This window comes from Pristis pectinata, chromosome 35 (genome assembly GCF_009764475.1).
Source record: "Pristis pectinata isolate sPriPec2 chromosome 35, sPriPec2.1.pri, whole genome shotgun sequence".
Taxonomy (NCBI): Eukaryota; Metazoa; Chordata; class Chondrichthyes; order Rhinopristiformes; family Pristidae; genus Pristis; species Pristis pectinata.
In genome coordinates this window covers 15,322,371-15,394,097 of record NC_067439.1, presented here as the reverse complement: position 1 = coordinate 15,394,097, position 71,727 = coordinate 15,322,371, and the positions used below count along the sequence as shown (strand labels likewise).

The 71,727-nt window shown below is 51.6% G+C and overlaps 1 protein-coding gene and 1 long non-coding RNA gene across 2 annotated transcripts; one reads left to right on the top strand and one right to left on the bottom strand.

Annotated features, from left to right (window-relative positions):
* Positions 1-20,685: 20,685 nt before the first annotated feature.
* spred3 (sprouty related EVH1 domain containing 3) lies at positions 20,686-66,747 on the bottom strand. The gene is made up of 6 exons (XM_052044383.1): positions 66,545-66,747; positions 44,135-44,306; positions 37,078-37,246; positions 32,114-32,175; positions 29,256-29,417; positions 20,686-21,321 (listed from the first exon to the last, which is right to left on the bottom strand). The coding sequence occupies exons 1-6, from the start codon at positions 66,553-66,555 to the stop codon at positions 20,686-20,688; spliced, it is 1,212 nt and encodes a 403-aa protein (XP_051900343.1). The 5' UTR covers positions 66,556-66,747.
* Positions 32,135-61,867, top strand: LOC127586427 (uncharacterized). The gene is made up of 3 exons (XR_007958683.1): positions 32,135-32,194; positions 60,021-60,161; positions 61,731-61,867. It is a non-coding gene; the product is annotated as an uncharacterized LOC127586427 (long non-coding RNA).
* Positions 66,748-71,727: the final 4,980 nt, after the last annotated feature.

Below are 71,727 nucleotides of genomic sequence, written 5' to 3'. Positions count from 1 at the left end.
TTCATCGAAAATGGAATTTTTAAAAAAGGATAAACTAAAATCAAAGACAAGGAGTCAAGAAGTTACGATGCATCTCTGTGGAACTCTGGTTAGGCTGCATAGAAACATAGAAAACCTACAGCACAATTCAGGCCCTTCAGCCCACAGAGCTGTGCCGAACACGTCCCTACCTTAGAAATTACTAGGCTTACCCGTAGCCCTCTATTTTTCTCAGCTCCATGTACCTATCCAACAGTCTCTTGAAAGACCCTATCGTATCCGCCTCCACCACCATTGCCGGCAGCCCATTCCACACACTCACCACTCTCTGAGTAAAACACTTACCCCTGACATCTCCTCTATATCTACTCCCCAGCACCTTAAACCTGTGTCCTCTTGTGGCAACCATTTCAGCCCTGGGGAAAAGCCTCTGACTATCCACACGATCAATGCCTCTCATCATCTTATACACCTCTGTCAGGTCCCCCCTCATCCTCCGTCGCTCCAAGGAGAAAAGACCAAGTTCCCTCAACCTGCTTTCATAAGGCATGCTCTGCACTCCAGGCAGCATCCTTGTAAATCTCCTCTGCACCCTCTCTATGGCTTCCACATCTTTCTTGTAGTGAGACGACCAGAACTGAGCACAGTACTCCAAGTGGGGTCCGACCAGGGTCCTATATAGCTGCAACAATACCTCTCGGCTCCTAAATTCAATTCCCCGATTGATGAAGGACAATACACCATATGCCTTCTTAACCACAGAGTCAACCTGCGCAGCCACTTTGAGTGTCCTATGGACTCGGACCCCAAGATCCCTCTGATCCTCCACACTGCCAAGTGTCTTACCATTAATACTATACTCTGCCATCATATTTGACCTACCAAAATGAACCACTTCACACTTATCTGAGCTGAACTCCATCTGCCACTTCTCAGCCCAGCTTTGCATCCTATCTATTCCTACTGTAACCTCTGACAGCCCTCCACACTATCCACAACACCTCCAACCTTTGTGTCATCAGCAAACTTACTAACCCACCCCTCCACTTCCTCATCCGGGTTGTTTATAAAAATCACAAAGAGCAAGGGTCCCAGAACAGATCCCTGAGGTACACCACTGGTCACCGACCTCCATGCAGAATATGACCCATCAACAACCACTCTTTGCCTTCTGTGGGCCAGCCAGTTCTGGATCCACACTGCAATGTCCCCTTGGATCCCATGTATCCTTACTTTCTCAATAAGCCTTTCATGGGGTACCTTATCAAATGCCTTGCTGACATCCATATACACTACATCTACTGCTCTCCCTTCATCGATGTGTTTAGTCACATCCTCAAAAAATTCAACCAGGCTCGTAAGGCAGGACCTGATCTTAACAAAGCCATGCTGACTATTCCTAATCATATTATACCTCCCCAAATGTTCATAAATCCTGCCTCTCAGGATCTTCTCCATCAGCTTACCAACCACTGAGGTAAGACTCACCAGTTTATAATTTCCTGGGCTATCTCTACTCCCTTCTTGAATAAGGGAACAACATCCGCAACCCTCCAATCCTCCGGAACCTCTCCCATCCCCATTGATGATGCAAAGATCATTACCAGAGGCTCCGCAATCTCCTCCCTCGCCTCCCACAGCAGCCTGGGGTACGTCTCATCTGGTCCCGGCGACTTAGCCAACTTGATGCTTTCCAAAAGCTCCAACACCTCCTCTTAATATCCACATGCTCAAGCTTTTCAGCCCGCTGCAAGTCCTCACTACAATCCCCCAGATCTTTTTCCATAGTGAATGCTGACGTAAAGTATTCATTAAGCACCTCCGCTATTTCTTCCGGATCCATACGCACTTTCCCACTGCTGCACTTGCTAGGTCCTATTCTTTCATGTCTTATCCTCTTGTTCTTCACATACTTGTAGAATGCCATGGGGTTTTCCTTAAATCCTGCCCGCCAAGGCCTTCTCATGTCCCCTTCTGGCTCTCCTAATTTCCTTCTTAAGCTCCTTCCTGTTAGCCTTATACTCTTCCAGATCTCCAACATTACCTAGCTCTCTGAACCTTTTGTAAGCTTTTCTTTTCCTTTTGACTAGATTTATTACATCCTTTGTACACCACGGTTCCTGTATCCTATCGTGACTCCCCTGTCTCATTGGAACATGCCTGTGCAGAACTCCACACAAATATCCCCTGAATATTTGCCACATTTCTTCTGTACTTTTCCCTGAGAACATCTGGTCCCAATTTAAGCTTCCAATTTCCTGCCTGAGAGCCTCATAATTCCCTTTACTCCAACTAAACACCTTTCTAATCTGTCTGTTCCTATCTCTCTCCAATGCTATTGTAAAGGAGATAGAATTATGATCACTATCTCCAAAATGCTCTCCCACTGAGCGGTCTGACACCTGACCAGGTTCATTTCCCAATACCAAATCAAGCACAGCCTCTCCTCTTGTAGGCTTATCTACATATTGTGTCAAGAAACCTTCGTGAACACACTTAACAAACTCCAGCCCATCTAAACCCCTCGCTGTATGAAGATGCCAATCGATATTTGGCCCAATTGCATGTAGAGTATTGCGTGCATTTCTGGTCACCTCACTATAGGAAGGATGTCGAGGCTTTAGAGAGGGTGAAGAGGAGGCTTACGAGGATGTTGCCTGGATTGGAGGGCATGTGCTATCAGGAGAGGCTGGACAAACTTGGGCTTTTTCTCTGAAGCGGTGGAGGCTGAGGGGTGATCTAAAATTATGAGGGGCACAGATAGGGTGGACAAGCAATATCTATTTCCTATTATTGAGTGATCTAATACCAGAGAGCATGCAGTTAAGGTGAGAGGGGGTAGGTTCAGAAGGGAGATGAGGGGTAAGTTTTTTACTCAGAGGGTGTTGGATGCCTGGAATGCATTGCCTGATAGGGTGGTGGAGGCCAATTCATTGGGGGCTTTTAAGAGGGGCTTGGATGGGCACATGAATGAGAGGGAAATGGAGGGCTATGGGCATTCTGCAGGTAGGAGGGATTAGCTATGTCGGCACAACATTGTGGGCTGAAGGGCCTGTTCTGTGCTGTACTGTTCTATGTTCTATAACCTGCAGATGCTGGAAATCTGAAACAAAAACAAATGCTGGAAACACTCAGCAGGACAGGCAGCGTCTGTGGAGAGAGAGAACGAGATCCGAGACTCTTGGTCAGAAGGCCATCAGCCTGAAACATGACATCCCCTTTGTCCTGTCCATTCCTTGGCCACGCCCCCGGCAGCTTTGGTACTAATGTGTTTCCTCTCCTTTCCAGTTCCAATGAGAGGTCTGCCGCTCTGCTTCTGTCTCCGCGGACGCTGGCTGGCCTGCTGAGTGTTTCCAGCATCTTCTGCGTTTTATTTGAGCGTCAGTTGCTGGCCGGTCCTGGGCAGAAGGTCTTCCCATCACGGTGCTGGTTTGGGACCCCTGTAATGATTCACTCACCTTTCATCCTTCCGCCCCACCCTACCCCTCAACACCACTCCCAATTCCCCGAGGACCCTCCTCCACCTACCCATTATATAGAACATAGAACACTACAGCACAGTACAGGCCCTTCAGCCTATGATGTTGTGCCAACATTTTATCCTGCTCTAAGATCTATCTAACCCTTCCCTCCATTTCTCTATCATTCATGTGTCTAAGCATCTCTTAAATGTCCCTAATGTATCTGCCTCCACAACCTCTGCCCGCAGTGCGTTCCACGCACTCACCACTCTGTGTAAAACACATACCCCTGACATCTCCCTTATACCTTCCTCCAGTCACCTTAAAGTTACGTCCCCTTGTGTTAGCCATTGTCGCCCTGGGAAAAAGGTCTGACTGTCCACTTGATCTATGCCTCATCATCTTGTACACCCCTATGCAGTCACCTCTCATCCTCCTTGTCTCCAAAGAGAAAAGCCCCAGCTCGCTCAACCTATCCTCATAAGGCATGCTCTCCAATCCAGGCAGCATCTTGGTAAATCTCCTCTGCACCCTCTCCAAAGCTTCCACATCCTTCCTATAACGAGGCGACCAGAACTGAACACAATCCATTCTTCCTGAAATGTCATTCCTTGCTCCCTATCCCCAGGACCTCTCCGCTGATCTCTGGGGTGTCCCCACCCCAGACCTTGCCTTCCTTTGGGCCAGTCTCTCACCCAATCCCCACCAGTGTTTCAAGCCATTGATCCCTTTACAAGCTGCAGCCCCCCTACGGGGGGGCCAGAGTCACAGAGTCCTGCCGGCCCACCTCCCACACTGACGGTCCACCCAGTACCGTCCACTCAAATAATGAGACAAAACTGACAAGTGCAAAATGTGTTTTATTATAAAATCTTTTTTAAATACATTTTTTTAAAATTTCATTTGCCACAAATCCATCCTCTTCCTCACTGACATTTTTAAATAACACCTTTTGTTTAAAAAAAAAGACTCATTACACAGTGTGTCAGAGATGCACCTCCTGTTCAAACCTTGACGAAGCAGGGATGGGCGGAGGTGACAAGTTCACCTCGCCCCGAGGTCCTCATCAAGACACGAGATAGACATTACAATACAGAGTGTACAAAGCAGCAGATATGGAACAATAAAATTATATTACAACCCACAAAAGGTTCATCGTATCTCTTAAAAACATAGGTTAAACACCTTCAATACATGAGACGTCTTTCAAACTCTTGAAGGTACTGGATTGACATAGTGCAAGGTTGGATCTGTACTATTATATGCAAATTTCAGATAAATGCAAATCACATATGCAAATTCCAGATACCTTTTTATCCATACTTATTATTTTATAAAGTGTTTTCTTTCCACACCTCCTGCTCCCTTCCCCAGTTCACCTTCCAGGACCGGGACATGTCTCCGATATCTCCTTCACACTGTTACCCACAGCCCTTAGCTGGGCTGTCGTTAGCTTGTCTCCCTTTCCCTCAGTTTAGTTCCCAAACTAAGTGGCCAGGTCTTGTCTCTGCACCTCCTCTGGGTAGCGAGTGATGGGGCTGCCAGTTAACCAGCCTCCTATTCACGGTGTGGGTATGTGACTCAGGGTCTGGGTTAAACTTTCACACCTGGTGCTGTAGATCAGTGCACTGCCCTGCCCCTCCCCACCCCACCCCACCCCCCCCCCCCCCAACCCCAGCACTGACACGACCAGTAGGGTGTGGATGGTGTGCACCAGGGGAGTGGGGTCTGGGATTATGATCTTGCTGGATGGTGTAACGTATGTGCATTTGAGAGTTCTGTTACTGATAAAGTCATTACTCAAAAATGTTTACAGTACCTTAGGTCCTTTTTTACATTGGAGACTGCCAGACTTAGATGTTTCATTAATGAAAAGCCTTAGAGGCTGAAAGTGATAAAGTGACATTTTAACTGCCAGCCTTTTGTTTCAGATTACATCACACTGAGGATATCCAATGGCATCATGTGGCCTATCCCATGACATCACACTGAGGATATCCCATGACATCACACTGAGGATATCCCATGGCATCATGCGGGCTATCCCACGACATCATACTTACAATATCCAATGGCATCAAAGGATATCCCATGACATCACACTGAGGATAACCAATGAGAGCACACCAAGGATACCTAAGGGCATAATCAAGGATATCCCCAGCATCAGAATTCCCAGGGGAACAGATCACACATCTCAGGGCAACAACCTGCAAAAATATCCAATGATATTGGATTGTGGGCCCCATGACGTCAGTAACGTGACATCACCCTGTAAATACCCAGTAACCTCACACAGTGATCAGCCAATTACAAATACCTAATGACAACCATGGATACCCCTTACCGTCAGGGTGGAGATAAGGGAGCAGTGCAAAAGGAATGAGTTGGAGGGAGGACGAGGGGATGTGATGGAGGGGGGAGAGCACACGAAGGGTGTGAGGGAGGGAGCGAAAGGGTAGTGAGCCGATGGCAGAGAAACGGTGGGACCGCGAGGGATGCGGGAGAGAGCGAGGGCAGGGGAGGAGATAGACAAAGGAAAGGAACAGATACAGAGAAGGCAACAAACAAGCAGGATAGGAAAATGGAGGGAAGTGATGGGGAGCAAAGACTCACAGAGCGAGAGATCGGTGCACAGAGAGATGGGAAGAATGGCACAGGAACAGTGGTAGCAGTGAACAGAGAGAGAACGTCGTGAGAAGAAGGGAGAGGCATGAGGGGCAGGTTAGAACGGGGGAGGCAGATGGAGGAGGGGGCTGTGCGATAGAGGGGAGCGATGAACGGAGGGCTGGCGGAGAGATGAACGGCAGGGAAACAGTGCAGACAGCGAGGTAGAGAGGGAAGGAGGCAAATAGGAAACAGGAAGGTGCAGAGGGGATGAGGGAGAAGGGCCAGGGAGCTGAGTGGAGGGGTGGAATGGATGGTGGGAGGTACGTGAGGAGATGGGAGGGGAGGGACGAGAGTGATTATCAGGGGTGGGAGCGTGGGGAGGAAGAGAAGGAAGGGGCAGAGTTGGAGGGTGGCTAGTGGAGGGCAAATGAGGGGAGGGATGAGGGGGAGGGGAGGGATCAGGAGTGGAGGCAACGAGGGAGAAATGGAGGAGTGGGAGTATCCAAGGAATGGGAAGATGTAGGTGATTCGGAGGGGGGTGGAAGGAGGAGGACAGGGTAAAGTCAGGTCGAGGAGGATGAAGACGGCAAATGGGAGACAGTTGGGGAGAAGGTCGGAAAGTGTTGGATACAGAGATGGGGGAAGTTGCAAAGAAATGCAAAGAGGGGTATTAAAGGGGCAGGAGAACAGATGGGAGGGAGGGAGGGGATGAGAGAGAGGTTGAGGGAGGGGATGGGGGCAGGATAAGGGAGGCGTGAGGGGGATGAGGGAGAGAGAGGTGCCAGAGAGATTGAAGGGATGGTGCATGGACCCTGAAGATGGAAGAGGGAGGGTGAACGACACTGTTCCAGGAGATGCCCGTGGGAGGGAGACTGAGTGAAGCTGCAGCAAGGCAGCCGCCGGGGGTCCCCGGATCAACGGTGGCTCCGAGGACGTTTCACTCTGGTGATCAGACACCACAACCCACGAGGCACACTGCCGACGCAGCACCTTCCCACGAATGCAAACACTGCAACGTTAGGTGGACCACACGGCCGAACCGAAGATTGGGTTACCCAGTTGTGAGGCTGACACGGGAGCTGATGCAATGCAGGAGCAAAGTCCTGGTCAAAGTGCTCGAGATGGCACGGACCAGTCGGGCCGAAGGGCCTGTGTGACTCTGTGACCTTCAATGACCTGGGCACAGTGAGTGCTGCACGCTCATGCTACAACCACCGGGGGCTACGCATGAGTACAAGACACACGGCATCCAGCAGAACGTCCAGTTACTACCCTCCCTGGACTTGGGCTCAGTCCATGGGTGAAGCCCTGCTCCATAACTGGACGAGCTCACTGTAACATCAGGGCTTCAACCTACAACTGGTCAAAGGGTGTCGGACCCCGTTGCCCTGTCTAACCACCCCGTCCACCCCATCTAACTACCCTGTCCAACCACCCCATCCAACTACCCCCGCCACCCCCTCCAAGCACCCCCACCACCCACACCCCCCCGCCCCCTCCCACACACACAGACAAGCACACATGAATACAAAGAAATACAAGATGACAGGTCGTCGGCCTGAACCATTAACCCTGCTCTGCTTCCCCCAGCCCTCAGATTATCGTCCACACAAACCCCACTCAAGCCATGGCTCCCCAACTTAATTGACCAGAGGGTGCTGCTGTTGGGGACGGCCACACAACATCACCCGCTGATCCAGGCAGTCTGAGTGAGAGTGACCACAGCACTGCTGCCCGCTGGCAGCGAGACCTCACCTCACAGAGCCAACAGCACAGAACCAGGCCCTGCAGCCCACCAGCAACTGCAGAGGCAAGGCCCCTTCCACATTAATCCCAACTCTCTCTCCCCACATTCCATCAACTCTCCCAGATTCTACCACACACGGACTTTGGGACGTCAGAGGAAACTGAGGCACCCAGGGGAAATTCACGCCGCCACAGGGAGAACATGCAATCTCCGCACAGAGAGGTCAGGGTTGAACCCAGGTTGCTGGAGGTGAGGCATCAGCACTACCCGCCGTACCACCGTGTCACCCACCACTTTGAATGCCTCCACATGCCCCCTCCAGAACAGACAGGGAAGTGCCGCACCGCCAGAGGGGTGTCCCTTGGAATGTGGTAGCAAGCCCACTGACGTGGTTTGACTCCCGCTGGGGAGGGGAGGTGTTGTGTCGTTCACCCAGCTTCCTGGCGAACTCACCCTCTGAACCACTACCAAGGTCAGTCCCGACGGTGGCGGCTGAGGGTCAGAGCCGGCAGGCGATGGTTGTGGACCCTCACGGAACAACACAGATGGATCACACTGTACAAAGGGCGTTGGCAAATGATTAAACACAAGTCACTCCCTTGCTGAAGAACCCAGCAGCTGGTTAAAGAAAAATTACATTGCACATTTTCAAGCTGAAACAAAATGTGAACATCTAACGGGCTGTGGGGAAACTGAGTGGGGTGGGGGGGGGGGACAGGGGGCTGTTAGAGGGAGTGGGACTGATTGGATGCTCCTTGTAAAGAGCTGGCACAGGTAGACTGTGTTCATGGCCTCCGCCAGCATGGGTCTGTTTCAAACTCCTGTCCAATAATATTCAGTTAAAATGCAGAAAAATAGTAATTCATTCCCACTGCAGAGCTGGAAACGCTGAACGTTTGAAGGAAGGCCAATAAAGTGGCGGCTGAATCCACCATCAAAATAAAAAGCCCACTTGGAGTATTGTGCTCAGTTCTGGTCGCCTCACTAACAGGAAAGATGTGGAAGCCGTAGAGAGGGTGCAGAGGAGATTTACAAGGATTCTGCCTGGAATGCGGAGCATGTTGAGGGAACTCGGCCTTTTCTCCTAGGAGAGACAGAGGATGAGGGGGGACCTGATTGAGGTGTATAAGATGATGAGAGATATTGATCGGGTAGATAGTCAGAGGCTTTTCCCCAGGGCTGAATTGGTGGCCACAAGAGGACATAGGTTTAAGGTGCTGGGGAGTACCTGGGGAGATGTCAGGGGTAAGTTTTTAACTCAGAGAGCGGTGGGTGCGTAGAATGGGCTGCCGGCAACGGTGGTGGAGGCGGATACGATAGGGTCTTTCAAGAGACTGTTGGATAGGTACATGGAGCTGAGTAAAATAGAGGGCTATGGGTAAGCCTAGTAATTTCTAGGGTAGGGACGTGTTCGGCACAGCTTTGTGGGCCGAAGGGCCTGAATTGTGCTGTAATTGTTCTATGTTCTAAGTAATGGGGAACTCAGACAGGTCAGTGGGTGGCTCAGAGCGCAGGTGGTGATACCAGCTCTGCAGGGACCACCCACTCCTATACGGGGACATCACTCCTTCCGGTTCCTGTTCCAAACCCAGGCTAATTCATGACCAAACAACTGGACAAACAACGATTTCGTGCACCCCCTGAGCAATAGATTAGACTGTCAATGGCAACATAAAGACCCCAACCTTGGAATTTGCTCCCTGGACTTTGCTTCTCTTTTCAGATCCTTCCTAATCTCTCTCCTCCACTGAGGTTTGGGTTCCTCGTCACTTCTGCACATCTTTCTCTGGTAACACTGCTCTTGATGTTGGGAGGTGGCAAGTGCTTTATAAGGAGGAGAGGTTGAGCAAGCTAGAGCTTTCCTCTTTGGAGCCACGCAGGATGAGAGGTGACTTGATAGAGGTATATAAGGTTACGAAGGGCATAGATAGAGTGGACAGTCAGCACCTTTTCCCCAGGGTGGCAGTGGCCAATACCAGAGGACATCCATTTAAGGTCAGAGGAGGACAGTTTAAGGGAGATGTCAGAGGTAGGTTTGTTTTACACAGAGGGTGGTGGGTGCCTAGAACGCACTGCCAGGGATGGTGGTGGGAGCTGATGCAATAGGGAAATTTAAAAGACTTCTAGATAGACACATGGATGTAAGAAAAATGGAGGGTTATGGGCTGTGTAGGAGGGAAGGGTTAGACTGATCATGGAGTAGGTGTCATATAGGTTGGCACAACATGGTGGGCCGAAGGGCCTGTACTGTGCTGTAGTGTTCTATGTTCTATAAATGTTTAGTTGTTATTGTGTAGACAAACACAGCAGCCATTTGGTGCACAGCAAGATCCCAGGAAGCCCAATGAAAGGGTCTGTACGGCCAGGTGGTGCTGGCTGAGGATGGAACATTGGTCAGGCCAAATCCTTGCCTCCACATCACATTAATCCCTTCCCATTGCCGGTGACAAGAAGCTCACCAGCAGACAGAGAAAGTTACTGCTAATCTCTCAGTCAACACCATCAAACAAGCAAGTGCATGCCACATACAATGTAAACTCATTCCTTTCTAATATAAAGACCCACAGATACCAGATGTGATGCACTGCGCCGCGTGTGCGAAACGCAGACCAATGACCTGGCATCGACCCGGATTCTGTCCAGCATTTCTGACACTCACGGCGCCAGCACTGTGGCAGGAGAGGGAAGGGAGAGCAGGAGGGTCACCCTGCCTACCAGTGCCCACGGCCCCAGAACATTCCCGGGATCATGGATTAATCATCAGGATACTGTCATAATCAACAAGCAGCAGGGAAGCAATAGAACATTACAGCACAGTACAGCCCCTTCGGCCCATGATGTTGAGCTGACATTTTATCCTGCTCTGAGATCTATCTAACCCTTCCCTCCCCACATAGCCCTCCATTTCTCTATCATCTATGTGCCTATCTAAGAGTCTCTTAAATGCCCCTAATGTATCTGCCTCTACCAGCACCCCTGGCAGTGTGTTCCACACACCCACCACTCTCTGTGTAAAATACTTACCTCTGATATCCCCCTTGTACTTTCCTCCAATCACCTTAGAATTATGCCCCCTCATGTTAGCCATTCCACCCACCCCCCCAGGGAAAAAGTCTCTGACTGCCCACTCGATCTATGCCTATCATCTCGTACACCTCTATCAAGTCACCTCTCATCCTCCTCCTCTCCAAAGAGCCCCAGCTCGCTCAAATAAAATGAAAGGGGAGGAGAGAGGGGCTAGGGAAGGGAATTCTTCTCTTCTTCTTTTTCCCAGCCTCTCTTTTTTCTCCCATTTTCTCCCTTCTCCCACCTTTGACCCATCCCCCGGTGGATCTGCTCTCCCCTCCCCCCTCGCACCTGCCTATCACTCTTCTTACCTGCATCTCCCTATCACCACCTCGTGCCCACCCCGCCTCCTCTCTTTTGTCCACCTATCACTGCTCTGCTTTCCCCTCCCATCTGCTGGGCTTCCCCTTTTCCTCTCTTCAGTCCTGAAGGGTCCTGACCCAAAACGTTGACCGCCTGCTTTTCTCCACGGATGCTGCCTGGCCTGCTGAGTTCCTCCAGCATCGTCGTGCTTTTCATCTGGTACTACTACTGTGACTAGTGAGGATGCAAAGATCATTGCCAAGGACTCAGAAATCTCTACCCTCACTTCCTGTAGTATCCTGGGATATATCCCGTCTGGCCCTGGGGACTTATCTATCCTAATATTTTTCAAAAGTTCCAGCACAAGCTTATCACCCTGTTTTACTCTGCCCTCACAGACTTCAAGGTCTCTCTCATGATGAATACTGAAGCAAAGTATTCATTAAGGACCTCCCCTACCTCTTGCAACTCCAAGCACATGTTTCCTCCTCTATCTCTAAATGGTCCTACCCTCACTCTAGTCCTCCTCCTGTTCTTCACATACGAGTAGAAAGCCTTGGGGTTTTCCCTAATCCTACTTGCCAAGCCCTTCTCATGCCCCCCTTCTAGCTCTCCTAAGTCCATTCTTAAGCTCCTTCCTGGCTACCTTGTAACTCTCTCGAGCTCTGTCTGATCCATGCTTCCTAAACCTTAAGTAAGCTTCTTTCTTCCTCTTCATTAGATATTCCACATCTCTTGCCAGCCATGGTTCCCTACCATCCTTTTCCTGCCTCAATGGGACAAACCTATCCAGAACCCCCTGCAAGTGATCTCTAAACAACCTCCACATGTCCATTGTGCATTTCCCTGAGTACATCTGCTCCCAATTTATGACTCCCAATCTCCTCCCTAATAGCATCATAATTCCACCTCCCCCACAAATGTACAATGAGTCAAAAATTGCACCCTTTGTACATTTGTGGGAACATTTTAATTACTACTTATGAAAAGTTTGGAAATGTGGAAGAAGTCTTTGAGTAAAAAACAGGAATCATCAAGGAATAGATCACAAACTGGAGAGAGGTGGAAACAGAGTCGCTGACAGCATTTAAAGAGTGCCTAGAGGAGCACTTTAAATCACCTCTGCATAGGTAGAAGGCTACCGACCAAGTGCTGAAAGATTCAATTGATACTGATGGATGCCCACACCAGTCAGTGTGGATGTGGTGGGCCAAAAGGCCTGTTCCCCTGCTGTATCACTCTCTGACGAGGCTGGTGCTTTCCTTATTGGCCATGGTCAGGTGAAGAACTGGACCGGTCGGTAAAGATGTGTCAGTAATGATGAGGCTGGTAGGCTGAAAGGCCAGTTGGCAGGGATGGGCCGGTTAGTGAAGTGGGTCATTGACAATGCGGCTGGCTGGTGAAGATGGGCTGACAGGTGGTGATGGGCTTCGCTGAGGAGTTGTCTGGGTGGTGATCATTGGATGATTGATGATGGGTCGGTGATCAGTTGGTGGTGGTGGGTCCCTGTTGATGGGCTGGTGGTGATTGGACAGGTTGATAATGATGAGTCAGTGATGTCCTGACCAATCAGTGGCAAGTGCAGTGATGATTGATCAGTGATGATGGTGTCAGACGAAGCTGATGTGTGCCATAGGAGGTGAAAGAGCCAGTCAGAGGTGATGGGGACAGTGATGGTCATTCGGTGACAGTTCACCGGGTCAGTGATGGTGGAACGGTGAGGGGGTCGGTAACGGTGAGGCAGAGATGGTGCAATGGGTCAGTGATGGTGGGTGGGGGTGGTGTGTTGGCAATGCCGGGGCAGCTCAGTGACAGTAGGGCAGCGATGGTGGAGGGACGATAGAGCCAACTGGTAATGGGTGGGTGGAGATGACGATGGGTCACTGGGCAGTGAGGAGGGGTGGTGATGGCAGGATCAGCCCCATGGTGGTGATGGGACCGGTCAGTGAGGGTTGATCAGAGGTGGGACACCTCTGTGGCGATGGAAGAGCTGGGAAGAGCAGCCAGTGACGGTACTGATCGGTGTCGGTGATGAGCAGACTGGTTGTACAATGGACCAGTGGTGATGGGAGAGGTCGATGGCGATGCCGTGGTATCGATGGGTGCAGGTCCGACACGTTGGTCTTGGTCACTGTTGGTGGGACAGGTCTATGATGATGCATTGGTGCCCGTGGAGCGGGTCGAGAAGGAGCGGCAGGGAAAGGAAAAGTATGTAAATCTCAGGAAGATAGAAACAAACAGAGCACTTGAGGATTATAAAGAAGCCAGAAAAGAACTCAAGAGGGGAATTAGGAAAGCCAGGAGAGGCCATGAAAAGTCCCTGGCAATAGGATTAAAGAGAATCCCAAAGCATTCTATACATACATCAAAAGCAAGATGATAACTGGGGAGAGGGTAGGACCACTCAAGGATAAAGGAGGGAACATGTGCTCGGAAGCAGACGATGTGGGTGAGGTACTTAGTGGGTACTTTGCGTCAGTATTTACCAAGGAGAAGGAAGTGGAGGATAGTGAGATCAGTGTGGAGCGTGCTAATATCTGGGGCATTTTGAGATAGAGGAGGTAGTGTTGGGTCTCTTAAAGAGCATTGAGGTGGATAAGATCCTAGGCCCTGATGGGTTATACCCCAGGTTATTGAGAGACACAAGCGATGAGATTGCTGGGGTCTTGACCAATATCTTTGTGACCTCTCTAGCCACAGGCGAGGTCCCTGGTGAGTAGCTCACGTTGTTCCATTATTTAAGAAGGGAAACAGGGATAATCCTGGTAATCAGAGACCGGTGAGTCTCACGTCAGTGGTAGGGAAGTTACTGGAGAGGATTCTTAGGGAGAGGATTTATGACCATTTGGAAAACCATAGCCTAATTACGGACAGTCAGCACGGCTTTGTGCAGGGCAAGTCGTGCCTACTAACTTGATTGAGTTTTTCGAGGAGGTGATGATGGTGATTAATGAAGGTAGAGCTGTGGATGTTGTTTACAAGGATTTTGGTAAGGCATTTGACATGGTCCCTCATGAGAGGCTCGCCCAGAAGATTAAGATGCATGGGATCCATGGTGAATTGGCTGTTTGGATTCAGAACTGGCCTGCCCATAGAAGACAGAGGGTAGTTGTCCATGGGACTTGTTCTAGCTGGAGGTCTGTGACTAGTGGCATTCCTTAAGGATCTGTACTGGGACCTCTGCTATTTGTGATGTAAATAAATGATCTGGCTGAAAATGTACGTGGGTGGGTTAGTAAGTTTGCAGATGATATGAAGATTGGTGGTGCTGTGGATAACGTAGAAGGCTGGCAAAGGATATAGTGGGATACAGATCAGTTGCAGATATGGGCGGAGAAATGGCAGATGGAGTTCAAGCTGGCCAAATGTGAAGCGTTGCACCCTGAGAGATCAAATGTAAAGAGACAGTAAACTGTTAATGGCAAGACCCTTAACCGTGTTGATGAGCAGAGGGATCTTGGGGTCCAAGTTCATAGCTCCCTGAAAGTGGCTGCACCGGTTGACAGGGCAGTAAAGAAGGCATAGGGCATACTTGCCTTCGTTAGTTGAGGCACTAAGTTCAAGAGTCAGGAAGTTATGTTGCAGTTTTATAAAACTTCAGTTAGGCCATATCTGGAGTATTGCATTCAGTTCTGGTCGCCCCATTACAGGAAGGATGTCGAGGCTTTGGAGAGGGGGCAGAAGAGGTTTACTAAGATTCTGCCTGGAATAGAGGGCATGTGCTATGAGGAGAGGTTGGACAAACTTGGGTTGTTGTGGAGTGGTGGACACTGAGGGGAGACCTGATAGAGGTTTATAAGATTATAGAACATAGAACAATTACAGCATAATTCAGGCCCTTCGGCCCACAAAGCTGTGCCGAACATGTCCCTACCCTAGAAATTACTAGGCTTACCCATAGCCCTCTATTTTACTCAGCTCCATGTACCTATCCAACAGTCTCTTGAAAGACCCTATCGTATCCGCCTCCACCGCCGTTGCCGGCAGCCCATTCCACACACTCACCACTCTCTGAGTAAAAAACTTACCCCTGACATCTCCTCTATATCTACTCCCCAGCACCTTAAACCTATGTCCTCTTGTGGCCACCAATTCAGCCCTGGGGAAAAGCCTCTGACTATCTACCCTATCAATACCTCTCATCATCTTATACACCTCAATCAGGTCCCTCCTCATCCTCCGTCTCTCCAAGGAGAAAAGGCCAAGTTCCCTCAACCTGCTTTCATAAGGCATGCTCCGCATCCCAGGCAGCATCTTTGTAAATCTCCTCTGCATCCTCTCTATGGCTTCCACATCTTTCCTGTGGAATAGGTAGTCAGCCAGTATCTTTTCCCCAGGGTTGAAATGCCTAATACCAGAGGGCATGCATTTAAGGTGAGGGGGGTAAATTCAAAGATGTGCGGGGCAAGTTTTTTTACCCAGAGAGTGGTGGGTGTCTGGAATGTGCTGCCAGGGGTGGGGGTGGAGGCAGATACGATAGAGGTGTTCAGGAAGGTCTTAGATAGGCACATGAATGTGAGGGTATTGGAAGGATATGGACATTGTGTCGGCAGAAGGGATTAGTTTAGTTGGGCATTTGATTACTAATTTAATTGGTTCGGTACAACATTGTGGGCCGAAGGGTTTGTTCCTGTGCTGTACTGTTCTGTGTTCCCTGCCCAGCTCCCTCAGCCTGGAGCACTCAGCCCACTTCACCCCCGGCCCCAACAAGATTCCTCCATCAGGATGAGTTAAAGTCATTCATTCTGAACTTGGACCACCCAGTCCCGGGACACCGGGTGACACACCACACGGTCCCGGGACACCGGGTGACACACCACACGGTCCCGGGACACCGGGTGGCATTGACGGGTGCCTTGCCAGCATGGTGCCAGAACGGGACGCCTGACAGAACGCAGATTTTGTCTTCGGCCGATGTCCCACCCCGACCACTCTGCACAAAACTGTCCGTCACATCCCCTCCTGCCACCTCCATTCACCAGGACCCTTCCAAACTGGCCATCGCCCCATACTGCCACCAACACAACAGGATGCTCGCCGAATCCAATCTCCCTACCCAGGGTGACACCCATCACCCCCCACTGTCCCACAGCACAGGCCCAGCCACCCCAAGCCTGGTCTCCAAGAGGAGTACCAGTCGCCTCTGGGAAGGCACAAGGTCCCATCCCTCCGTGGCCGAGCCCCGAGCTCTGTGGAAGGCCAACTATAAGAGTGGTTGTTGGTGCTTTGGCCCTGCACCCTCCTCATGGTCCCAGATCTCCCGACACGTCCATCCCTGCCGCCGGGAGTCATACAACCCCATATCTGCGGTAACCATTACCCAACCACAACAAACCCAGTGAATGCTTCCCTCCCGTTGCCTGATTGTCCTCACGGGGGCCTTGGCTGGCAGCACTGCAACCACTGGGGGAGTTTGTTCTCCGTCCATGGCAGGAAGCCATTGAAACCCAGGTAACCAACTGGCATCTCAGCACCATGGTCTGCATCGCATTCTAGAAGTTTCTAGGGGATGCTGGGTTATCGTCTATTCACATGGGAGAGAGGGAAAGCATGATTCAGGAGCTTTCAGATTCCTCGGTGAGAAGTTCTGCACTTCTCCCATGGGAAAAGGGCAGAGAGCCCCAGAGTATTCATACCGAATATTAAAATAGGATTAGTACAGAATATCATGGTCAAATATTAATATAAAAGCATTAAATATTAGTGAATGCCAAATATTAACTATTATTCTACTTTAGGAGTGAGTAGGATTTCTGACATATTCACAATCACTTGCCTCCAGTTTAAATTACAAGCATTGATACTGAATACTGTTATGCAGAATCGCTTTTCAATTATCAAATATAATTTGTAAGATTATCAATTATTCTCAAATATTCATACTGAGTATTAATGGTGTTATTATCAAATAACAATACTGACTATAAAGAAAATATTAATATAAAATATTAGTTATTAACACTGAATATTAACTCAGTTGTGAAAATGTTCAGTCTACTTTTAGTAACCTGGATAGCATGATAAAGGCAAACAGACTGAAAAGTAAATTTTCACTGTAGTTTGGCCTGAATGTGAGTGGGTTAAATTGAAAGGTGATGCGTACTAACCCTTGCATCTGCAATGTGCGTGCGTCACTCCAGACATCACCCCCTTACAACTGGAAGAAAAACCGTCGGCAGGATTGTACAAGCAGTGCTCCTGTCTGCCTCTCTGCCTCACACCACATGCCCCATCAGTAGAGATGCAGGAGCAGTCCAAGTTCAATACCGGTCCACCTCGGCAACTAGGCATCACAAACCACACTGGCCATCACCTGTCTCACTGGGCAACCACCAATTTCACATTAACAAACCCTCAAAGACAAATCGAAAGTGATCCCTTTCACAGGTCCATAAACAATGTCCAAGTGCCCACATCAGGCAATTCCATCGCACTGTCTCTGACTGGGTTTTGCTGGTGCTGCGATGAGGCAGATAATCAGGCTACCGACAGGTGAACAAAGGGTTAATTGTTCTGCTGTAGGAGGTGGGTGCAGACAGGAGGGAAGCATCTATGGTGCATTAGGAGATCCTGCTTTTGTCAGCATGGAACATAACACAGTGTGGTGCTGGGTGGGGACAGAGGTCACGAGTGGCTGATGGTGTGCAGGGTGTCACTGGGCACAGTGGGACACTAAGCTGGACCTGCTAACACATGGCTGATTTTTTGGGATCTAGGCATCGCTGGCAAGGCCAGCATTTATTGAGAAGGTGGGGAGGAGCTGTCCACTTTATCTCCTGGTGATGGTACTCCCTCAGTGCTTTGGGGGAGGGAGACCCAGTGATGATGAACGACCAGCCACGTATATCCAGGTTAGGATGTGTGGGAGCTGCAGTGGAACCTGGGTGTGGTGCCCGCTGCCCTTGGTGACACAGGTGGTGGGTTTGGAAGGTGCAGTTGGAGTCACCTGGGTGAGTGTCATACATCGATTGTCACAAGTCATGTTGCTGAGTTGTATGACCTTCACTTGCCATGACAGAAGGCAGCATATCGACTGTGGAGGCATCACACTTGAGAAGATGACGCTCCAACTCTCCCCGCTGCCTCTCTTACCCCTAACACGTCACGGATCAAAGATTCATCCGGTGCTTGGGCTCCTCCCCCAAGCTGAGCACCTGCACAACAACAACACCAGACCCCGAGTCTGCAAACCAACCAGAGAACTGCCTTAGCCCGTGCCGTCAGACTTAACTGCTGGGACAGCTGGGTCCCTCACACACTGACCCACAGCAGCCCAGCACATGTCAGCAACAACCTAGCACGCGTGTGGCCAACACACGATACCACCCACAGCTAAACCTTCAGACCAGCAAGGTGTAGAGTTCGCTCTGTGCCAAAGCCTTCATGAAGTGAGTGGTGACCACTGCCCCACCCAGTGCATCAGTGAACAACCCCACCCCCTCCCCCCCCCCCCCACTCTTGGAGTGATGACCCCCAGGAGCCCACAACACCTGTCTCACCAAGAGGAGGGGACGGGAAAACTCTCCCCAGGAGAGCTGATCCCCTTACTGGACAATGGGACCGTTGGGCATGGAGAGGAGAGGGGATGCCTTAAACTTCTCCCTTCTCACCCCTTAAAGAGGCACATCTACCGGTGAGTCTAGGGTGGGGGTAAGGGAGTGGATGGGAAGCGAGAAGGTCACGTTCACCACATCCCAGTGTCTATTCCGGCAGAGGTTTAACTGTCCTCGCCTTTGTAGAAAGCTGCCACCATCGATGACCCACATCATGGGCACTTGTGTAAAACAGGTGCCACATGATAGATTAACAAGCAGAGTTTGCACATTGGTCTTTGATTGCAGCTACGTGTTAGAATGGGACCAGGGTCAGAGTGCAGAGTGAGGGGCAGCAGGGAAGGCAGAGAGGTAGACGTGCGTGTCTTGGGGGTGGAGAGAAAATATCTTCACGCAAGAGGCAGACAGGTCGTGTACATGTAGAATGGGTCTGTGTGCCTGAAGTGAAACCCAAACCCCTGACTGATTATAGGACAGTGTCACCCACACCGGCTTGCTGTACAAGGGTAGTTCGGAGGATGAACTGCAAGTATAGAAAAGGAGAAGAGAATTCTACAGAACTGTGTCATGTGTCATTTTGGTGAGAGATTACTCCTTCCCCTCAACACGGCGGGGGGTGGGGGTGGGGGGGAACCTACGTCACTGTAACAGTGGAGGGAATTTGGACAAAGGCCACGGCCGACACCTCCCAAAAACGGGGAACTCATCAACGACAAATGCCACCACGTACAAGGCAGACATAATAAACCTGATCCTGATCCAGCCTCGTGGTCCCCGCATCAGCCTGGGGGGTCGGGGTAGGGGGGTTGGGGTAGGTGGGGGGATGGTCAGGGTGGGGTGTTCGGGGTAGGTGGGGGGGGTTGGGGTAGGAGGGGGGGGGTTGGGGTAGGAGGGGGGTGGTCAGGGTGGGGTGTCCAGGGTAGGTGGGGGGGGGTTGGGGTAGGTGGGAGGATGGTCAGGGTAGGGTGTTTGGGGTAGGTGGGGGGGGGGGTCGGAGTAGGTGGGGGGTGTGGTGAGGGGTTGGCCAGGGTAGGTGGGTGGTTGGTCAGGGTAGGGTGTTTGGGGTAGGTGGGGGGGCGGTGGGGTCAGAGTAGGTGGAGGGGTGGTGGTGGGCGGGTTGGTCAGGGTAGGTGGGTTGGGAGGTCAGTATGGGGGTGTGGTGGGGGTTGGTCAGGGTGGGGATGGGGGGTGTTGGTCAGGGTAGGTGGGGGTGGTGGTTGGGGTAGGTGGGGGTTGTGGTGGGGGTTGGTCCGGGTGGGGGGGTTGGTCAGGGTAGGTGGGGGGTGGCTGTTGGTCAGGGTAGTTGGGGGTGGGTGGCGTGGGGTAGGTGGGGGGGTGTGGTGGGGGTTGGTCAGGGTAGGTGGGGGTTGGTCGGGGTGGGTTGATCAGGATAGGTGGGGAGTGGTGGTTGGGGTAGGTGGGGGGTGTGGTGGGGCTTGGTCAGGGTAGGCGGGGGTAGGTCGGGGTGGGGGTGGGTTGGTCAGGGTACGTCGGGGTGGGGGTGGGTTGGTCAGGGTAGGCGGGGGTGGGTGGTGTGGGGTAGGTGGGGTGGTAGTGGGGGGGTTGGTCAGGGTAGGTGGAGGTGGGTGGTGTGGGGTAGGTGGGGTGGTAGTGGGGGGGTTGGTCAGGGTAGGTGGGGTGGTAGTGGGGGGGTTGGTCAGGGTAGGTGGAGGTGGGTGGTGTGGGGTAGGTGGGGTGGTAGTGGGGGGGTTGGTCAGGGTAGGTGGGGTGGTAGTGGGGGGGTTGGTCAGGGTAGGCGGGGGTGGGTAGGGTGGGGTAGGGGGTCGGTTAGTGGAGGGAACTGGCTCCTATCCCAAGGGACCACCTCAACCGACAGACAGACCGACTCCTACGTGAGCTGCCGGTGCCCCGCGGGGCCGGGGGGCAATGAAACCAGCGCTGCCCCCCTCCCCGGTGAGCCCGGGCCCGGGGAGGGGGGGGGGGGGGTGGCGGTGCCCTCGGCCGCTCAGCGCACCGCCTTGTGTTTGCCCCCGCAGCAGCCCCAGCGCTCGCCGCAGCGGTGGCAGGCCTGCAGCGGCAGGTAGCAGCACATGCAGGGCGCCATCAGCGAGAGGGCGGCCAGCGCCAGCCAGCGGGCGCAGAAGTGGCGGCTGCCGGGGTCGCAGGAGCAGGGGTCCGAGTAGTCGCCCTCCGAGTCGGCCATGCAGTGGTAGAGCAGGCTCTCGGCGCACCACATGCAGCTGACCTGGTGCACGCAGCGCCGCACCGGGTCGGGCGCGTCCTGGCAGCGGCCTCGCCCGTTCTCCGCCGCCCGGAACACGTCGCGACAGTAGACGCAGCGGGCGGGAGCCGCCTCCCCCTCGCCCTTCTTCAGCCGCGGCGAGGCGGGGCCGCGGACCCGGCAGGCGGGCGAGGGCGAGGGCGAGGGCGAGGCCGGGGTCGGGCCTCCTCCGCCCGCCGCCGCCGCCTCCCGCCCCTCGCCCTTGGCGAAGTGCACGCACAGCTGCAGCTTGTCCGGGCCGCCGGGCGGGCCGGCCCGCCGGTAGTCCTCGTAGCCCTTGGCCACCCACAGCTCCTTGTGGACGGCCTCCAGCTCCTCCTCCTCCTCCTGCTGCTGCCGGCGGGGCGTCCGGCCCGGGACCTGCGGGAGGAGGAGGTGGGAGGGGGGATAGAATCAGGGGCTGACCCACTGGGGAACACTCCGTCACCGACGGCTACTCGGCCCATCGTGCCCGTGCCCGTCCCTCGGACAGCGATCCCCCCCACCCTCCCTCTCCCCGACCCCCTCTACCCCGCCCTTCCTCTCCCAACCCCTCTCCCCAACACCTCTCATATACCCCAACCCCCTCTCCCCACCTTCCAACCCCTCTCCCCCTCCCTCCCCAACACCTCTCGTACACCCACCTCTCCCCAAACCCTCTCCTCCTCCCCTACCCGCTCTACCCCCACCCTTCCTCCCCCCACCTTCCAACCCCTCTCCCAACCCCCCTCTCCCCAACAACTCTCGTATACCCCCTCTCCCCAAACCCTCTCCTCCTCCCCTACCCGCTCTACCCCCACCCTTCCTCCCCCCCACCTTCCAACCCCTCTCCCAACCCCCCTCTCCCCAACAACTCTCGTATACCCCCTCTCCCCAAACCCTCTCCTCCTCCCCTACCCCCTCTACCCCCACCCTTCCTCTCCCCAACCCTTCCTCTCCCCACCTCCCAACCCCTCTCCCACATCCCCCTCTTCCCCACCCTCCCCCACCATCTCCCCCACCCTCCCTCTCCCACACCCTCCTCCCCACCCTCCCTCTCCCCATCCCCCCCACCCTCTCCCACAACCTCCTCTGCCCCACCTTCCCTCCTGTTTCCTGCCATCTCCCCCACCCCATCCCCCAACCCCCTCCCCATCCCCCAACCCCATCCCCCAACCCCCTCCCCATCCCCCAACCCCATCCCTCAACCCCCTCCTCATCCCTCAACCCATCTCTTGTGAGAGAATTTAAATATCAGCCCTTGATAGAACTGAATGTCTGTCCAGGAGGGATGGAGTGGGAGAGATCCAGACAGGCCACATACAACCCTTTTGATGTACAGAGCGACCTTGGGGTCCAAGTTCATAGCTCCCAAAAAGTGGCCAAACAAGTTGATAGGGCGGTAAAGAAGGCATATGGCATACTTGCCTTTATTTGTCGAGGCATTGAGTTCAAGAGTCAGCAAGTTATGTTGCAGCTTCATAAAACTCTAGTCAGGCTGCATCTGGAGTATTGCACTCAATTCCAGTTACCCCAGTATAGGAAGGATGTGGAGGCTTTGGAGAGGGTGCAGAATATAAAAGCAAGGATGTAATGCTGAGGCTTTATAAGGCATTGGTCAGACCACATTTGGAGTATTGAGAGCAGTTTTGGGCCCCATATCTAAGGAAGGATGTGCTGGTGTTGGAGAGGGTCCAGAGGAGGTTTACAAGAATGATCCTGGGGGGGTGAAAGGGTTAATGTATGAGAAGAGTTTAATGGCTCTGGACCTGTACTCACTGGAGTTCAGAAGGATGAGGGGGATCTGATTGAAACCTACTGAATATTGAAGACCTGGATAGGGTGGACGTGGAGAGGATGTTTCCAGTAGTGGGAGAGTAGGACCAGAGGGCACAGCCTCAGAATAGAAGGACGTCCCTTTAGAACTGAGATGAGGAGGAATTTCTTCAGCCAGAGGGCAGTGAATCTGTGGAATTCATTGCCACAGACGCCTGTGGAGGCCAAGTCATTGGGTATATTTAAAGCAGAGGTTGATAGGTTCTTGATTAGTAAGGGTGTCAGAGGTTACGGGGAGAAGGCAGGAGAATGGGGTTGAGAGGGAAAAATAAACCAGCCATGATCGAATGGCGGAGCAGACTCGATGGGCCGAATGGCCTAATTCTGCTCCTATGTCTTATGGTCTAAGAGGTTTACCAGTTGCTGCCTGGATTAGAGGGCATGTGCTATGAGGAGAGGTTGGACAAACTTGGGTTGTTCTCTCTGGAGCAGCGGAAGCTGAGGGGAGACCTGATAGACGTTTATAAGATTGTGAAAGGCACAGATAGACGAGACAGCCGGGATCTTTTTTCCAGGGTCAAAATGTCAAATACCAGAGGGCATGCATTTAAGGTGAGAGAGGGTAAGTTCAAAGGAGATGTGCAGAGCAGGTTTTTTTTTACACACAGAGTGGTGGGTGCCTGGAATGTGCTGCTAGGGGTGGGAGTGGACATAGATACAACAGAGGCATTCAAGAGTCTCCAAGATAGGCACATGGACGTGCAGAGAATGGAGGGATGTGGACCACGTGCAGGCAGAGGGGATTCAATGGCATTTGGCTGAATTAGTTGGGAACAACTTTGCGGACTGAAGGGCCTGCTCCTGAGCTGTACTGTTCTGTGTTCTCACCCACACACCTGCAGTCCCTACCTCAGCTTCCCCCTCCCTACACGCCGGCCGGGCTGCCTCTCGATGGCGGAACCGAGAACCTGAGCCCACAATCCTCCCTCAGCCCCACACTCCTTAAAGTAGGATACTGGTCATTCTGCCCATCACAGTTGGGTGGGCCTAGCTCAGTGAGGAATGGCTGGCACCTGCCCCCGCCCTGCAACACGTTGATCTATCGATGCTGAACTGTTACTGGGGGACTCTGAGCAACACACTGGACGGGGAGAAGGGTCGTGAACCACAGGGTTGGTGGTTTAAGGGAATGCAAAGGGAAACTTGCTCCTACACAGTAAGTTCTCATTTTCCCTTACAATACAGGAGGCCATTTTGCCCATTGAGTCTTTGCCAACTCTCAGAGCATTCCCATCAATCTCATTCCCTAATTATTTCCCTGTAACCTACTCTCTCACATGCCCATCAACTGCCCCCTGATTCTCCCACCTCTCACCCACACACCAGCGGGGCAATTTACAGCAGCCAATTAACCTACCAACCCGCATGTCATTGGGATGTGGGAGGAGACCGGAGCACCCGGGGGAAACCCATGCGGTCACAGGGAGAGTGTGCAAACCCCACACAGACAAGGATGTGACAGCGCTGGAGAGGGTGCAGAGGAGATTCACCAGGAGGTTGCCTGGGATGGAGAAGTTCGGTTAGGAGGAGAGAGCGGAGAGGCTGGGTCTGTTCTCCCTGGAGCAGAGGCCGTTCAGAGGGGATGGGATTGAGGTAGATAAAATTATGAGGGGTATAGATAGGGCAGACTTTCCCCCTTGTCAGAGGCAATAAAAGTCATAGATTTAGGGTAAGGGGTTAGAGATTTAGAGGGGATCTGAGCAGGACCTTTCTCACCCAGAGAGTGGTACCTGGAACGTACTGCCAGAGAGAGGTGGAAGCAGAGTCACTGACAGCAGTTAAGGACTGTCTGGATGAGCACTAGAATCGCCCAGGTATAGAAAGCTGCTGGCCAAGTGCTGGAAGTGGGATTAATACAGATAGGTCCCTACTGGTTGGTGTGGACGTGGTGGGCCGAATGGCCTGTTTCCGTGCTGTACGACTCTCTGACTCGAGCACTGGAGGTCAGATTGAACCCAGGTCACTGGACCTGTGAGGCAGCAGTACTGCCTGCTGACCCATTGTACGTCAACTACCTAGGCCCATTGCCTGAAATAATAAGAAGCGGAGGTGTTAATAACTTTAAGGATGTGGATGTGCAGATAAAGAGTTTGCAGGTCGGACTAAGTGGGTAAGAGACAGGTTAAGGTCTAAAGGTCTCCTGTCCATTTCCCTCCATAGATGCTGCCTGACCCACTGAGTTCCTCCAGCTCTGTGTGTTGCTCCAGATCCCAGCGTCTGCGGCCCCTTGTGTCACTCCTGCTGCTGTTTGATTTCATGACATGACCCTAAATATTTTTTTTCAGGATCTTACATGGGACGATGATGCAGTCTCGACACCACAAACCATACGAACCATGCCTGGTCCAACTCATGGTCTTGCATTCAATGTTCAACCTGGGTTTGGACTCTGCGGCTTCTGCAGTACTAACAAATATCTGCAGGTGGCAATGGTGAGTCATTGCGACCCGCCCAGCAGCGCCATCAGCAGGTGGATCATCCAACTACAGCCTGAAGTCACCTGATCCTCTTCCACTGAGGACCAACTCACGGGTCCCCTAGTTGAAGTGCTAGAACAGCCGAGAGGGACTGAATGGCCAGCTCATATGTTTAAATAAAAAGGGATGGAAAAAGCCTTTGGAAATGAATAAAACTGCAGATGCTGGAAATCTGAAATAAAACCAGAAAAACACAACAGGTCGGGCAGCATCTGTGGAGGAATGAACAGTTCGTGTTTCAGGTCTATGAGCTGCTCATTATTTCCAGCGTGACTTTTATTTTAACCCCTTAAAGGTATTTCCTCGGTGTTTTAAGTCCAATCAAGACCATTTGAAGTGTAGGGCAACAAACTGTCTGCTGGAGGAACCCAGCAGGTCGAGCAGCCTCTGTGGGGGTGAAGGAATTGCCGATGTTTTGGATCGAAACCCTGCATCAGGCTTTGAGGAGACGGTCTTCAGAAACTACGCACAGAAACTGTGGAATTTTGGTCAGTGGTGACCCCCAGTTGTTGATGATGAGTTGTTGGCAGATGGTCAGACTCTCCCCTGGACAGGGTGGGGAAGGTGGTCAATAACACAAGGTGTGTCAGACCAAGGCCAGAGAGAAGGAGGTAGATGGAACCAGAGGACAGAAATGAACAGTGCCAGGATGGTGAGGTACTGGTGGGAACGTCGAATTCAGTGCTGCGTCAGGAAGGCTGTACCGTGCTGAGTCAGAAGATGAGGTGCTGTTCCTTGAGCTTACTGTGGGCCACATTGGAACAGTGCAGGAGGCCACAGATGGGTGAGTCAGAGTGCAAGTGCGATGGAGAACCTAAGTGGCTAGCAGCAGAAAGTTCAGGGTCATGCTTGCAGACTGAACGGAGATTCTGCAGTGAGGTCGCCCAATCTGTATTTCATTTTGCCAAGCTGGAGGACACCAATATTGTGAGCATTGAATGCAAGACAGTGAACTGTACCAGAGTGAGGAGCAGCAATGAGTGACCAATGTATGTGTCACTATGACTGTATGTGTGTGTGTCTCTCTCTCTCTCACGGTGACTCTGTGTGTGTGTGTGTCTCTCTCTCTCACGGTGACTCTGTGTGTGTGTGTCTCTCTCTCTCATGGTGACTGTGTGTGTGTGTCTCTCTCTCTCACGGTGACTCTGTGTGTGTGTGTGTCTCTCTCACGGTGACTGTGTGTGTGTGTCTCTCACGGTGACTGTGTGTGTGTGTGTCTCTCTCTCTCACGGTGACTCTGTGTGTGTGTCTCTCTCTCTCACGGTGACTGTGTGTGTGTGTGTCTCTCTCACGGTGACTCTGTGTGTGTGTGTCTCTCTCTCTCACGGTGACTCTGTGTGTGTGTGTCTCTCTCTCTCACGGTGACTGTGTGTGTGTGTCTCTCTCTCTCTCACGGTGACTCTGTGTGTGTGTGTCTCTCTCTCTCTCACGGTGACTCTGTGTGTGTGTGTCTCTCTCTCTCACGGTGACTCTGTGTGTGTGTGTGTGTGTGTGGGTCTGCCTGTCACCATGACTGCGTGTGTGTCTGAGTGTGTGTCATAGAGTTATACAGCACAGAAACAGGCCCTTCAGCCCAACTGGTCCATGCTGACCAAGATGCCTCATCCAAGCTAGTTCCATCTGCCAGCATTTGGCCCATAACCTTCTCAACCTTTCCAAATCACATACCTGTCCAACTGTCTTTTAAAAGTTGTTATTGTACCTGCCTCAACCACTTCCTCTGGCAGCTCGTTCCACACAGATACCACCCTTTGCGTCAAAAAAAAGTTGCCCCTCAAGTTCCTATTAAATCTTTCCCCTCTCACCTTAAACCTGTGTCCTCTAGTTCTTGATTCCCCAACCCTGGGAAAAAGACTGGGTGCATTCACCTATGCCCCTCAGGATCTTATATACGTCTATCAGATCACCTCTCAGTCTCCTACGCTCCAAGGAAAGAAGTCCCAGCCTGTCCAACCTCTCCCTGTAACTCAGTCCCTCAAGTCCTGGCAACATCCGTGTAAATCTTTTCTGCACTGTTTCTAGTTTAATAACATCTTTCCTATTAATACAATACTCCAAGTGTGGCCTCACCAGTGTCCTGTACAACCGCACCATGACCTCCCAACTTCTATATTCAGTGCCCTGACTGATGAAGGCCAGCCTGCCAAACGCCTTCACCACCCTGTCTGCCTGTGTCATTGTGACTGTTGTGTGTCTCTGTCTGTCACTGTGACTGTGTGTGTGTGTGTCACTGTGTTTGTGTAACTGTGTATGTGTCTGAGTTTGTGTCTAAATTTGTTGGTTTGTGTGTTTGTCTGCCTGTGTGTGTGTGTTTTTAACTATAAACCTCCTGCTTACATTTTAATCTCAGAGACAATATTTCCCTCTTTCCTGAGGCTGACACCCTCAAAAACCACTGACCTTCGCAGCGTCAGACCTGGGATTCCTGCAGATCCACAGATTAACCTGAGGAGGGGTCCAGGGCAAGGATTGTAAATCAAAGCCCACCCTGCTGGCATCCACTGTCAGCGTATGTGTGTTAGTGCCAGTGAGGGACCTGACCAGTCCGGGCTGGTGTCTGGGGCCTGTTGGTATTGTGGAGATATGGGCGGGGTGGAGAACTGGTTCCTTCCATGGGGTGTTCAGCTGTGGCCTCCACATTGTTCTGCTATGGTCAGGTACACCCGGTGATACTTCACTCATCTCATAGAGCCACATACCCTCTTAAAGGTCCACACCTGGGAGGCTACCGACCCTGGAACTGGACATGTTCCAGCTGCCTGACTCAACACTGCACAGGGGCAGTGGGTGATTGAAGTGGCAAATAGCACACGAGAGGGTTCAAGTTTACGGACAGGGATGTCCAACTGCAATCGTACAGGACCGCGGTGTGGGCTCTATCTGAGGACAGACATTCTTTCTGTGGAGGGAGTTCAGTGAAGGTTCATCAGTCTGACTTCTGGGACAGCAGGGCTGAGGTGTGGAGATGGACTGAGGTGATAGGACTTGTATTACCTGGAGGTTAGAAGAGTGAGGGGACCTCGCTGAAACGTATAAAGTCCTGATGGTACAGGAGGGACTAGATACAGGAAGGAAGTTCCTGGTGGTGCATGTGTCCCGGACCAGGGGTTACTGTGGCAGGATACAGGGGAGGTCATTGGGACTGGGATGAGGAGACATTCCTTTACCCAGAGGGTGGAGAACCTGGGGAATTCTCCCCCACAGAGGCAGCTGAGGTCAAATTACATTTTCTAAAAAATCTCATAACTCCAGGTGATCTTTCCAGAGCCCTCAGTAACATTGGAAAGGGAGCTAGATAAACACTTGAAGGACTTTGTTTAAAAAAAAGGCAGTGGGACTATAAGGTTGGACAAACATGGGTAGTTTTCTCTGGAGCGTAGGAGGCTGAGGGGAGACATGATAGAAGTTTATAAAATTATGAATGGCAGAGATAGGGTAGGCAGTTAGAATCTTTTTCCCAGGGTAGAAATGTCAAGTACTACAGGGCATGCATTTAAGGAGATGTGTGGGTCAGGTATTGTTACACAGAGTGATGGGTGCCTAGAACAGGCTGAGAGGGCTGGAGGTAGAGACAGATACGATAGAGATGTTCAAGAGGCTGTTCGATGGGCAGGCAGAAGGGATTTAGTTTAATTTGGCATCGTGTTCAGCACAGACATTGTGGGCCGAAGGGTCTGTTCCTGTGCTATACTGTTCCACATTCTGTGTTGAAAAGTAATTCAAGGAGCTAGCCAAAGGACGAGGGGCCAAAGGGCCTCCTCTTGTCATTGCCACAAAACACTCTCCTCATTGCCTGGTGCTTTGAGCATCGTGCAACCAGCGGCCACCCTGGGCTTTGCTCCAATGGATGCCCACAGAGGACAGGGACGGCGAAGGACCAGGAGATCTGGACTCCCCCCACGCAGGGGGTGGGGGGCTCCCGCCATGTGACACCGCTGGCCTTTCAGAAGCCGGGGGGGGGGGGGGGGGGGGGGGGGGGGGGGGGAACGTCCCCGGTACGGGGAGACGCCGGCTGCTGGTTACCTGGGAGTGCGGCGTGGCTGCCTCAGTGTGGCCGAGCCAGAATTCGTCAGAGACTGGAGATCTGATGTAGCAGCTCGAAGATGATTCGCTGGTTACTATGGTGATGTGTTTCGGGAGCATCTCCTTCCTGCTGTTGGGTGACGACTCGCTGTCTGTGTGCGTCTAAAAGGCAAACAGACACCGTCGGAGAGGCAGCTGCAGGCCTCGGGCCTCAACACTTGGACACATGCCCCACATTTCCACCGGCCTCTCCCAGTGACCCCCCCCCCCTCGTCCTCCTCCATTCCCCACGCTCCACTCTCACCTCCATCAGCCTCCCTCTCTATCCCTCCTCCAGTCCTCAGCCCTTCCTCTCCCCCTCGCGCTCACACTCCCCCGCGGTCCCTCTCCCCTCCTCCCGCTCCCTCCCCCTCTCCTGCCTCGCGCTCCCCCTCCCCTCTCACTCCCCCTCCCCTCTCACTCCCCTCCCCCTCGTGCTCCCCCTCCCCCTCCCGCTCCCTCTCCTGCCTCGCGCTCCCCCTCCCCTCTCACTCTCCCTCCCCTCTCACTCCCCTCCCCCTCCCCCTCCCGCACCCTCTCCCCCCTCCCCCTCCCGCTCCCTCTCCTGCCTCGTGCTCCCCCTCCCCTCTCACTCCCCCCTCACTCACACTCCCCTCCCGCTCCCTCTCCCCTCCTCCTGCTCCCTCTCCCTCTCCTGCCTCTCACTCCCCCTCCCCTCTCACTCCCCTCCCCCTCGTGCTCCCTCTCCCCCCTTGCGCTCCCTCTCCCCCTCGCACTCCCCCGCGGTCCCTCTACCCTCCTCCCGCTCCCTCTCCCTCTCCTGCCTCGTGCTCCCCCTCCCCTCTCACTCCCCTCCCCCTCTCACTCCGTCTCCCGCCTCGTGCTCCCCCCATGACCTGTCCCTCACTTCAGTGGCTCAAGCAACGGGAACTGACGGCCCATCCAGGGAGAGCAGGGCTGACGTGTGACCTGAGTCCACCCCTCCTGCTCTCCTGAACCTTTGCTGCATTAGCACACCTCAGATTTAAAAGTAACCGTTGACGGGAGAGTCTGGAACTCTCCCCCCTCCATGTGCAGAAATATTTCTTAACCAAAAGCCTAAAGTCTGATTTCGTCCCCCAGTCCCAGCCTCTGATATCAGCAGGCACCTTCCCCAACATTTGGAGAACTTTCTCCAAGTTCCCCCTATTTCCAACTCTTCGACTGCGGGAGCCATCGTGCTCTGAAGTAACTGGCCACGTCCATATTTCACATAATCTTATGACACAGGCCACTTGGCCCATCAATTTCATGCCGACTCACAGACCATTCCCACTCCTGCCACTAATTTTCCCCATAACTATTCTCCTCAAATTCCCCCCAACTCCCCCCACATTCCACCCCTCACCTACACACCAGGGGCAATTAACCCACCATACTGCATGTCTTTGGGATGTGGGACGAAACCGGAGCGCCCATGGGAAACCCACGCGGTCACACGGAGAACGTGCAAACTCCACACAGAGAGCAGGGGTCAGGATTGAACCCGGGTCTCTGGAGCTGTGAGGCAGCAGCACCACCCGCTGCCCCACCGTGCAGTCAGTGTCCTCCCCACAGGCAGGAAATCTAAAGCACCAGTTCTGAAAGGTCTTTGGCCTGAACGTGGTTTCTCCCTCCGCAGATGCTGCCTGACCTGCCAAGTGTTTCCAACGTTGCGTTTCCATCCCTCCCTGCAAGAGTTGGTGCGGATGTGTCCCATCCCCACTCCCACGGCAGGGGGTGACGTTCCCAGTCCCGGTTCGGCTCCTCACTCTCCTCCCGATACTGCCCCAGTCCACGTTGGGACCCCGCCTCCCTGCTGTGCCGGTGGACAACCAAAGAGTTTGTGAACCTGCATCTCCCCGATGCCCATCACTTGCCACTCCCCCTCCCACACCATCACTGATACGTCAGTCCTCGGCCTCCTCCACTGCCGGGAGAATTCCAGGCGCAAACTGGAAGAACAGCACCTTATTTTCCGTCTTGGAACCTTGCAGCCTAACGGTATGAACATTGAATTCTCTCACTTCAGGTAACCTCCCCCCCCCCCCCACCCCCACACCCCACCACACTTCTTCTCTTCCCTTTCCTATCCTCCTTTATGCCCTCTCTCTCCCTGCCTTTGACCCCTCCCCCTGTGGATCTGCGCTCCCCTCCTCCCCCGCACCTGCCCATCACTATCTCTTACCTGCATCTACCTATCACCACCCTGTGCCCACCCCGCCTCCCCTCTATTGTCCACCTATCACTGCTCTGCTTTTCCCTCCTATATACTGGGCTTCCCCTTTTCCTATCTTCAGTCCTGAAGAAGGGTCCTGACCCGAAACGTTGACCGCCTGCTTTTCTCCAGGGATGCTGCCTGGCCTGCTGAGTTCCTCCAGCATCGTCGTGTTTTTCATCTGGATTCCAGCATCTACGGTCCTTTGTTTCTCTAGTTTGTGCGAGAAGTTGGCTCTAATGGCATGGGTTCAAATCCCACCCCCAGCCCCTGCTCGAGAACTCAAATTCCACGTGAACGTGTCTGGAGAAATGCAAATTCAGTGCTGGGTTCAAAACACAAAGCGCATCAAGGAGGAAGGTCCCCTGCGGGAAGAGGGACCCGCTGACCTTACCTGTTGTGGGCCTACAGGTGACTGCAGCCGTTGCTTTAACGTGCCCCAAGGCGCGTTAACAAGCCTCTCGCTTGGTTTCAAGCCGCCACCAGGGGTTCAGGGAGACCAGCGTCAGCGTGGGGGACCCGAGGACGGGCAGAGGCGGCTTCCCAGTGACGCCCACATGCTGAGAGAAAATAGCAAAACACCACAGCAGAGGCCAGCCTGCGGTCGGCAGCCGTTACTTACGGCAGTCACGTCCTCCGCAGCGTCAGCTTCACCCTGACTCGGGGAGGAGGAGGTCAGAGACCCTGCGGGAAGGATGGAGAGGTGAGTGGGTGAGGCTGCAGCATGTCAGACACATAGTTACTCTACACCGGGAGCCCAGGGTCCAAGCCAGAGTGACAGCGAGCCGGGCACGGGTTACAGACTTGGAAGTAGTCTACGGGATCCAGTGGGAAATACAAGTAGCAGATACCCGGAGCGAGTGACAGGCTGGAGGTGCTTGTGGGCTTCGTACATGGAATGGCCAATTTCCAAGAAGGATTTATAGCTGGAATTTATTTGAGGATTTGGAAGAGCACCAACGGAAACTGGGGTCACTGCTCTGAAACATGAACTCTGCTTCCCTCTCTACAGATGCCGCCTGACCTGTTGAGTGTTTCCAGCATTTTCTGATTTTACAACAGAAATCTTGAAGGGTGGAGAATAATCAAGGGAGTTGGCGGGTTTATATATGCACAATATATATCTGCGAGTGAATATTGGTTGGAAACTAATCCAGGGGTTTACACATCGAATAACAGATATCAGGAGCTACAGGCTGGTATCTAACTGAAGGGTTCTGGGGTTTATATATAGAATAACAAATATCTAGGAGTGAGTTACAGGCTGGGATATAACCGAGGAGTTGGGGGGGTGAGGATTTATATGTAGAGTAACATCCGCAGGAGTGAGTTACAGGCTGGAAAGCTATTGAGGGGTATGGGGGGCTTATATATAGAATGACACATCCCCAAGAGTGAGTTACAGGTTGGAATATAACCGAGGGGTTCAGGGGGGTTGTGCGGGGAGTAACATCGGGTGGCGTACGAAGCGTGTCTGCTCCGGATCATTATTCTCTATTGTCTCAGCGATATTTGGGCTGCCTGGAGTGCAGCCTAATTCTCGCTGACTGCCTAAGGTCTCCTGAGGGATGGTGACTTGGCTCAGGCCAGTGTTGGGGACTCTACACCACAGCCACTCCTGCAGAGACGAGAGAAAGCTGTGTCGTTAGTGGGCACGCGGAGGCTGTTGGACAATTGTGGGCAGCAAATGGTTCTTGCAATGTAACAGGACAGAGACCTCTCCCCTACACACCCTGCCCTGAGGATGTGGATTGTCAGGTTTTCAAACAAGGCATCTTTGTCGCATTATAAGGGAGAGCGATATCAGGTCCAACTAGATTACCCTTCTCTTTCTGATGGAATTGATTGTATTGGAAGCAACAATTGATGCAGTCACTGAGGGAGTGGTGTTAGAACATAGAACAGTACTGCACAGGAACAGGCCCTTCGGCCCACAGCGCTGTGCCGAACTACTTGAACTAATTAAACGCCTAACTAAACTAATCCCTTCTGCCTACACAGTGTCCGTATCCCTCCATTCTCTGCACATTCATGTGTCTCTTAAACCCCTCTATCGTATCTGCCTCCACCCCCACCCCAGGCAGCACATTCCAGGCACCCACCGCTTTGTGTTGTAAATAAACGCTTGCCCCACACATCTCCTTTGAACTTACCCATTCTCATCTTAAATGCATGGCCTCTGGTATTTGACATTTTGACCCTCGTGAAAAGATACCGGCTGTCTGCCTATGCATTTCGTAATCTTATAAACCTCTATCAGGTCTCCCCTCAGCCTCCACCGCTCCAGAGAGAACAACCCAAGTTTGTCCCACCTCTCCTTATAGCACATGCCCTCTAATCCAGACAGCATCCTGGTGAACCTCTTCCATGCCCTGTCCTTCGTCACCTCCACAAAAAAACTCAATCAAGTCGGTAAGACGTGACCTGCCCCACACAAAGCCGTGCTGCCTGTCCCTAATTAGGTCATGGTTTTCCAGATGCTCATAAATCCTATCCCTAAGAATCCTCTCCAATAGCTTCCCTACCACTGATGTGAGATTCACCAGTCTATAGTTTCCAGGATTATCCCTATTTCTTTTCTTGGACATCAGAACAATAGTAGTTACTTGCCAGCCCTCTGGGACCTCACCTGTAGCTAGAGAGAACACAAAGATCTTGGTCAAGGCCCTAGCAATCTCATCTCTTGTCTTTCTCCATAATGTGGGGTACATCCCATCAGTCCCTGGGGACATCCACCTTAATGTTCTTTAAGAGACCCAACACTACCTCTTTCTTTACCTCAAAATGCCCTAGCATATTAGCACACTCCACACTGATCTCACTAACCTCCACTTCCTTCTCCTTGGTAAACACTAACATAAAGTACTCATTTAGGACCTCACCCACATCCTCCGCCTCCAAGCACGTGTTCCCTCCTTTATCCTTGAGTGGTCCTTCCCTCTCCCTAGTTATTCTCGTGCTTTTGATGTATTTATAGAATGCATTGGGATTCTTATTAATCCTTCTGGGCAAGGATTTTTCGTGGCCCGTCCTGGTTCTTGTAATTCCCTTCCTGCGTGTTTTTCTAGCTTCTTTATAATTCTCAAGGGTTCTGTTTGATTTTAGCTTCCTAAACCTTACATACGCTTCCTTTCTCTTCTTGACTAAATTCACCGCCTCTCTCGAAATCCAAGGTCCCTTCACCTTGCCATCCTTGTCCTTCCTTCTGACTGGAACATCCCTGTCCTGTACTCTGTGCAGCTGGACTTTGAACACCCTCCACGTGTCAGATGTGGACTTGCCCAAAAACAGCTGTTCCCAATTAACTCTCTCTAGTTCCTGCCTAATGCTCCCGTAACTTGCCCTGCTCCAATTTAATACTCTCCTGCAAGGTCCATACTTATCCTTATTTGCAGCTATCTTAAAAGTTAAGGGGTTGTGGTCACTCTTCCCTAAATGTTCTCCCACTGAAAGGTCAGTCACGTGGCCAGGCTCATTTCCCAACACCAGGTCCAGTATGGCCCCTCCTCTTGTTGGACCATCTAAGAAACCCTCCTGGATGCACCTAACAAATTCTGGTGCATCTGAACCTCTTGCACTAAGGAGGTCCCAGTCTATACTGGGGAAGTTGAAGTCACTCATGACAACAACCCCATTGTTTTCACACCTTTCCCTAATCTGCCTGCGTATCTGTTCCTCAATATCCCGGTGGCCATTGACCAGAAGGATTGACCACACAGATTTCAAGTGGTTCAGGGTCTCTGGAACAGGAGCCCAACTTTGTCTGATGTTTCCCATTTAACCAGTGCAGGTTCCAAGCAGATATCACTCCAGGTGAGGTCACACAATGGTGCCAGTTCATGGAACAACCCAATTACTCCAACTGGATTTTAATCTCAGTGTCAGTCCTCAGATAACAATCTCCAATAACAATCTGCACCTGCTCTGGGAACGGTCACACCTAAAGATCTCTCGTCAGTGGTGTGACAGCGAGATCGGACTGCCTCCCCGGCGATGGGCTTCCTACCCAATGGTCCAGCAATGGGATCCTTGATCTGTGAACCATAACCTCTCTTCCTCCCCAAAAACCCCTGATGCCTTTTGTCACTAGAAATCCATCCATCTCCTCGTTAAATATATTCAGTGACCCCACAGCCCCGCGAGTGTCAGAATTCCATGCGTTCATTACCATCTGGGTGAGGAATTTTCTCCTCTTCTCACAGGGTCGTACAGCAGAGAAACAGGCCCTTCGGCCCACCATGTCCATGCCGACCTTTCTGCCCATCTATACTAATCCCATTTGCCCACATCAGAACGGTATCCTTCTATGCCTTGTCTGTTCAATTGTCGGTCTAAATGCTGTTTACACACAGTATCATAGAGTCACACAGCACGGAAACAGACCCTTCATCCCAACTCACCCACGCCGACCAAGATTCCCAAGTAAGCTAGTCCCATTTGCCCGCGTTTGGACCATATTCCTTAAACCTTTCCTATCCATGTACCTGTCCAAATGTCTTTTAAACACTGTAATTGTACCCGTCTCTACCACTTCCTCTGGCAGCTCGTTCCATATACCCACCACCCTCTGTGTAATAATTTGCCCCTCAGGTTCCCATCAAATGTTGCCCCTCTCACCCTAAACCTATGTCCTTTAATCTTAGACTCCCCTACCCTGGGGAAAAGGCAGTGACCGTCCACCTTATCTGTACCCCTCATGATTTTATATGTCACCCCTCAGTCACCTATTCTCCAGGGAAAACAGCCCCAGTGTATCCAGTCTCTCCTCATAACTCAAGCCCTCCAGTCCTGGTAACATCCTCAGGAATCTTTCCTACAGCCGGGCGACCAGAACTGTGCACACTACTCAAGTACGGTCTCACCAATGACTTGTACAGTTGGAACATGACATCCCAACTCTTGTACTCAATGCCCCGTCTGTATGGTGATTGTGTCTGACTCCACCATCTCCTTTGTCAGGGTGTTGCAGATATCAACCACTCTCTGTGTAAAAAAAACTTACCCTTTAGATCCCCAAATGTCCTACCCCGTATCCTGAGACCGCAGCCACCCTACAGGAGGGAATGGGGAATATCTTCCTTGCATCCAGTCTGTCAGAATTTCACGTGCCAGTGAAATCTCCCCTCCTAAACCTGAGTCAGTGCGGGCATTTTTCACCCAACCAGTCCTCCTACACAAGTCCAGCATCCCAGGGATGAGATCCATGAACCTTGCTGCATTTCCTCTATGTCACGCTGAGTGGTGGTCGATGGGAGGGGTAGTGTCCACCATGACATCATTAGGCATTCCGTTGGGAGTTCAACACTTCCAATTGGGCCCCGAGACTATTTCCTGCAAGGCCAGTGGGCCTTGAAGTGAATCCAATGGTCTTACCATTGGGCCTTTGGCAGTTGAAAGCAACATGACCAGGCCCCTACACATCCAGCCAGGGTGATGGATGAACCATATTTCTCACCATTTATCAGCCTAACCTGTGGACAATTGAATTGCTAGAAGCCACCATCTACTCCTCATAAAACCATGGAGACACCGAGTACAGGAACAGGCCCCTTGGCCCACTGGTACACACCCACCATTGATACCTACCTTCAGACATTTCCCCAATGGCGCTCTGAATGCTCCTCTCAAAGTTGACAGCATCAGCAGGACTCTGGAACGTGAGGCCGAACTTGTCGTCGTCCACTTTCCAGTGGTGAAAGATGGGATTCACCTTGTTGTAAACAAGGTCCCTCTTGAGCCGGCATTCCAAGATCACCTGCAGAGGAAGGAAACAGCGAGGAGAGGAGACCCGTCTAGTCAGTCCTCTCAAGCTTCAGGAGAGCTGAAGCCACGCCCTGGAACTGGGCGGATGTCCAAACCCTTCCTCGCCAAAATACACACACTGTTGGAGAAGCCTCAACTCTGGTCAACCTCTCCCTGTCTCAAGAAACTGAGGAAGAGTGAAATCTGTGGGTGCAGGGAAGAGCAGGAGGCAGATAGGGGATTGGACCCTCAGGACACTTTCCTGCCCTGCTCCCCGTTCTGCTGTTCAAGCAAGTCATGGCTGATCCATCTTCTTAACCGAAACCTGCGAAACATTTCAAACGCTTGCCCAGTGGAAGTCGAGCACTTCGCTCCGTCCGCCCCAAAAGCAAGGATCTCCCGGTGGCCAGCCACGTCAATTCCACAACCCACTCCCATACCGACATGTCTACCCACAGCCTCCTCTACTGCCACGCTGAGGCCAGACGTAGATTGGAGGAACAACACCTCATATTCCGCCTTGGTAGTCTCCAACCTGACGGCCTCAATGTCGCCTTCTCTAACTTCCCGTAGCCCGTCCTCTCTTCTCCCTCTTTTTCCTTTGACCCCCTTGTCTTCCTTCACTCCTGTGGCCCCCTTCTCTTTCCCTCCCCCGCCCTCATGACCTGCCCATCTATTCCCCATCTCCTTCCCTTTATTCCACGGTCCACTGCCGTCTCCTGCCGGATTCAGCCCTTTGCCTCTTCTACCCATCGCCTCTCAGCTTCTTACATCTCCCTCTTCCCCCACCCTCCTACCTTCCCCGTCTCACCTGGACTCACCTATCACCTGAACTCACCTATCTGCGTGCGATCCTCCCCCTCCCCCCATCTTCTTATTCTGGCTTCTGCCCTCTTCCTTTCCAGTCCTGACGAAGTGTCTCAGCCCGAAACGTCAACTGTTTATTTCCCTCCACGGATGCTGCCCGACCTCCAGCATTTTGTGTGTGTTGCTCCAGATTCCAACATCTGCAGAATCTCTTGTGTCCCCAATAGAAGTCTGTCAAGCTTGGCCGTAAAACTTTGGCACATAGGGATGGTTGGGCACAGGGTCAGTGGGGACAGGTGGAGGGATGGATGAGCCAGAGATAACGGGGATGGAGTCGTAACACGATGGTGGAATAATGGGAGACAAGAGAGGGAGGAAAGGGGGAAAGGGGCACAGAGGGTGACGGAGGATGGAGAGGCAGGGGATCGGAGAGGCGAGGGGGCACGGGGGTGATGTGGGATGGAGAGACAATAAGGCTCAAAAGAACAGCGGGCACGATCAAATGCCAGATTGGCAACCAACTACAAGCTGGTCGACTGGGTTTACCCTCACAACCAGGCCCCGGCAGGGCACACGAACGCTCTGTTCCTCCCTGCACGCTGGGAGTTGCAGGCAGCAGCTCCAACCTGGCCCAGACGGAGGTTCAGTGGCCCTGCCGGTTACCCAGGGCTGTTGCTGCCGCGCTCTCCAAAGCCGGAGGTGTGGGTGACCACGGTCACAGATCCTTCAGCTGCTTGCCTTTTTCTCGTGTGTTGGGCCACATTCTTGCCTCCGTCTGACAGTGGGGTTGGAGCCCCAGCCTGAAGTTGTGAGTGAGTTCTGAGGGAGTGCCACACTGCCACACCTCCATGAGGATGAGCTTGGGTGGGACAGGGGTTAACCCACACCCCATACAGCATCACGCAAGTGCAATATCGATCATGATTGTGGGAGCTCGCTCATTGGCCACTGCCCTTCCTACACTCCATGAAGTCTCTTATCCCACAGGTGACTGTACAGTACTGGGGGATGTCACAGGTTGTACACAGATCCCCTCTCTCATTTTATTCCAGTTTTACAAATTCCAACCCCACTCCTTTGGGTGAGGACATCTTCAAGAGGCAGTGCCTCATGAAGCTGGCATCCATCATTAAGGACCGTCACCACTCGGGGCATGAAGCGCCAGCGACCCAGGTTTAATTCCGGCCACTGTCTGTAAGGAGTTTGTACATTCTCCCCGTGTCTGCGTGGGTTTCCTCCGGGTCCTCCCGGTTTCCTCCCACATTCCAAAGACGTACGGGTTAGGAAGTTGTGGGCGTGCTATGTTGGCGCCGGAAGCGTGGAGACACTTGCGGGCTGCCCCCAGAACACTCTACGCAAAAGATGCATTTCACTGTGTGTTTCGATGTACACATGACTAATAAAGATATCTAAATCCAAATCTACTGCCATCAAGGAGGAGGTACAGGAGCCTGAAGATCCACACTCAACAATTTAGGAACAGCTTCTTCCCCTCCGCCATCAGATTTCTGAACGGTCCACGAACCCATGAACACCGCCTCGTTATTCCTCTTTTGCACTATTTATTTATTTTTGTAACTTATAGTAATTTTTATGTCTTGTTGCTGCTGCAAAACAACAAATTTCATGACATATGTCAGTGAAGATAAACCTGGTTCTGATTCTGAGCACCACGCAGCCTCGACTGGTAACCGTGATGTTATCAGGCTGATGTTTCCAACGTTTAGTACAACTGGTGAATTGGGGAGTGGGCAGCTCACGACAGGGTGGGTAGGTGGGGACAGTAATCCCTGCACCACCCTGTGTTAACACCAGCCCTGCCACACTGTGACAATCCTACTAACACCAGATGTGATCCACATCTGGAAATGTCTAACTCTGCTAACTAAGGAGATTTCAAACTAGCTGCAGGTTTGATGCGATGTGGAGCTTGGATCGTTCACAGGAGTTTGTTTAGAATTACAGGGTCACTGAGTCCTAGAGGACAGAAACAGGCCCCATAGCCCATCGTGTTCATGCCCAATTTACGCTGATTCCATTTCATTCTCCCCACATTCCCGTCAACTCCCCCCAGATTCTACTCCTCACCCACACACTGGGGTCAATTAACCTACCAACCTGCATGTCTTTAGAACATGGGATGAAACTGGAACCCCTGGGGTAACCGGGTGATCACAGGGAGAAGGTGCACACTCCACACAGACGGTAGCGGAGGTTGGGAACGGACCTGGATCACTGGAGCGGTGAGACAGCAGCTCTATCACCTCTGCTCTACGTCTCTTACAATGATGCGGTACAAAGGAGCTGGAATCTCCCATTATCCATTCCCTTGGGTTGGGAGAGGGGCCACTGCAGAGAGAGGGGGAGAAAGGCTGAGGGGAGACGGGATGGTGGTCCTCCCAGAGAGACTTGTGTCACTGTTGGAAGACCAGCCCCTGGGTGACTCACCCAAAGCTGCCAGTCCTTCGTTAGAAGGAGGTAAGATTGCTGAATCTGAGGTCCAGGGAACATTGCAATGGCTGAGATGTCACCTACTCAAAGGATCAAGGACTGGGTGTGGTGCTGTGGAACTGCAGCACCAGGTGCCCTCTACACCAATGTGCATCAGTACAGAGCCGGGTGTTGGTGAAGTAACTCAGTGTGACACTGAGGTTGCTCAGTGTGACTCTGTGGTGTCGACTCTACATTTGTGTAACCTTGCCTTGTTTTTCTGATGTCTGACAGATTTTTTTTAAAGAAATATTCACCGGGGGGTCCTCCGAGCGAGTTGAGAGTTGTCTGATCAGCGTTGTCTCCGGAGACTGGAGGGCGGCGGGGAGGAAGCTCTGCCTCAGCCAGCAGGCAGACCCAGCTTGGGCAGCCCTCCCTGCCACGCCACCCCACCTCTTTACACTTTGGGGGGTATTCCAGGCTGGCATTGGGCTGGTTTCTGTGAGCTGGCCCCCGCGGTCTGGATGAGAGGTGACATCTTTGGCTCCTTCTCCTTGGGCAGAGGGCAGTCTGCATAGGGCTTCCTGAGGGAGCGGGCAGTGGGAGTTGGTACCACGGGGCTCCAACACAGAACACCCCAACCCAGGCACGAAATGTCCGCTACTCCCGTCCCACACCTCCAGCTCCCCCAGGAGCTCACACTGCATGCCAGACCCAAGGGGGAATCCCTTGTACACCAGACCATAGACCCCAGTCAGGGCTCCTTGCACAGCAGCAGAATGTGTTGTAACACCACCCACACCTTCTGCTGAAGCATGGATCCTGCGCAGGAGGGGTTTATTCTCCTTGGTCACAGCAGGGAGAGGGGAAAATGGTGGGGGTGGGGGGCTGTGCTCTGCAGGTCTCAGAAAAGATTGGGAACACAGTGCCAAACGCAGCAAGATCTGGACAGCATCCCGACGTGGGCTGAGGAGTGGCAAGGAACAGCCACACAACTAAAGTCCAGGCAACGACCACCTCCAGGGGAGAGTCTGACCACCTGCCCTTCACACCATCAACTGGGGTTCACCACAGACCAAAACCCTCCTGGAATTCCACAGGTCAGAGGGCTGGGTGGTTTCTAGAGACCATCTCCCCAAAGGCTGATGCAGGGTCTCAACCTGAAACGTCGACAATCCCTTTCCTTCCACAGATGCTGCTCGAACCACTGAGTTCCTCCAGCGGATGCTTTGTTGCCCCTCAAAGGCTCCCCTCCCCCATCTACAGGGCACACGCCAGGAGTCTGATGAAACTGTCTCCATTTACCGGGACGAGTGTAGCTGTATCCACACGCAAGAAGCTGAACACCATCCAGGACAAAGCAACCCACCTGACCGGCACCCCATCCGCACCCCCCCCCCCCCGAACCACCCGTTTCTTTCACCTTCAGCGCCCAGTGGCTGCAGTGTGAACTGGATACACTGCCCAGGCTACTCCGACAGCACCTCCCGAACCCACAGCTTCCACCACCAGGAAGGGCAAGGGGAACACCAACCACCTGCAGGTTCCCCTCCCAGTCACACACCATCTTGACTTGGAAATACATCACCGGTCCTTCACCGTCACCAGGGGCTGGATCCCCGACAGCCCCGTGGGACACCTTCACCAGCTCACCTTCTTAACTAATCAGTGACGTGCGTTAAATGTTGACCTGCCGGCGATGGCCACTCCACATGGTTGAGTAAAATGAAGAAACAACGTCCCTCATCTGTTTCCTTCCCCTCCCACCCTCTGCTGCCCACTGTCCCAGTCTGGCTCCATCTCAGCTGATGCATGAAAGGTAGAAACGGACGATCACTGCAACCTCAAAGCCAAAGCCAGTCACTCACTACTCACCCCAAAGCAGACCCTCAGTGCCAGCTTCCCTCCTGTCTTTGGCCCCTCCAGTCGAGGAGGCTGTGGCTGGCTGTATGAGACAGGTGACTCCCAGTCTAGATAGCCTGACTGTACCATCTCAAGGGCAAAGGCCAGGGGGTCAGGAGGGCACTCTAATCCTAACCGGGGGCAGCACAGAGGCACTGCCCTTCAGTGATCCTACTGCCCTACTGGAGAATGGAGGGGCTGGAGTTCCAGCCTCCCCCCACCCCACCCCACCCCCACTGTAAACACAGGCACCCAGAGCCTTGGTGGGAGCAGTAGATGCCAGGGGTCTCCCGTTCCTGCTGCAGTGGGAGCTGAGACATCGGTCATCAGCCGTGTCGTGCTTGACCTGAGGACAGCCGTAGTCCTGTGCACACCGACCCCCTTGTGTTCCACATTCTTGAGAAGACGTGGAGTTCCCAAGTCCTGGGAGCACCCTGGGAATTCCTGGCAATGCTCCAGATTGCGGTAATGCCCAGATACGCTTCGGAGTGTCCCAGGCATTTTGTGTGTGCCACCGTGCCCTGCACGTTGTCCCATCAAAGCCCCCACTGGATCCTCTGCACCAGAGCTCGGCTGTGCCCTTGCCCTGGGGAACACCACACCTTTCTCTCTCCTGGATACAGCCCACTCACCGCCAGTAACTCACCACCCGCCCTTCCTACACACTACCGACCTCCTTCCCCAAGGATCGTGTCTGAACCAGAGGCTCCAGGTGTCAGCTCAAGTGAGGGTCTGCCCTCTGCTCCCCCCACTGCCCACTAGCCTCCCCCACACCCCCCTCCACTCCCGACCCCAGTCCACTTGGTCCTGCTGGTGTGGGAGAAGGCAGTGTTACAGTGACTGAAGGGGGCAGCCAAAGAGGCGCATGCTTCCAACGTCCGCAGCTTGCAAATGTGGAGGGAGGTCTTCCACCTGAGACGTTCTCTGTTTCTCTCCCCTCGGATGCTGCCTGGCCTGCTGAGTGTTTCCAGCAGTGTCTGGTTTTTGTTTCAGATCTGCGGTATCTGCGGCATTGTACGAGGAGCAGCAGGGGCATCCAGCAACATTGACCACGTCACGGACTCTGTGGTAGCTACGGCAAGAATGGCCAACAACATCCCTGCCAGCCTGGTGCCCATGGATGTGGGTTCATCACCCACCAGCCAAGCTGGCAGAGACCGTGCCACCATCTCCTGTAGAGAAGGCAGGGCACTGTGAGATGTTCTCTGAGGCTGTGGCTGGTCCCTAGGGAGCCCATGCACGACAGGAGTGGTGCTGTGATGGTGGGCAGGTGTATGAATCATGGGTAAGTGTGTGTGAGGTGGGTGGTGCAGTTGTTGGGATTCGATGTATCACCCTCTAATCTTGGCTGCACTGGTGAGGTCATTAAACAGCTCTGTGGACATGGAGGCACCCTGAGAGTGCCGGTGAAGTGGCCCATCCCCACAGCCCACAGACACTCATATCCAGGGTTCCCGCCCTCACCGTTGCCATGGGCAACCTCCTAAAACACAGGGCACGATTTCCACCAGTGACTGCTCCCCTTTGAGAGGCAGAGGCGTGGCTTCAGCCAGTTGACTAATCACAATGCGAGTTTTTGTGGAGTTGGCAGCGGGACCGGGTCGACGATTTCAGTGAGGTCAGGGGTCAGGTTTGTCATGTGTCCTGGGCTCAGACAGGCCGGAGTCCCAGTGGGATCTGTGCCAGAATGCCGGGACACCCAGGAACATTCCCGACCACCTGAGGGGGCGAGGTCAGGGCTGCCCACCGCGTGACTACTTACCGCCTCATCACGGAGACGCTCACCGCGGATCAGGAAGCTGCCCTGGCTACTGGTGTCCGACCGCACCGTCCGAGCGATGGTGACGTGGCTCAGACCTGGTCCACCCAGGGGCACCCAGCCTCCGCTGGAGTCGTCACGGGTCATCACTACAGCTCGAACTCGGACCACATAACTGCAGAGGAACACAGCGTCGTCAGAGAGGGCATCAGTGTGAAAAAAAACCTCTAAGAGGTTCATAAAATCACGAGGGGCATGGATAAGGTGGATGGTCACAGCCCCTTTTACCAGGGTAGGGGAGTCTACAGGTTTAAGGTGAGAGGGGAAAGATTTAAAGGGGACCTGAGGGGCAAGTTTTCCACACAGAAGGTAGTGACTATATGAAGCAATCTACCAGAGGAAGTGGTAGAGATGGGTACAATTACACCGTTTATAAGACATTTGGACAGGTACATGGATAGGAAAGGTTTAGAGGAATATGGGAGAAACCAAGGCAAATGGGACAAGCTCAGGAAGACACCTGGGTCAGCATGGGCCAGTTGTGCTGAAGGGCCTGGTTCCATGCTGTAGAACTACATAACTCTATGTGTCCGTGTTTCTTTTTAAGATCATCAAAATAAATTGTTTTTGATCAGTTTCCATATGTCGATTGGAGACATCCAGAGAACCGTTGAGAGGGCTTTGACCGTGGCAGTCAGGATGGCTGGGGTTGGGCGGGAGGGGAGCTGGGATTGATGGTACCCAGTACCACCCGCAGTGCTCTGCTCTGAGGTTTTGGGGGAAGGGGCAAGAAAAAAAACCCGGAGCCGGACTTGTGTGATGGGAGTGAGTGGCGAGGAGGACATTGGTCAGGCAAACAATCTGATGGAGGGACTCAGCCGGTTGAGCAGCGTGTGTGGGAGGGAAGGAGCTGTTGATGCTTTGGGTTGAAGCCCTGCAGCAGGACCTGCAGCAGATTGTTTGTTGCTCCAGGACATTGGGTGTGGGGAAGTGGGCTGTTGGTGTGAGATTGGGTGTCGCATAAGTTAAGTTTGAAAGTTGTTGGGGGGGGGGGGGGGGGTGGCGAGATCAGGCATGGAGACCCGGATCAAGACGAGTGTGGGGCAGGAAAAGGTTTTAATATCCGAATTGTTACTGAACTGTTTGGTCATCATTCAAAGGCCTTTGATCATGAGGAGATTATCTGCGGCAGGGCCTCGGGATCTCACGCCTGAGGCCTGCTCACTCATTCACGGAGTACAGGCTTGGTTGGTCCTCTGTAACCATGACAGGGTTGTGGGGGTGAAACGTAGAAAAAAAAACTACAGCACAATTCAGGCCCTTCAGCCCACAAAGTTTGGACAAGGGGCTGGATCCAGGGTAATCGGCTCCCCGTCCCATTTCCTGTTCACGTGGCGTCGTCCCAACATCGGCAGCGACAGGTCTACCACCATTCACATGAGATATCTCACATGTACATCAAAACATACAGTGAAATGCATCTTTTGCGTGGAGTGTTCTGGGGGCAGCCCGCAAGTGTCGCCACGCTTCCGGCACCAACGTAGTATGCCCACAACTTCCTAACCCATACGTCTTTGGAATGTGGGAGGAAACTGGAGCACCTGGAGGAAACCCACGCAGACACGGGGAGAACGTACAAACTCCTTACAGACAGCAGCCTGAATTGAACCCGGGTCACTGGCTCTGTAATAGCGTTACGCTAACCGCTACACTACCGTGCCTGCCAACAGACCCAGTGCTCCATGTATTGTAGCAATACTCCTGTCCCAGCGGGAAGGTTAGTCACCAGGTTAAGCTGCACCAACACACCTTTCCAAAGCAATGCCCCAGTAAGACCAGGTCAGCTCTGCAGTGAAGCATCATAATCCAGCATCAGGTTCCACCCACGAGAGATGCCATGGGAGGTGATTAGTTATTTCCAACAGCTTTGTTTGTCCCTTTAATATCAGGGCCACCTAGTGACCAACACCTCGGCAGCAGATGATCATTGTGTCACTCACTCCCACCCTCCTCCTCCTCCTCAGACCCTCACAGGGCCCCGAGTCTCCTCCACACATTCCTCCTCCAGATCCAACATGGTCACAAGGCTCTGTGCCTGGGTCCTTCAGGAATATATTGCAACGGTCCTTTCCCCGTTAACATTACGCTCAGGGCTAATCTTATTTCCTTGCTGCCTGAGCCCCACCCAACCACAAAAATTGGTAAATTGGTTTATTATTGTCACATGTACTGAGGCATAGTGAAAAACATGCTATCCATACAGATCTTTTCATTACAACAGTGCATTGAGGTAGTACAAGGGAAAACAATAACAGAATGCAGAATGAAATGTTACAGTTACAGAGGAAGTGCAGTACAGGCAGACAATAAGGTGCAAGGCCATGACGAGGTAGATTGTGAAGCCAAGAATCCATCTTATTGTACTAGGGGACGGTTCAATAGTCTTATAACAGCGGGACAGAAGCTGTCCTTGAGCCTGGTGGTGTGTGATTACAGGCTTTTGTACCTTCTACCCGATGGGAGGGGGGAGAATAGAGAATGTCCCGGGTGGGTGGGGTCTTTGATTATGTTGGCTGCTTTACCGAGGCAGCGAAAAGTGTAGACAGAGTACACGGAGGGGAGGCTGGTTTCCGTGATGTGCTGAGCTGTGTCCACAACTCTCTGCAGTTTCTTGCAGTCCCGGGCACAGCAGTTGCCATACCAAGCTGTGATGCATCTGGGTAGACACAAGAGATTCTGCAGCTGCTGGAATCTAGAGCTATGCGTACAAAATGCTGGAGGAGCTCAGCAGGTCAGGCAGCATCTATGGAGGGAAACGAACAGTTGACGTTTCGGGCTGAGACCCTTCATCAGGACTGGAAAGGAAGAGGGCAGAAGCCAGAATAGGAAGGTCGGGGGATGGGGAGGAGCACAGGAACACAGACTGGCAGGTTTTAGGTAAGTCCGCGAGAGGGGGAGTTGAAAGGGAGTGACGTATCAAGCTGAGAGGTGATGGGTAGAAGAGGCAAGGAGCTGAAGTAGGAGAAATCGGCGGGAGAGGGCAGTGGACCGTGGAATAAAGGGAAGGAGGTGGGGAATAGATGGGCAGGTCATGGGGGCAGGGGAGGGGAAAGAGAAGGGGGGAGAGGGCCACAAGAATGAGAAAAACAAAGTGGGGGGGGGTAACAAGTGGGGGAAAGAGGGGAGGTGTTACCGGAAGTTAGAGGCATTGATGTTTAGTTTGGAGACTCCCAAGGCGGAATATGAGGTGTTGTTCCTCCAACCTGCATCTGGCCTCAACGTGGCAGTCGAGGGGGCCGTGGATAGACGTGTCGGTGTGGGGGTGGGGTGTGGAATTGAAGTGGGCGGCCACCGGGAGATCCTTGCCTTTGCGGTGGACGGAGCGAAGGTGCTCGGTGAAGCGGTCACCCAGTCTGCGTCGGGTCTCACCGATGTAGAGGAGGCCGCACCGGGGGCACCGGATGTAATAAGTGACACCCTCGGATTTACAGGTGAAGCGCTGCCTCACCTGCAAGGACTGTCTGGGGCCCTGAATGGTGGTGAGGGAGGAGGTGTAGGGACAGGTGTAGCACTTGGTGCGGTTGCAGGGATAAGCGCCGGGAGGGTCATCAGTGGGGAGGGACGAGTGGACAAGGCAGTCACGGGGAGAGCGATCCCAATGGAAAGTGGAGGGAGGGGGGTGGGGGTAGGGGAAGATGTGCCTAGTGGTTGGATCCTGTTGAAGGTGGCGGAAGTTGCGGAGAATGACGTGCTGGATGCAGGTGCTCGTCGGGTGGTAGGTGAGGACAAGGGGAACCCTGTCCCTGTGATGTCGGGGGGGGGGCGAGGGTTGAGGGCAGACGTGTGGGAAATGGAGGAGGTGTGGGTGAGGGCAGCATTGGTGGTGGTGGAAGGGAAACCCCGGTTACTGAAACAGGAGGACATTTCTGATGTCCTGGAGTGGAAAGCCTCATCAAAGGGACAAATGCAGCGGAGGCAGAGGAACTGGGAGAAGGGGATGGCATTTTGCAAGTTGTAGGTGGTAGATGAGGACAAGGGGTTCCCCTACCACCCGATGAGCCTCCGCATCCAACACATCATTCTCCGCAACTTCCGCCACCTCCAACCGGATCCTTCCCCCACCCCCCTCCCTCCACTTTCTGCAGGGATCGCTCTCCCCGTGACTGCCTTGTCCACTCGTCCCTCCCCACTGATGACCCTCCCGGCGCTTATCCCTGCAACTGCACCAAGTGCTACACCTGTCCCTACACCTCCTCCCTCACCACCATTCAGGGCCCCAGACAGTCCTTGCAGGTGAGGCAGCGCTTCACCTGTGAGTCCGAGGGTGTCACTTATTACATCCGGTGCCCCCGGTGCGGCCTCCTGTACATCGGTGAGACCCGACGCAGACTGGGTGACCGCTTCGTCGAGCGCTTTCGCTCCGTCCGCCGCAAAGGCAAGGATCTCCCGGTGGCCGCCCACTTCAATTCCACACCCCACCCCCACACTGACACGTCTATCCACGGCCCCCTCGACTGCCACGTTGAGGCCAGACGCAGGTTGGAGGAACAACACCTCATATTCCGCCTTGGGAGTCTCCAACCTAAACATCAATGCCTCTAACTTCCGGTAACCCCTCCCCTTCTTCCCCCCCACTTGTTACCCCCCTTGTTTTCCCTCATTCTCGTGGCCCCCCCACCCCTTCTCTTTCCCCTCCCCCGCCCTCATGACCTGCCCATCTATTCCCCACCTCCTTCCTTTTATTCCACGGTCCACTGCCCTCTCCTACCGGATTCCTCCTCCTTCAGCCCTTTGCCCCTTCTACCTATCACCTCTCAGCTTCTTGCATCACTCCCTTTCATCCTGCCTCCCCCACCCACCTACCTTCCCCCTCTCACCTGGACTCACTTATCACCTGCCTGTGTGCGCTCCTCCCCCTCCCCCCGCCTTCTTATTCCGGCTTCAGCCCTCTTTTATTTCCAGTCCTGATGAAGTGTCTCGGCCCGAAACATCGACTCCATGGATGCTGCCTGACCTGCTGAGTTCCTCCAGCACTTTGTGTGTGATGCATCTGGGTAGGATGCTTTCTATGGTGCATCTACAAACAAACGCTGAGGCCCAGTTTTGGCAAGGCCCTGTTTGGTCCCATCAGACTCTGTACCAGGGCCCCTGGTCAGAACCCCATTCACGACTTCCTGCTGATGCTTCTTCCAATAGTCACAGAGTCATACAGCACAGAAACACGCCCTTCGGCCCAACTCATCCATGCTGACCCAGCTGCCTCCCTGAACTTGTCTCATTTGCCTGCGTTTGGCCCATGTCCCTCTGAACCTTTCCTATCTATGAACCTGTCTAAATATCTTTTAAACGCGATGTACCTGCCTCTACTGCTTCCTCTGGCAGCTCCTTCCATACACCCACCTCCCTGTGTGTGAAGAAATTGCCCCTCAAGTCCCCTTTAAACTTTCCCCCTCTCACCTTAAACCTTAGCCCTCTGGTTTTAGACTCCCCTACCCTGGGGAAAGACAGACTGTGACCGTCCACCTTTTCTATGGCCCACATGATTTTACAACCCTCTATCAGGTCACCCCTCAGCTTCCATTCCTCTAGGGAAAACAGTCCCAGTCTATCCAGTCTCTCCTTATAACTTAAGCCCTCCAGTCCCGGCAACATCCTGGTGAATCTTTCCTGCCCCCTCCCCAGTTTGAATCACGTCCTTCTTACAGCTGGGTGACCAGAACTGCGCACAATACTCCAGGTGCGGTCTCACTAACACCTTGTACAGCTGTAACATGACGTCACAACTCCTGTACTCAGTGCCCTGACCGATGAAGGCAAGCGTGTCAAACACCTCCTTCACCACCCTGCAGGGTAGGTGCATCACCCTGAGACCGTGCCCAATCCTGGGCTGGGCCTCAGCTGGTACATTTGGCCTGCCACTGAGGTAGCTCCACCCACCGGCCAGAAAGCATCTGCTTGGACCAACACCTTACACCACAGGGCTCCCCTGTCCTGCCCCCAGCATCAGCTACAGGTCAATGTGCCTTTCCCTCTGAGACAGAAAGGCCAAGGGTTGGAATATCGCTCCAGAGGTTTCTGGTACAGAGGGAGTGCTGCCCTGCTGAAGGCGCCCATCTCCGCTGAGACATTAACCAGAAGATTCCATGTGATGGGAAGTGAGGTTCTTCCCCATACCTGGGCCAACATTAATTCCTCAATCAATCTCACATTATGCACAACATGACTGGGTACTCAGTGCTTATCCGTCAACAGTGACCAGACATCAAGTTATTCCACTGGCTACACTTTAGAACAGGCTTCAGTCCCGAGGAGGCCCCATTGGACGTGCCTTTCACTTCTGCACTCTCCCTGCTCGACATTTTAGCCCATGTCAAACGTTTAGTCTCTTCCCCTTTCTACAACGGTCGTAATGTAACCATGAGAAAGGTTCCACAGCCCAATCTCCATGACAATGGGCCGTTCAGTCCCCAGATTCCACCCCTCTTTCACTGAGATTCTCACTCAATACTCCTTATAACCCTCCTTAGCCAAGAGTTACTCTCCTCAGGCAGTCCTGCAGAGCTCTGCCTGAGGATCCCTGTGTAATTCAGAGACCCAGTAACCCATCTCCCTGTCCCCTGTTGACTTCCATTGGCTGTCCACCCATTAACAGTACCTCACAGGTCCTGGCCAGGAGAGAGGGGACAGGGTACTTCACGTGACTTTGGAGACCTTCTCTGCAGATCCCTGGCTGCACGGAACTGGTCCAATATCCTTGCTGGGAGGTTCACTTGTGCTGTTGGGGAGAGTTTAAACTCGGGAGGAGGATAGGACATAGATGTACAGTTGAGGGTGAAGTCAAGTACAGAAGACATAGCTTTAAGGTGGGAGCAGGGAAGTTTAAAGGGGATGCGTGGGGCAAGTTTTTACACAGAGGGTGGCGGGTATCTGGACCACGCCGCCAGGGGTGGTGGTGAAAACAGATACGTTAGTGACATTGAAGAGGAATTTCGACAGACAGTGGAGGGATCACCTGCAGGCAGATGCGATTAATTTGGCATCATGACTGGCACAGATATTGTGGGCCGAAGGGCCTGTTCCTGTGCTGTACTGTTCGCTGTTTCTATGCCATAGGCCGATGTCAATATCTTCAAGTCTTTCGATCCCTCCAGTGGGCTTGCTCTACGTGGTCTCTGCAGATTCAGGATTGTTTGACATTGTCTGCTGCTCCATCCCTGGATTTCCCTTTGTCCTCTGTCCCCACCGACTGAAGCCTCTCCCCCAGCCTTGGTGCACCCCCCTCCACTTTCTTGAGCATCCCCAAGATGTGCTTATTGCCCTTGCTAGCTTCTTTTAATATCGTTGATTGTGTCCCAACTGCTTCAGTTTCCTGCTGAAACCTCTCCCCGACAGTCTTCACCCTGAGCTTCCAGTGGTCAGTCTAGGCACTTGGCTTGTTGCCAATTCCATCTGATCCACGCCTGACCATCACCTGTAAACTGAAATCACATGCTTATCTAACTTCCTATTAAAAATTGCCGATATTTATTCAAAGTATTGAGTATAGGAGTTGCGATGTTATGGTGAGGTTGTATAAGACATCGGTGAGGCCAAATTTGGAGTATTGTGTGCAGTTCTGGTCACCTAACTATAGGAAGGATATCAGTAAGATTGAAAGAGTGTAGAGGAGATTTACTAGAATGTTGCCGGTTCTTCAGGAGTTGGGTTACAGGGAAAGATTGAACAGGTTAGGACTTCATTCCTTGGAGCGCAGAAGAATGAGGGGAGATTTGATAGAGGTTTACAAAATTATGAGGGGTATAGACAGAGTAAATGCGAGTAGGCTCTTTCCAACTAGTTTAGGAGAGATAAGTACACGAGGACATGGCTTTAGGGTGAAAGGGGAAGGGTTTAGGGGGAACATTAGGGGGAACTTCTTCACTCAGAGAGTGGTGGGAGTGTGGAACGGGCTGCCATCTGACATGGTAAATGCGGGCTCACTCTTAAGTTTTAAGAATAAATTGGATAGATACATGGACGGGAGAGGTCTGGAGGGTTATGGACTGGGTGCAGGTCAATGGGACTAGCGGAATAATGTTTCGGCACAGACTAGAAGGGCTGAATGGCCCGTTTTCTCTGCTGTAGTGTTCTGTGGTGCTATATCTTGGTGTCAATAACCTCGGTTGGTGACGGATGGTTTTATGATAAAGTGTTGGGTGAAATTTATGCTTTTAAACTCCCTGCTTCTCGTCTGTGGACTGATCACGCTTTGGGGCTGCAAGGAAGATTATTGTCAGAGGGACGATTGAACAGACGAGGCGTAAAATCTCTTCAGTGCAGATTAAAGATCGGGTCATCTGAGGTTGTGATCTCTGGATTACTACTGTGTCACGTGTCCCTGACTATAGGAACGGGAGGGTAGGTCAGACGGATGCGTGCCTGATGGGATGGTGTGTGAAGAAGGACTTCAGGTGTTTGGGTCATTGGGAATGTTACTGGGATTGGTGGGACTTGTGCAAACTGGGCAGGTTGCACCTGAACCAGAACTGGTCCAATATCCTTGCTGGGAGGTTTGCTCATGCTGCTGGGGAGGGTTTGAACTAATTTCGGAGGGGGAGTGGGACACAGAATAGATGTACAGTTGGGGTGAGATTCAGTCAGGTGTAGAAGAAAAACCAGGTCAGTCCAGAATGCAGAGCAGACATGGGCATGAGCAGACACACAGGATTGCAAGGCTGAACTGCATCTAATTTAATGCACGGAGCCCGGGCGGTAAGGCAGCTGAACCTAGAGCAACGTGGGAATAAGATATTGTTGCAGTCGTTGAGTCATGGTTGAAAGCAGGACAGGACTGGTAACTCAACGTTCAAGGGTAGAGAAGTCTCAGGTGTGATAGGGAGGGATGTTGATCAAGGACAGCAAAAAATGAAGAATGATGTCTTAGACATCTCTTCACATGAGGCCACATAGGTAGAGCTCAGGAATAAAATAAGAACATTCACTTCCATGGGATTAGGCTGTAGGCCTCCTGACAATCAGTGGGAGGAAGAGAAGCAAATACAAAGGCAAGTCACAGAGAGGTGAAAGAGGAAAAGGGTTGAAGCAGTGGGGGAATTCAACTTCCGCAATATTAACTGGTATCACCTCAGCGTGAAAGGATTAGACGGGGCGGAATTTTTATTGTGAACCCGGGAGATCGTTTTACGTCAATATGCAGAGAGTCCCACTAGGGATGGGGCAGTGCTGGTCCTAATCCTCGGGAATGAAACCAGCCAAGCGGATGAAGTGTCAGTGGGCGAGCACTTTGGGCATGGTGACCAAAACCTGGCAAGTTTCAAAGTAACTTCAATTGCAGTTTCAATGGAATAGGATAGTTCAGATATTAAGTATCTGAACTGGTGAAAGCGATTTCACTATCATTAGGCAGAATCAGGCAAACATAGACTCAGAGCAGCTCCTTCCAGTAAATCTACACTCGACAAGCCTTTTAAAAGTGAAATAGAGTTCAGGGCCAACGTGTTCCCACAAGGGTTAAGGGTAAGGACGTCAAGTCCGGGAAACCCTGGACGTCAAGGGATATCGAGGGTTTGATAAAGAAAAGCACATGAAAGGTATAGAGCACTGAAAATGGGAAAGGCCCTTCAACAGTACAGGAGTGCAGGGACGTGCTTACAAAAGAAATTAGGAGGGCAAAGAGGTGCCATAAAATATCACTGGAGGATAAAATTCAGGAAAATTTGAAGGCATTTTATAAATATGTTAAGAGTAAGAGGGTAGTGTGGGAAAGTGTGGGGCCCATTAGGGACCCAAGGGGCAATTTGTGTGTGGAGCCAGAGGTCGAGGGTGAGGTCGTGAATGAAAACATTTAATCTGTATTTACTAAGGAGAAAGATATTGCAGTTGGTGATTTCATCTGGGATAGTGAAATTCTGGAACATACTAAGATTAAAAAGGAGGATTAAAAATTAGATGTCTTAGAGAACATAAGTCTCCTGGAGTTGTCCCCAAAGCTACTCTGGGAGGCACGGGAGGAGATCACTGTCTGGCTGATGGAGATGTTCAATCACTGGACACAGGCGAGCTGCCAGGTGACTGGAAGACATCATTCAAGAAAAGGAGCTGGGAAAAGCCAGAAAATTATAGACCAGAGAGTCCAACAACAGTGGCTAGTGAGTGGAAAATGCCCTGGAGGATAGGACTGACCTACATTTGGAAAGGGAGGGATAGATCAGAGATATTCAGCATGGATTTGTTGGCGGGACATCCTGTTGGATGAAATTAATTGATTTTTTTTTGAAGAGGGCGGAATGGTGGATGTGGTTTACATGGACTTTGACAAGGTCTCACATGGAAGGTTGGAGTCCATGGGATCCAAGGCAAGTTGGCAGATCGGATCCAAAACCGGCTTGGTACTAGGTGGTGGTGGAGGGTCACTGTTGTAACTGGAAGCCTGTGACCAGATGTGTACCACAGGTATTGGGAGCCTTGCTGTTCATCACATATATTAATGCTTTACATGTGAATGTAGGAGGTATAATTAGTAAATCTGTAGATTATATGAAAACTGGGAGTGATGTTGGTTGATCAGTTGGAAATTGTGCAAGATAATGGCAGATGGAATTTAATCCTAACAAGTGTGAGGTGATTTTGGGAAGTTCTAGTAAGGATAGATATACACCATGAAAAACACGACGACGCTGGAGGGACTCAGCAGGCCAGGCAGCATCCGTGGAGAAAAGCAGGCGGTTAACGTTTCGGGTCAGGACCTTTCTTCAGGACTGAAGAGAGGAAAAGGGGAAGCCCAGTATATGGGGGGGGGAAAACAGAGCAGTGATAGGTGGACAAAAGAGGGGAGGCGGGGTGGGCACAGGGTGGTGATTGGTAGATGCAGGTAAGAGATTACACTATCACTGATATGTCAGTCCTCGGCGTCCCCCACTGCCGGGAGAATTCCATACGCAAACTGGAGGAACAGCACCTCATTTTCCGTCTCGGAACCTTGCAGCCTAACAGCATGAGCATTGAATTCTCCCACTTTAGGTAATCCCCACCCCCTTCCCCACAACCACACCCCCCCCCCCCCCCCACCCACCACGCTTCTTTTTTTCTCCCTCTCCTTACCTTTGACCCATCCCCCGGTGGATCTGCTCTCCCCTCCTCCCCCACACCTACCCATCACTATCTCTTACCTGCATCCACCTATCGCCACCCTGTGCCCACCCCACCTCCCCTCTTTTGTCCACCTATCACTGCTCTGCTTTTCCCTCCTATATATCGAGCTTCCCCTTTTCCTATCTTCAGTCCTGAAGAAGGGTCCTGACCCGAAACGTTGACCGCCTGCTTTTCTCCACGGATTCTGCCTGGCCTGCTGAGTCCCTCCAGCGTCATCGTGTTTTTCGTCTGGATTCCTGCATCTGTAGTCCTTTGTTTCTCGATACATTTACCATGAATGGGAGGGCCCCAGGGAGTATTGGGGAACAAAGGGACCTTGGTGTACAGTTCCAAAGATCCCTGAAGGTGGAAACACAGGTAGATAGGGTGGTGAAGAAGCTACGAAATACATGCTTTCATTAGCCAAGGTGGATAGTACAAGAGCAGGGAGCTCTCGGTACAACATTACAAAACATTGGCTCGGCCACAGTTGCAGTCCTGATCACCACACTACAGGAAGGACGAGAGGGTACAGAGGTGATTCACGAGGATGTTGCCTGGGATGAAGTGTATCAGTCATGAGGAGACACCTGACGAGCTGGGTTCGTTTTCCTTGGAGCAGAGAGGATTGAGGGGGGGATAGAGGGTTGTAACATTATGTGGGACATAGGGTAGAAAGTAAGAAATTTTTCCCTGTGGCAGAGCTGTCTAACCCCAGAGGGCAAAGGTTTAAGGTGAGGAGTACAAGGTTCAGGAGGGATCTGAGGAAGAATTTTTTTCACCCAGAGGGTGGTTGCAATCTGGAACACAAGCTCTGAGCAAGAGGCACAGAGTCTCACAACATTTAAGAAGCATCTGGACAAGCACTGGAATCATTAAGGCATAGAAGGCTATGGACCAAGTGCTGGTGAATGGGATTAGTAGAGACAGGTACCTGATGGTCGGCATGGACCTGATGGGCAGAAGGCCCTGTTTCCGTGCTCTATGACTGTTTGACTACACTAGAATGAGAGGTGACCTCATTGAAGTGTACAAAATTTTCGTGGTACTTAACAAGATAGATGCGGGGTTGATGTTTCCCTTAACTGGAGTGTTCAAAACCAGGGGTCAGTTTCAATATAAGGGAATGGCCATTCAGGATTGAGATCAGAGGAGTTTTTTCACCAAGAGGGTGTGAATCTTTGGAACTCTCCACCCAAGACTGCTGTGGAGACTCAGTCAGTGAATATAATCAAGATGGATCTTGGCTAACGGGATCCCTGTATGACTCAGAACCCAACTAACCCATTACCCTTGCACAGAGTGATACAGCATGTTTTAAACAGAGACCAGTTTGATCCGGAACTCAGTGTGTCGGAGAGATAGAAACAGAATCCATCTGGGCCTACATCAGGGAACGGGATGGACATTTGAGGGAGAACAATCTGCCGGGCTGTGGGGGAATAGGGGAATGGGACTGAAGGGGGTCGGAGTTATTATGGTCCATTTCTCAGATGACATAGAGCTACTCAACTTTATCCTGGGTCCCAGCACTGTGAGGTACCGGGTGCTTAGTGTAAATAGGAGTAGGTCCCGGAGATTTACTCTCAGCCCCTCATGGTTTTATATACCTCATATAATTCTCAAACAATATAAATGATAGAAACATACTTTATATAAAACTCACACATCCCTCCTCACCTTTGTTCCAAAGAAAACCACCACACCTATCCAATCTTTCCCCAAGCTACAACTTGATCCCACGTCCCGGCACTGCAGGTCATGAGTCTACAAGCCCACACCCCTGCACTGTGACGACGGTTCCTGCCACCACCCCCACCCCCCCATCCTCTCAGGCACAGAGTTCCACTCCCCACCACCTCTGGGGGAAACGGTTTCTCTCACCTCCCTCGAATCTTCCACCAATTACTTCAAACCTCTGCCCTCCGGTTTTTGACCCCTCTGCTAAGGGAACTGGATCTTTCTTATTTATTCAAAGCACCTCATGGTGTTATACACCTCATGAAAGTCTCATATAAAATAAGTAATGCACATACCATATACAAGTCTCCCCTCAGCCTCTTCTGTTCCAAAGAAAGCCACCACACCTATTCAATCTTTCCAGAAGGTACATTCTTCCAGTCCAGGCAACATCCCGGTAAATGTCCTCTGCACTTTCTCCAGTGCAGTCACATCTTCCCTGTATCATGGAGATCAGAGCTGTATTCAGTGTTCAAGCTGCGGTCTGACAAACGCTGGATACAGTTCTTGTTTATTCCCTTATATTCCATGCCTTGACTGATAATAGAAGGCGTCTTGTCTAACTTTTCAATCACGTTATAGATCTGTCCTGCTACACAAGGCTCTGTGGACACAAATCCTTTGCTTCTTCCACACCTCCCTTTCACTAATACTTTATGCCCACACCATGTTACATGTTGTTACTTCTGTGGATTAAATTTCATTTCTCACTTTTCTGTGAAGCTGACGGACCATCCACAGAGACCCACACAGCACCGGAGTAACCCCTTCAGCTCACTGACTCTGCACCCACCATCAAACACCCACTTACGCCCAATCCCATTTCTTAATCTGCCCACAGTCCCATCAACTCCTCCAGATTCTACCCCTCACCTACACACCAGGGAGCACTCTAGTAGCCAATTGACCCATTGACCCACACGTTTTTGGGGTGTGGGAGGAAACCACAGAACCGGAGGAAATCCACGCAGTCACAGAACGGGCAAACTCCACACAGACAACACTGGAGGTCAGGATTGAACCCACGTCTCTGGCACTGTGAGGCAGCAGCACTACCTGCCGAGCTATAGTGCCGCCCATTAATTTTGAGCATTTCCATCACGTTTGTTCTCAAACTTCACTGCTCCAGTGAGAACAATTCCGGTTTCCAAAGTTCCTCACTCCATCCAGGAGTCATCCCACAATCAACTGCACCCTCCCTCCCATCTTGTTATATCTCCTAAAGGGACACATCTAAAAAGGAAAAAAAAACTACTGATGCTGGAAATCTCAAATAGAGGCGGAAAATGCTACAAACACTCAGCAGGTCAGGCAGCATCCGTGGAGAGAGAAACAGAGTTAATGTTTCAATCAAAGATTCTTCATCAGAACTGGGAAAGAAAAAAAACAAGAAAGCCGAGAAAACAGATCTCTGACCTGAAACATTAACTCTCCACAGATGCTGCCTGACCTGCTGAGTGTTTCCAGCATTTCCTGTTTTCCTTACAACCAAAACTAGTTTGTTATTCTAACAGCAGTTAGGGAGTTTGTGACTATGTCTCCCAAACAGCTTTAAGTTAGGACACATTCCTCCATAACTCTCTCTGTTCAAGGGACCTTTTCAAACTTTTCATCTTAACTACACCTCAGTTGTTAAAACGACAACTTGCATATATTAATATCTCATGGTCCTTTATAGAGAAATTGTCAAACAAAATTTGACCTGAGCGTCACTGTGCGATGACAACAGCTTGGTCTAAGAGGCTTGTCTGAAAAGAAGAAAAACACTTTGAGAGGGTAGTGAGAGTTGGGAAGAGAATTCCGGAGTTTAGGGCTTTGGCAGCTGAAGGAAAGATTGGATACGCTGGATTTGTTTTCCCAGGAGCGGAGGAGGCTGACGGAGAGTTTGGTAGAGGTTTATAAAATAATGACTGGATAGATAGGAGGAATCTTCTTCCGATGGTGGCTGAGTCTAAGACACAGGGGCATGGATACAAGGCGAGATGTAGGAGGTTTAGAGGGGGCCTGAGGGAGAGTTTTTTCTCCCTGAGGGTGGGTGGAATCTGGAACACACTACCTGAGGAGGTGGTGGAGGCAAAGACCCTCACAACATTTAAGAAGCAGAAAGACAAGCACTCGAATCACCAAGGCATAGAGGGCTATGGACCAAATGTGGGTCAATGGGGCTAGTATAGATGGGCATAATGGTCAGCATGAAGTCTGTTTTGGTGCTGTCTCACCCTTTGGCTCTGAGACACAGCTGTCATCGATGTTGGGATTAAAGCAGGGGGCGTACAAGAGGCCAGAATTGGAACCTTATCCAGCTGGGCAGTCCTTTCATCACAAGGTGCCCAAACCTCCACACTGTGCTCTTGGCCCAAGCAATCTTAGAGCTTTAATTAACCTTGCAAGAAGGAGAAAGCACCGAGGCAGAACAAATTCTGGATCAATTGAAGGAGCCAAGCTTTAGATCAGGTATGTCTGCCTCTGATTAATATTTATCCATAGGAAACAGAAGCCATTGGAAAAGATTGCTGAACAGAGGGGAAGCCTGACCAATCTGGTTGCTACGTGCAGTGAGATAGTACCGTGTGCAGGAGGAGTATGTTTATACTGTTGCGATACTGAAGTCGCTAGAACGCAGTGTCACTGATTGATTAGTTAACAGGTGCCATGTGGCTGTTACGACAACGGCATAAAACTGCGATTCCCTCCACGGTCGAATAGCTTTCAGACCATGCATTGAAAAATCAAAGTTTTTTAAAAGGGTTCAGCAATTAATAAATCTTTTTTGCAGGTTCAGATGAATCACTAATCCAGCAAAGTAGTCACAATGTTACGGCACCTTTGAAATAATTCACCACTTGGTCCCAATCTTTTGCCTTTTCCTGACGGTCAGTTTAAGCTTTTCTTTCTCAGCTTCCCTTTGTGAAGCCGCAATTAATTTGTTTTCTTGCATTGTTGCTGTTGGGACAGCAGACTGCATCACCGCTAACTCCTGTGATAAATGTCCAAGCCAAAACTGTTTTCTCTCTACCAGGATGGCTCCCTTGTTTAAGAAGAAACCCTCACACTTATAGGAGAAGAAGCAACATTGTCAATTGGATATAAAACAGGATGGGGCAAAGGCTGATGAAGCTGATGTGTCCAAAGGATGGGAAGATGGAACCCCAAGGGCAGGGTGAGTGGAGGTGGTGGGGGCACAACCCAAATACTGAAGGTTCGGGGTAATGCTCGGCGGCACTTCTTGGCATCAGGGGAGTCGAAATCTGGAATCTCTCCCCGAGGGATCACCTTGGGCTAACTGGAATCTCAACAGTGAAACTGATAAACTTTTACTTGAGGAATTGTTTGAAGCATAGGGAACCAAAGTGATAATTCACAGAATCAGGGAGAGGTTTACAGCACAGAAACAGGCCCTTCGGCCTATCGAGTCTACTCTGACCATCAACCACCCTTCTACATTAATTCTACACCAATCCCATTTTATTCTCGCCATGTCCCTAACAACTCCCCCAGATTGCACCCCTCACCTACACACTCAGGGCAATTTACAGTGGCCAGTTCATCTATCTATGGGAATGTGAGGGGATTAGTAATAATGGGAAGGTCTGTTCCTGTGCTGTGTCTCTCTATGACTCACACAGCAAGATGCCGGGAACCACAATTACAGGGTCATGCATCTTAGTGGTTTAGGGACCTCTCGTGTCTCCTTCCGATCTACCTGAGAAGGTAGGTGGTGCTTTCTCACCCTGAATTCAACTCTTCCAACTGCAAGAAACAAACAACTGGGGGAACTTAGCGGGTCAGGCAGCATCTGTGGAGGCAGAGAGATGGTCGACATTTCAGGTCAAGACCCTGCGATCAGGACTGATCGTCACAGCTCCAGTCACCTGGGTTCCAGTGACCCTGTTCTGTGGTCTGTGAGGAGTTTGCCCGTTCTCCCTGTGACCATGTGGCTTTCCCCGGGGTGCTCCGGTCTCCTCCCACATCCCAAAGACGTGGTGGAGTCATGGAGAGATGCAGCATGGAAACTGGCCTTTCAGCCCATCGAGTCCATGCTATCAACCGCTCATTTACACTAATCCTCCTTTATTCTCCCCACATTCCCATCAATTCCCCAGACTCCACCACATACCTACACACTAGGGGGCAATTTACAATGGCCAATTAGCCCATTTTACTGCCCTATCGTCATATCCGTTGATTTCCCTAATATTGAGAAATCTGTTGGCTTCGGTTTGGAATGAACTCAGTGAGTGAGCCTCTGCAGCCCTCCAGTCGGAAAGTTTCAAAGACTCTCCACCCTCTGGAGAAGAAATTTCTCCTCATCTCAGTCCTACCTGGCTGACCCCATATACTGAGGCTCTGACCTCTGGTTGCAAACTCCTCAGCCAGGGGAGGCATCACCCCTGCTGTGTCCTGATGAGGCCTGTATGGATTTTGTAAACTTCAATGAGATCTCCTGCCATGCACCTGGACTCTGGAGGTCACAGGCCCTGGTCTACTCAGTCTCTCTTCCAGCAGCAATCCCACCATCCCTGGACTCATCTAAAGAGCGTTCACTGCACTCCTTCTGTGGCAGGAACAACCTGTCCTGAGCAATGAGAACAAAACTGTGCACCTTACTCCAGGGTTTGAGGTTGTCTTACTGTGACCCTGCATAACTGCAGCAAAGCATTTCGGGACGCTGTAAGAGGCGCTATTTAAATGCAAGTCTTTCTTTTCTTTCTTATATCTCTTCTCACAGCTTGTTGTCACTGAGACAGAAAGCTGGAAGAACTCAGCGGGTCAGGCAGCACCTATTGGAGGGAAATTGACAGCCAACGTTTCGGGCCGACACCCCTCATTGTTCCAGAGAAGCTACAATTAAAGGCACAATATAAATGCAGGTCGTTGCTGCCTCGGAGAGAAGAATTAGCCTTTTAACTGCGGACCCTGGGGGAAGGCCCAGGATACCCTCTGCTGACTGGAGCTCTGGACCAACCTCCCTGCCACCCCTCTGTGGAGTGAACATCACCAATAGCCTGTCCTGGTCAAATCACATAGATGCCATGGCTAAGAAAGCTCACCAGTGCCTCTACTTCCTCAGGAGGCTAAAGAAATTCAGCATGTCCCCTTTGGCACTCACCAACTTTTATCAATGCACCATAGAAAGCATCCTGTCTGGATGTATCACGGCTTGGTATGGCAACTGCTCTGCCCAGGACCACAAGAAACCGCAGAGAGTTGTGGACACAGCCCAACACGTTACGGACACCTGCCTCCCCCCCTTGGACTCTGTCTTTACCTCTTGCTGCCTTGGTGAAGCAGCCGGCATAATCAAAGACCCCACCCACCCGGATCATTTTCTCTTCTCTCCTCTTCCATCGGGTAGAAGATACAGGAGCCTGAGGGCACGTACCACCAGCTTCTACCCCACTGTGATAAGACTATTGAACGGTTCCCTTATACAATGAGATGGACTCTGATGTCACGATCTACCTTGTTGTGACCTTGCACCTTATTGCACTGCACTTTCTCTGTAGCTGTGACACTTTACTCTGTACTGTTATTGTTTTTACCTGTACTACATCAATGCACTCTGTACTGACTCAATGTAACTGCACTGTGTAATGAATTGACCTGTACGATCGGTATGCAAGACAAGTTTTTCACTGTACCTCAGTACATGTGACGATAATAAACCAATACCAAACACATCACCGACTGCATCCCATACAGCCCCCAATGGCTCTGCCCTTTGTATAAAGGTGCCATGCAAACTCGCACCCACCTCAACTTCAACTGAACCTTCCGTGTCGGCCTGGACCACTCCAATGTTTGGCCATCACTCCCTCTCCCAGGCACCTGTCAGAACCCTGCCCTCTGCCATACTGCCGGGGTCACGTCGAAGGACACTGCAGTAAAGCCTCCAGGCGCTGAGGTGGTAGTGCAAGGAGGAGGACACAGGGCATGGTGCTGAATCTCAGCCAGCTGGACCAGCGTACCATTACGTGGGGCTGACCACCACCAACATCTCACTGGTGCCCTCCCCTCCCTCCTCCATAGGCAGGCACCATGTCCTCAGGGACTGGCTGATTCCAGGAGTCTCAGTCACACACTGGCTGCTGCGTTTCCCAGTGACTGCCCTTTCGTTGGTTGGAAGGACTCGAGATTGGGCCATGACCGGGAACAGCACCCTCCAGCTGCGAGCCACTCTCCCTCCATGCCGTCGATTGCTTTGCCCAGTTAATTCCCTGGGGGATTAAAGGCGCTATATAAAGGCAGCTGGTGTCCACCACTTCCTGCTGGTGTTGGGATCGGGGGTAACACTGGATTGCACAAAACAGAGAGCGCTGGACTCCCCCAGACACTCACCCCCCACCCCAACCCACAAACCCCTCCAGATCCTCCACAAAACCCTCACACCTCACTCAGCCAAGCCATCAAATCCCTGCAGTCTACCCTCCCCCAGCCAGCCGTCCCCCACTCATTCCCAGAATTCTCCCAGACTTTGCAAACAGCATCGCATTCAGGAAGCCTCAAGCTTCTGGTTGCCTTGAAGCCAACGAGACGCTTTTGGGATTGTGGCCGCTGTCGTAACATAGAAAACAATTTGCACAGCAGTTGTGTAATGACAACCAGATAATCATGTTGGTTGGGATAAATATTGACCTGGGCCCGTGCTGAGGACTTGACTGCACTGAGCCAGACACCTTTCTCATCCGCCTGTGGAGACAGGCAGGTCCTCTGTTTAACCCAAGGAACACATTTCCCAGTGGAGGGCACAACTTCAGCTCAAGGGTGATGAGGGACTGCTGACCTTGCCAGCGATGCCCAGCTTCGGGGTCCCAGCCTGGGTGGTGTGGGGGTGGGGCTTGGAGATGCCACCGTCTCACCAGAAGCCGGCTTGGTGCCACATCTGACATTCAATGACCTCCCTCCCTGAAGGAGACAGCTCCCACCTGTCTCTATGTCCGAACCAGGAAATCTTCCCAAAATAAAACTGGGCACCAAATCCACTGCAGGTCTGAAAGTAACTCTTGAACGTCAGACCCATGCAGCACCAAACCAGGCCCACCAAGCTGTCTGCTTGACCCAGGCCCATTTCCCCGTGTTTGGCCTATATCCCTCTAAACCTTTTGTAGAAATAAATCCATCTAAATGCCTTTTAAACGTTATACCCACTTCCTCTGGCAGCTCGTTCCAGCTTCCCACAACCCTGATAAATTTACTCCCAGGTCCCCTTTAAATCTTCCCCCTCTCACCTTAAACCTGTGCCCTCTAGTTTAGACTCCCCTACCCTAGGGAAAAGTCTGTGACAATCCACCTTATCTCTGCCCCTCATTTTATATGCCTGTATAAAGTCTCCTACACTCCAGGGAAAAAATAGTCTCAGCCTCATGCCTACGTTAAATGTTAAACCACTCTCCTGCAGGACAGTGCCTGAGGTGGACCTGCTGTCCATCCAGCATTCCCACGGCACCTCCCGAGAGTTGAAGGAGGTGGACACAGACCCTCTCATTGTCCTTTTCTTCTACTCCCACAGCCTCACCCCTCCCTACCGCTGTAACCTTCTCCAGCCCTCCGAGCTCTCTGCGCTCCCCTAATTCTGGATTCTTGAGGAACTCACTCTCACTCCGTCCTGGCATCCTCGTCCTACGCCTCCTCGCACTTGTCCCTCAATCCTAATTCTTTAAGCAGCTTCTGCTCAGTTCTCCTAGCATGGTCACATTACATTTCACAGTTCCTTACGGCACAGAAGGCCATTCAGCCCATTGAGTCTATGCCAGCTCTCGGACCAATCCCATCACTTCACTCCCCACTTCTGATCAACCCATTCTCTCCATCACCCCCTACCCCTGCTCTCCCTCTACCAATGACAGAAGGGTTCATTTACACCGGACAATTAACCTGCCCACCGGGGTGTGAGAGGAAACCACAGCACCCACGCGGACACAGGAGAACATGCAAACTCCACACAGACAGCACTCGAGGTTGGGATTGAACCAGGGTCACTGGAGCTGTGAGGCAGCAGCTCTACCTGCTGCACTACTGTGTGCTTGGTCCCAAATTTTGCCTGATGCCACTTCCAACAAGCTCCATGGGATGTTTGCAGAATGAGAGAAATTTGCATGGTGGCAGGAGGCCATTCAGCCCTCGTGTCCATGTCAGCTGAAGAATGCACTTCTGATTAATCCCACTTCACAGCTATCACTCCGTGGCCCCGCCGGTCACTTCACCCATTTTAAATGTTCCGACAGTTTCTGCCTCCACTTTGCTTTCAGACGCTGAGCCTCAGATCCTTCACAACTCAGAGAGAAATCATTTTTCTTCACCCTTCTGTCAACTAACTTAAATCCAGCCCTCCAGATACTGACCCCTGCCATGGGATCCCCTTTGCTTCAACTATCCTAACCCATCCACCCTCTCTGCAATTGAAATTTCCTTTTTAACCTTATTTTCCCACGTCTGACAAAGATTCTCTGACTTGAAACATGAACTGTTTCCCTCTCCGCCAATGCTGCCTGACCTGCTGAGCGTTCCCAGCATTTTCAGTTTTTATTTTAGATTTCTGGCACCCGTAGTTTTGTTCTGCTTTGTGGCAACATGTAAAGATGCTGTTATATCAGAAACAATTTGCCTGGGCTGGCTGATCTGCTCTGCTGAACTAAACTACACCAAACACCTTTCCAACAAAAGCATTCCTGGCACACCTGACCTGGAAGGGCTGCACTGTCCTCTGATGAAGTCATAGCAATCTCCAGGGGAACAAAAAAACACTCACATTTCACCACAGAACACACTGAACATCGTATATGTCCTTTTTTTTAAAGAAGCATATATATCTTTTAAAAACCCAACAGAAAATGAAAATCCTTTGTTCAATTCTGCATTACATATTTGATCAGGAGTTGAAGAAAGCTAAGTGATTGATACAACTGTATAGTGCGTGGACTGTGGCCCTGAGATCCTTGTAGAACCGGAGCTGGATATATATATATATATATGTATAATTTTTTTTGTGAATGGAGGATCACGTGACCCACCCAGGGCTCTTTGTCCTCCGCCTAAAAACAACAGGTGAAGGGGAGAGGATACAATGTAACAAAATGTAACAGAACCAAATGTAACAAACTACAAACAAAGGGAGAGGCGGGAGGGGGAGGCTGAAACAATTCGCGCCCAGTACTGGCTACAACACATTGATAAAACCAAACCCAACACAGCCCGATATAAATGGATATTTTTATGAATGGAACATAAATGCAAATGAGACCGATTCAGAAAGGAATGGCCATTCACCCCCCCCTCCTCCCTTTTAAAAACAACGACCAATTTCATTCACAAAAAATAAAAATTGTCAATTGCAATCGGACTGAAATTCCAAGGGCTTTTAAAAATGGATGTTTCCAATCAGGGTATTACAGTAGTGTGTGTGTGTGTATAGATATATATCTATATACACACAGACATAATATTTTTGCAATGGTCGTACAGTGCCGCCCTGTGCTGGATTTTATATGTCTTTAATGATTGTTATGGCAGGCCTGCCAGTGATGTTAAAGAGACAAGACTCACTCCTGATCCATGTTCGGTGGTTGCAAATTAGTGCATCATCCTTTCCCAGTCCAGCATCGTGTAGTCTCCATCAAACAGCAGCCATTTTCCTCCAGGGGTGTGTTTTTTTTCCCCCCCAAATTAAAATTATATTATAAAAATCTCTCCAGCTCCCTCCGCCGCCGGAATCTGACAGATTCTCGCCCCGGGAGCAGAGAGTTCAAAGCCGGCTGTACTCGCTGCCACAGCCCGCTGGAGCACTGCGCCCTCCGCTGGGTCCTAGCGCCCGACTGGTCCATTCGGATGGTTGCGTTCTCCACGGTCCTAGAGCCCACCCTGCGGCGGTTCCGTGTCAGAGATAAACCAAACAAAGAGGGAGGCAGAGGCGGGTTAAATACAGCTGAAACAGCCCGTGACGGACGATGGGCACGGCCGCATTTAGTGGGCAGTCCTTTCCCAGGTCTGTGGACAATATAAAGGAAGAGTTACATTTAAACAGCGCCGATCAGGACTGCCACCAAATGTTAATGATGTCCTTTGAGACGCAAGAGACTGAAGATGCTGGAATCTGGAGCAAAAATCTGGAGGAACGCAGCGGGTCGAGCAGCATCTGTGGAGGGGAATGGATAGTCAAAGTTTTGGTTTGTAGTTTCTGTAATCATTGTAGGGGATTTTGGCACAGCAAGATCACACACAGGGGTTGATGGGGTGGTAATCTGTGACAGCAGTGTTGTTGGAGGCCCAGGGAGAACAATTCCTCTCCCCCTCCCCACAGATGCTGCTCGACCCCCCTGAGTTCCTCCAGCAGATTGTTTGTTGCTCTAGATTTCAGCATCTGAGGTCTCCGGTGTCTCCAGGGAGAACACAAGCTAACGTCACCTTGGACAGCAGGTGCTTGGGTTTGGCATCTCACCTGAAAGGTGGTGCCTTCAATGGATTATCCAATCATTGTCGCATTGCTGCCCGTTTGGAGCTTGCTGTCCATCAACTGGCTGCTCACCTGCCCTAACATTATGCTGTAGTCACTAAACAAGTGACAGTAGGCTCAGTTTAGAAGTGGGTGCTTGATGGTCACACGGACTTGATGGGCCAAAGGGCCTGTTTCTGCATCAATGATTGGATAATCCATTCCAGTGATGTCAGCTGAAGGATGGTTATTGGTGCCAGGACCTCTTCAGAACATTCGTGTGAAATAGCAAATACTGCAGTGCAACGTTGTGGGAGTGCAGCGGTGTTGAAGGCACCAGCTTTCAGTTTAGATGCCAAACCCAGGCACCAAGGTAGATAGTGGTGAGGGAGGAGGTGTAGGGACAAGTATTGCGCTCCCACGTTTGCAGGGGAAAGTGCTGGGGGAAGGGGACGTGTGGGTGAGGAAGGTTGAGCGGACCAGGGAGTCACACGGATAGGGGTTGGGAGGGCGGGGATGATGGGGAGGGAGGTGAAGATGTGGACGGGGGTGGGATCCCGTTGAAGCTAGTGGGGAGAAAGGTGAGGACTAGGGGAATGCTGTCTCCGTTCTGGGTGGGGAAAAGGGGGGGGTGACGGATGTGGGAAATGGAGGAAATGCACCTGAGGGCTCCATCCATGGCGGCAGATGTTTCCTGAGGAAAGAAGGTTTCAGGAGTCCTCGAGTGGAAAACCTCATCTTGAGAACAAATGAATCACTCTCCCTTCTCCCCTCCTTTCCGCAGGAACTACTCTCTCCGTGACTCCCTGATCTGCTCAACCCTGACAATCTCCCCTCCAGTTGCAGGAGGTGTAACACTGTCCCCTATTCCCCCTCCCTCACCTCCATCCAGGGACCTCAACAGCCCTTCCAGGTGAGGCAGAGATTCATGTGTCTTGTCCACTGCATTCAGCATTCGTGACGTGGCCTCCTCTACATTGACATGACGGAGCACAGACAGGGCGACTGTTTTGCAGAGCACCCGTGCTCTATCCACAGTGGACATCCTGACCTCCAACTGCATGTCATGTCAACTCCCCTTCCCATTCCCACGCCGACCCTTCCATCGTCAGCCACAGAGGCAAATTAGTGGAACAACACTCCCTATTCTCCTTGGGCAGCCTACAACCCATGGTATTGGGATTAGTTTATTATTGTCACTTGTACCGAGGTACAGTGAAAAACTTGTCTTGCATACCAATTGTACAGGTCAATTCATTACATGCTGTTGAGTTACATTGAGTTAGTACAAAGTGCATTGATGTAGTGCAGGTAAAAACAATAACAGTACAGAGTAAAGTGTCACAGCTACAGAGAAAGTGCAGTGCAATAAGGTGCAAGCTCACAACAAGGCAGATTGTGAGGTCAGAGTCCATCTCATCGTATAAGGGAACTGTTCAATAGTCTTACCACCGTGGGATAGAAACTGTCCTTGAGCCTGGTGGTACGTGCCCTCAGGCTCCTGTATCTTCTGCCTGATGGAAGAGGAGAGAAGAGAGAATGACCCGGGTGTGTAGGGTCTTTGATTCTGCTGGCTGCTTCGCCAAGGCAGCGAGAGGTAAAGACAGAGTCCAAGGAGGGGAGGCTGGTTTCTGTGACGTGCTGGGCTGTGCCGTGCCATGACGTCCACAACTCTCTGCAGTTTCTTGCTGTCCTGGGCAGAGCAGTTGCTGTATGTGTCTTCAGTGTTTCCTACATCACAGCAGTGACTACATTTCAAAAGTACTTCTGTGAGTTCTCCGTATGAAGTTCTGAAAGGTGCCATAGAAATGAAAACCCTTTCACTTCCATCCTGGAGACTACAGACTTTATGGATCAGGGAGGGCTGGAACAAAGTGGTCAGTAAGGGCGCTTGTTTACCCCGCTGTCTCTCACTGTGTGCTCTCAACGAGGTTGTCACAGCTTCAGCAGCACAGCTATCATGTCTGAGATGGGCGGTGGTGTGTTTGAGTCCATTCTGGCAACCAGAGCAGAAAAATCCAGTCAGTACTGCAGGAGTGCTGCGTGGTTGGTTGTTCGGTGGTGGGGGCGGGTATCTCTCACAACAACTGTGGAGGTGTGTTACTGACAAACACCAGGTAAACAACAGATGCTGCAAACTCCCAGGCAGCAGAGCAGGTAAGGAGGGGCCCAATCCTGCACCAAACCAGGCCTCTGCTCTCCAGTGAAGGTGTGTTCTGGTGAAGTGGCCCACACTTACACCGTGCGCCTGAAATAACCCCAGGATTCGACATGTGACATCAAAGTGTATTTTGTGTCATTGGTGAACAGCCTGAGTACCCCCGCATGTCACAGACTGTGGACCAGACTGAATTTACAGAAGTCTGATATCTGCTTGTGAACAGAAGTTGGCATTTGGGTTTTAGATAAAATTCGCTGGTGCAGGACAGTGTTATACCTTGTGAGAAAACTTCAAGCTCTGGGTCAGGCTGTTAATCCACTCCTTCTCTGCTCCTCCAGCTACACATAAGCATCCTTTGCCTTATTTCAACAGGAGGTAGGACATGGCCCAGCCAACACTAAGCACACGCCCGGTGTCTATTTGGTCACTTTCACGTCACTGTCCCTGGGATCTTGCTGTGTACAAATCAGTGGTTGCATTTACAAAATCATAACCGTTACTTGCCCAGTTGTGAAGTGCTTTGGGATGTTTGCAAGGGATACAAAATGTTCCGTAAAGTGCAAGGTTTGTGTACAAGAACCCCTCCCGTGCGTCCTGCAGGCACAGCTAAAGCCGCTGGCACAGCCTGGCACAGTGTTGACCCAGACCCCCTGAGCGGATACAATCCGTAGGGTGAGTACCAGTTAACAATGGACTTCCTTCGGGCTCTGTGCCAGAGCAGCCAGTCAGGTAAGATGAGAGGCTGATCATGATGCAGTGTCATTGGGAGGAAGTCACCGTGGGAACCACTCAAAGAAGCAACAGTTACATCTCCATGCACACCTTGAGAATGCACACTCCCAGCCGTGCCAACATCTGCCACAGCGGGGTGAGATTGCAATTACAATTCAGCAATGTGCCTGTGTGGGATTGGAACATCACGGGCCCCAGGACACCACTGACGTTCCCTGTCTCCCAGGAAAATTCACAGAGCAGAGCATTCCCGGCTGGCATTCGTGGAACTGAAATGATGAAGGGACGGTGATTACAAAGGATGGTGAAAACCTAAAGCAAAGCAAATAGGAAATAAACTGAGTTTAGGTCAATAAAACAGCTTTACACGAGTTCTCGTTAAAATTAAACTCCAGAAGGCACATACCACATTGGGAAAAATCACAAAGGAATTATAGTAGAGTCATACACTGATGAAGGCCAGTGTGTCAAAGGCATTCTTCACCACCCTGTCTACCTGTGACGCCACTTTCAGGGAACCATGTGCTTGTACTCCTAGGTCCCTCTGTTCTACAACACTCCCCAGGGCCCTACCGTTCACTGTGAAAGTCCTACCCTCATTTGTCTTCCCAAAGTGCAACACCTCGCACTTATCAGAATTAAACTCCATTTGCCATTCCTCGGCCCACTTACCCAGCTGATCAAGATTCCTTGCTAGATCCCGATAACCTTCTTCACTGTTGACATCCCCACCTATTTTAGTGTCATCTGCAAACTTACTGACCATGCCTTGTACACTCTCATCCAAATCATTGATATAGATGACAAATTGCAGTGGGCCCAGCACAGAGCCCTGAGGCACACCACTAGTCATGGGCCTCCAGTCCGAGAAACAACCTTCCACTATCACCCTGTGCTTCCTACCACCAAGTCAATTCTGTTTCCAGTTAGCCAGCTCTCCCTGGATCCCATGCGATCTAACCTTCCAGAGCAGCCAACCATGTGAACCTTATCAAAGGCCTTACTGAAGTCCATATAGACCAATTTCAAAGGGAACTAGTGAATCTCTTGATGACTACAAGACATGTAGGAGTGCACAAGAGAGAAGTTAGGAGAGCAAAAAGAGGAGATGAGAAGGATTTGGCAGGCATGGTGAGGTAAAATCCCAAGAGATTCTATAGGTATATTAAGAGTGAAAGGTTGGCTAGGGAGAGAATAGTCCCCTTAAAGATCAGCATGGGTGTCTGTGTGTGGAACCAGAGGAAATGGAAGAGATTTTTAATGAATATTTCTCTTCAGTTTTTACTGTGGAGACAACGATGGAAGCTAAGCAAACGGGGGACCACGTATGAATTAGCAGGGAGGAGGTATTGGAGCCTTAATGTGCATTAAGGCGGATAAATTTCCAAGGCCTGATCTGGTGCA

What these genes read in the sequence shown, in the direction of transcription:
- spred3 (XM_052044383.1), bottom strand. An exon ending in CTGCGGAGGACGTGACTGCC is followed by an intron (nt 29,418 to 32,113) that starts GTAAGTAACGGC and finishes TTTGCCTTTTAG; the next exon opens with ACGCACACAGACAGCGAGTC. An exon ending in CAGCCACGCCGCACTCCCAG is followed by an intron (nt 21,322 to 29,255) that starts GTAACCAGCAGC and finishes CTCCTCCCGCAG; the next exon opens with GTCCCGGGCCGGACGCCCCG.